The sequence below is a fragment of the Xyrauchen texanus genome, chromosome 23 (genome assembly GCF_025860055.1).
Source record: "Xyrauchen texanus isolate HMW12.3.18 chromosome 23, RBS_HiC_50CHRs, whole genome shotgun sequence".
In the NCBI taxonomy this organism is placed as follows: Eukaryota; Metazoa; Chordata; class Actinopteri; order Cypriniformes; family Catostomidae; genus Xyrauchen; species Xyrauchen texanus.
In genome coordinates, this window is record NC_068298.1 from 10,073,802 (window position 1) to 10,132,775 (window position 58,974).

The 58,974-nt window shown below is 39.3% G+C and overlaps 6 protein-coding genes and 1 pseudogene across 7 annotated transcripts; 4 read left to right on the forward strand and 3 right to left on the reverse strand.

The window, feature by feature from the left end:
- The first annotated feature begins 561 nt into the window (after positions 1–561).
- On the forward strand, positions 562–14,616 carry LOC127617329 (large neutral amino acids transporter small subunit 3-like). 2 transcript variants are annotated; one of them, XM_052089314.1, is made up of 15 exons: positions 562–803; positions 3,597–3,754; positions 4,295–4,472; positions 4,815–4,870; positions 6,013–6,089; positions 9,134–9,226; positions 9,780–9,910; positions 10,096–10,205; positions 10,386–10,532; positions 10,622–10,657; positions 10,797–10,929; positions 11,083–11,215; positions 12,017–12,090; positions 12,505–12,628; positions 13,326–14,616. In XM_052089314.1, exons 1-15 carry the CDS (start codon positions 799–801, stop codon positions 13,515–13,517), a joined length of 1,647 nt encoding a protein of 548 aa, XP_051945274.1. In that variant the 5' UTR covers positions 562–798; the 3' UTR covers positions 13,518–14,616. The 2 variants fall into 2 exon arrangements, with proteins under 2 accessions (XP_051945274.1, XP_051945275.1); XM_052089315.1 differs by having other exon boundaries at positions 11,086–11,215.
- Positions 14,617–16,012: 1,396 nt separating this feature from the next.
- LOC127617145 (mediator of RNA polymerase II transcription subunit 19-A) lies at positions 16,013–19,836 on the reverse strand. The gene is made up of 6 exons (XM_052089057.1): positions 19,520–19,836; positions 19,272–19,394; positions 17,889–18,022; positions 16,914–17,010; positions 16,735–16,829; positions 16,013–16,230 (listed from the first exon to the last, which is right to left on the reverse strand). Exons 1-6 carry the CDS (start codon positions 19,728–19,730, stop codon positions 16,165–16,167), a joined length of 726 nt encoding a protein of 241 aa, XP_051945017.1. The 5' UTR covers positions 19,731–19,836; the 3' UTR covers positions 16,013–16,164.
- Positions 19,837–20,605: 769 nt separating this feature from the next.
- LOC127663322 (polyamine-modulated factor 1-like) lies at positions 20,606–23,345 on the reverse strand. The gene is made up of 5 exons (XM_052154847.1): positions 23,026–23,345; positions 22,783–22,888; positions 21,512–21,612; positions 20,966–21,161; positions 20,606–20,881 (listed from the first exon to the last, which is right to left on the reverse strand). Exons 1-5 carry the CDS (start codon positions 23,220–23,222, stop codon positions 20,813–20,815), a joined length of 669 nt encoding a protein of 222 aa, XP_052010807.1. The 5' UTR covers positions 23,223–23,345; the 3' UTR covers positions 20,606–20,812.
- On the forward strand, positions 23,345–27,403 carry tmx2a (thioredoxin-related transmembrane protein 2a). The gene is made up of 8 exons (XM_052154845.1): positions 23,345–23,628; positions 24,039–24,099; positions 24,331–24,444; positions 24,559–24,635; positions 24,852–24,958; positions 25,032–25,097; positions 25,271–25,400; positions 26,321–27,403. The coding sequence occupies exons 1-8, from the start codon at positions 23,440–23,442 to the stop codon at positions 26,489–26,491; spliced, it is 915 nt and encodes a 304-aa protein (XP_052010805.1). The 5' UTR covers positions 23,345–23,439; the 3' UTR covers positions 26,492–27,403.
- Positions 27,404–38,394: 10,991 nt separating this feature from the next.
- On the forward strand, positions 38,395–43,918 carry LOC127663321 (cyclin-G1-like). The gene is made up of 6 exons (XM_052154846.1): positions 38,395–38,548; positions 41,637–41,900; positions 42,008–42,261; positions 42,387–42,465; positions 42,573–42,683; positions 42,902–43,918. Exons 2-6 carry the CDS (start codon positions 41,637–41,639, stop codon positions 43,091–43,093), a joined length of 900 nt encoding a protein of 299 aa, XP_052010806.1. The 5' UTR covers positions 38,395–38,548; the 3' UTR covers positions 43,094–43,918.
- A 345-nt stretch (positions 43,919–44,263) lies between these two features.
- LOC127663270 (nudC domain-containing protein 2-like) lies at positions 44,264–45,880 on the reverse strand. The gene is made up of 4 exons (XM_052154783.1): positions 45,857–45,880; positions 45,618–45,661; positions 45,360–45,516; positions 44,264–44,347 (listed from the first exon to the last, which is right to left on the reverse strand). The coding sequence occupies exons 1-4, from the start codon at positions 45,878–45,880 to the stop codon at positions 44,264–44,266; spliced, it is 309 nt and encodes a 102-aa protein (XP_052010743.1).
- A 168-nt stretch (positions 45,881–46,048) lies between these two features.
- LOC127663272 (gamma-aminobutyric acid receptor subunit alpha-4-like) lies at positions 46,049–58,370 on the forward strand (annotated as a pseudogene).
- Positions 58,371–58,974: the final 604 nt, after the last annotated feature.

Genomic DNA, 58,974 nt, shown 5'->3' on the forward strand with positions numbered 1-58,974 from the left:
GGAATAGTACTTTAACATGTAAACATTTGGCAGGTTCATTCTGAGAGTAGAGGTTCGTTGTGTATCAAATTAAATAAAAATAAACAATACAGGCTATGATTACCATGGTATAGTGGGGCTAAAGGAGCTAATTTATAGTGGCTAATGTAAGAATGTGATTTCCTCACTAAGAGGTGTATGTGTGCCCACATAATTTAAATTGCTTAAAAAAACATACTAAACGATGTTTTATTGAAAATGTACAAATGCAGAAAGTTTTTTTGTGAGCGTTAGGTTAGGGGTACGTTTGAGGTTAGGGGATATAATCTATAGTTTGTACAGTATAAAAATAATTGTCTATGGAGTGTCCTCATAATGATAGCTGAACCAACAATAATCGTTAAAATCTGTATAAAATCCATAAAATGCATGGATGTCTATGGAGAGCCCCCACAATGATATAAAAACAAGTTTGTGTGTGTGTATGAGAGAGAGAGAGAGAGAGAGAGAGAGAGAGAGAGAGAGAGAGAGAGAGAGAGAGAGAGAGAGAGAGTGAGAGAGAGAGAGAGTGTGTGTTTCGCAAGCAGTACATATTTTGTGGATGGTGAGGAAGTTGTTCTGTCGTTGTTAAATGAGGGAGGGTTGCGAGAAGACCCCTTCGGATCAAAACTCACACAAACAGACGCTAGACTTGATAAACGCATTTATCAAGTCGTTTTGGCGGTTAAATGAGCTTGAATAGAGTCTGTGCTTTGTTTTAGCTCCGAGAAAAGCAGAAATAAACTTGCATTTGACATTTGGAAACTACAGGTTACACAAATGAAGTAAGTCGTTTTCCTCAAGTCTTCTTATTGTTACTAAAGTAAAGTAATATGCGTAAATACAATGTACTGTTAGTGGGTACAGACCAGTGTAAATACAGACTTTGGTTGCAGTTAGAGACACGTGGCATCATTCTACGTCTGTGAGTACATTAGCTTTTGTGTGTTGAGCACTTTCACCACATTTCTAAGATGATTCAAAAGACCCAATTCGATTAAAGTACCAGAAAGTGTGGGACTATTCGATCATTCAAAATATTCGATTTCTCGCTAGAGTATAGAATAGATTATCCAAAAGATGAGATTTAATTCTTACCAAAGAGTGCTTTGGGTTATTTCATTAATCGGAAGATATGATTCCTTGCTAGAGAGCTAGAAGACTTGACTCAGTTACTACCAGAGATTGTTGGGCTATTTGATCATTCCAATCCAAAGATTGTATTTCTTTTAAATGAAAGAAACTTGATTTCTTTGCTACCAGACAGTAGATTCCTAAATCTGATTTTTTTTTAAAGAAAGAGAGAGGACACCAATGCCAATTAATAGGCTAATTTAATAATGCTGATAGCCATTTTGATTGAAATAAATGCATTTTAGAGACATATTTTGAAAATGCTTTAGATAATTTTGTTTTTACCTAGGTTTAAAACTTGGCATTAACTTGGTGACCTTCCTTATAAAGCGTCTTCTTACAACAAATGCAAACATTTTCACAGAATGTAAATGGGCTGTAAATGGTTACTTTTTAACTCTGTGTGAAATGTAGTGTGGACACCTGTGTGCCAAAAAGCTTGTTTTCACATACACATGATAGTATGCACACCCAAAACCTACTTCACTGATACCGTAAACAAACGCATACACATGCCCCATTGGCAATGACTGCATCCGCCTGAATGTAAAAAATACATGCTTAAATGTTGAAGGCTTCCTACCATTGGTATAACAGAAAGGAGGTTACACCTGCTTTGTTTAATTTAGTCACTGGCAGGGGTGAGAAAATGAATGAAGATCATTGCAAATGTGTGGCCTAGTAGGACGTTTGAGTTACAAAAAGAAAACCTCAGATAAGCCGGCTGTTGAGGACAAAGACATCTAGTGGACTGTGCCTAATCATTTTAAACAAAACACACACTGAATTGGTGTCCTACTGAGATCCCATTTTCTTCTCTCTACTTTATGTCTTCACCCTTTGTATTGCCTTTGTTCGCTAGTCTCCCACCCCCACTCTTACAGTTGAAGTCAGAATTTACATACACTTAGGTAGAAATCATTCAAACAAATTTTATTTAACCACTCCACAGATTAGCCAACTATAGTTTTGGCAAGTAGTTTACAACATCTACTTTGTGCATGACATGAGTATTTTTCCAAGAATTGTTTACATGCAGACTGTTTCACTTTTAATTGACAATCACAATTCCAGTGGGTCATAATTTTACATACACTAAGTTAGCTGTGCCTGTAAGCAGCTTGAAAAATTCCAGAAAATGATGTCAAGCCTCCGCGACCCTGTACACAGGATAAGCGGTTGACGATGGATGGATGGATGTCAAGCCTTTAGACAATTAGCTTCTGATAGGAGGTGTACCTTTAGGTGTATTTTAAGTCTACCTTCAAACTCAGTGCTTCTTTGCTTGACATCATGGGGAAATCAAAAGAAATCAGGAAAACTATAGTGGACCTCCATAAGTCTGGGTCATCCATGGGAGCAATTTCAAAACACCTGAAGGTACCACGTTTACGCCATAAAAAAGACAGATTCATTTGCAAGTGCACATGGGGACAAAGATCTTACTTTTTGGAGAAATATCCTCTGGTCTGATGAAACAAAAATTTAACTTTTTGGCAATAATGACCATCGTTATGTTTTGAGGAAAAAGTCTGAGGCTTGCAAACCGAAGTACACCATCCCAACCATGAAGCATGGGAGTGGCAGCATCATGTTGTGGGGGGGCTTTGTTGCAAGAGTAACTGGTGCACTTCACAAAATAGATGGCATCATGAGGAAGGGAAATTATGTGGATATATTGAAGCAACATCTCAAGACATCAGCCATAAAGTTAAAGCTCGGTCGCAAATGGGTCTTCCAAATGGACAATGACACAAGTATACCTCCAAAGTTGTGTCAAAATGGCTTAATGACAACAAAGTCAAGGTACTTGAGTAGCCATCACAAAGCCCTGACTTCAATCTGAAAATGTGTAGGCAGAACTGAAAAGCGTGCGCAACATATCACATTCTTAAAATAAAGTTTTTAGTCTAAATTTCCTAAGAAAGGGAATGTTTTCTATGATTAAATGTCAGGAATTGTGAATAACTGAGTTTAAATGTATTTGGCTTAAGTGTATATAATTTTCTGACTTTAACTGTATCTCTCTGTGAATTTATTGAGTGGATGTGTTGGTGTGTGCTTTGGTTAACAAGTTATAATGTCCGGTTCCTTTCAGTCATGTCAAAGGTTAAAAGGTTAAGTTGATCCAGTTTACAAACACAAACTTCAACTTGAACCCACTTGAACATCAGGATTACACATATTTGTTCTGCTGCAAAACAAAAACAGTACTGTGAATAGGTCATTAGTGGTGCTTGCAAGGTTTTTTTTTGTTAATGCTCAAACGTATGTAGAGTTATAGATTTGAACAAGCACTAAACCCCAATTATTAAACTTTTCTTTGTCAGAAAATTAAAAAAATCTAGTTGAAAATGTGGGTAAAGGTGGTGCAGCTTACATCTTCTTTTTAATCGGCCAGTGGCTCTATTTTTGCTTAAATGTACTTTTTTACTGTTTGATAGGGGGATGGCTCCTTCTCTTTCGAAGGCGTTCAGGAGGCGATGGTGGATGGCTGCCACAGCGGTGTTGGAAAATCTTTCATGTTCAGCTGTGCTGTTGGGCTGGGGCTCTCTGCTCATCATGCTCAAAAGGGAAGGCTTCTATTCTCACCTGTGCACAGGTAATCAGTCATCAAAACATAATCCTGTTGAATCTATTTGCCATGGTGGTAAATACATACAGTATAAAAAAAGGGCAGCAGGAGAGCAATTAAGGCAAGAGTTCACCACAAAAATGACAATTCTGTCATCATTTACTCATGTTGTTCCAATCCCATATAATGTACTTTTTTCAGTGGAACACAAAAGGAGATGTTAGCATCAGTCACTATTCACTTTCATTGCATGTTTTTTTTATGTATAATGAAAGTGAATAGTGACTGAGACTGTTAATCTGTGTCGCATCTCCTTTTGTGTTCCATGGAGGAAAGTTATATGGGTTTGAAACAACCTGAGGGTGAATAAATGAATGAATTTCATTCTTGGGTGAACTATCCCCTTAAGCAGTTGAACTAAAACAAACATAAGTATCGAGACCTAAACTACACATATACACTAATTAGAACAAGAGAAACTGAGCCAGAGATCCTGGGAAACTTGACTTCAAAACTTAATAAAGTCTATCTCTCCTGCTTTCATTCACTTCCTCTCTCTCTCTGTAGAAAATAAGACGGAGAATGTGAACACTACTGCCCCAGAGGAGTGGCTGAGCTGTGTGGAACAGGAAGAAATGCTTAACCTGGGCTTCACTATTGGCTCCTTCCTGCTCAGTGCCGCCACACTGCCATTGGGCATTCTCATGGACCGCTTTGGCCCCAGGCCCCTTCGCCTGAGTGGAAGGTGAACACACATACACAAACATTAATAGACCCTTAAGTACAGGAACTCGTTGATTAAAATGCCAACACTCCATCAAACAATAGGGAACCATCAAAACAAAAACTCTGTCTTTCCTTGTTAAGTATGAGAATAGTGTGAGTCATAGAGTTACGTCATGACTCTTCATGTGTATTTCAGAACACTAATTAATGTGTGCATTCACATTTCATTTAAGTTATTCATCATTAATCACTGTCATAGGAAGGATCTGCACCACTTTATTCCATTACATCTGTATCTCTTTCTTGATTTGTCTTTTGTTTGTTAACCATCATTCATGTCTTCTCTTTGTTTCTTTCTCAGTGCGTGTTTTGCGCTCTCCTGTGCAATGATGTCTGTGTCAGCTTATCATCCCAAAAGTGAGCATGAGAACAATACACACACATACTGTAGCAAATTAGTGCAAATGGAATATAATATAGTCAGAATAGATTGAATCTGTTGTTGATTTCTTTGACTTATTGATTTTAAAAAGCTGTGGGTTATTGACCAGAAGGATGGGGCTTCAAGCCCCAGCACTGCCAAGATGCAACTGTTGGGCCCTTGAGCAAAGCCCTTGACCCTATATGCTCCAGGGGTGTTGTATCATGACCTCAGCTTAGCTCAGATATGTGAAAAAAATGATTTCTCTGTATATGTGCAAATGTATAATGAGTGACAAAAATAAAGGCTTCTTCTAATTGACGATGATCTGTAGGAAGACACACATTCACTCCAGTGAACATAAGTCTGTGTCCATTCACAAATGTAATTTTCTTTTAAATACCTTTACTTTTCAACATCAAAATTGTTAGTGATTGGTTGTTGCAGTGCTTATATAGAGTTGTGATAAACCGATATATCGGTGATTAATCTGCACATATTTGACCGTTTTGAGATTGGTATGTCTCATTTGCCATTATTAAATTATTTCGATTGAATTTTGAAGTGCATCTGGGAGAAACAGCGTGCCATCTTTTACTCGCTTTTTTTGCGGTTTATTTTCATGCAGTAGCACATGGACATACTGATTGAGGTATGTCGTCATGAAATCAGAGACCCTCCCCTCAAAATCTGAACAAAGTGGTCACAGGTGACAAATTGATGTGACCAGGAGTAAAAAGCGATATGTCTCCTCTCACCACATTTGATCACTTCTTAATACCAGGTGTAAACGTGGACAAGGCAAAAATCTTAATGGTCCTTAATGTTAATATGCAAAATATAATTTCATATTTTGTGTAATGATTTTGGGGTTAAATATGACTAATCACCCAATAGAGTTCAATCAAGGATAGAGGCGTTGTACACTGAGATTCACAGCCGAATGATGAGTTTCAAATTTAGCATCGAAAAAGTATTTTTGCTGTGTACTGTACTGTGATTGTACACTACTGTATACAACTGAGACATAAAATATAACATGTCATGTCAAGCCTATTATTAGGGGTTTGCTTTGGATTTGAGTTGTTACAACAGCTGTTTCAATCATGTAATAACAATGTTTTGTCTTTTGTTCCAGTCCTCTCTGCACTAATATTTCTCGCTTTGTCGTTCAACGGTTTTGGGGGGATCTGCCTGACCTTCACATCTCTAACGGTAAGACAAAAATATATAATAGAGGGAGAGAGAGCACATGGAGTCTCAAACACCTGCGATGACTCGCTTGTTTTGTTATGCAGCTTTTTGAAGTTTATTTAGTTTGCGACAGGTGTGTGGGTGTGAGAGTGTGCGTATTTATATGTGTTTGGGTCAGTCAGATGCTTGACGCACATGACCTGCAGACAAATTCTGGCCTTTTCAGCGTCCACCAATCAAAATGCTGAATTGCCCACACGCCTTCTCTGACACCCTTCCCTCCCATCAACCTCCAGCTGAAACAGACAAGGGCACAAACATTGTACCCGCAACACTCACACTCCCTCGTGCTCGCTTGCATTTGTCAGAGGGTAAAGATTGCTAGCACATGCACTTGATTGTGACCTTCCTATCGGTCCAGTGATATCATCACTTGCTGTGGGAAAGAATGACGATATATATCAGCTGACCACAGATAACCAAGGACTCTCATGCAGACACAAACATGCAGACTTTCCCTCTTGCTAATACACATTTTCTCAGTTAGAGCCGCTCAGGTTTTCAAGCACATTGACCTACACTTGACTCAATGACATCCTGTAACCTTTGGAGAAAAACAAAGCATAAAATGGTCTTTCTCACTCTTTGTTGATCGTATTCTAGTACCCGCATGGAAACTATTGCAGTATGTTCTGTTATTAACCTGATGACTCTATTTACCTTTGAGCCTTTTGGTTATGATGCCAACTGAACTGCATTATCAACAAATCAACGACCTCCATTTAGTAAATGTGTGTGTTTTGCCAAACGATATAAATTGAAAAGCTCATTATTTAGCACTAAGAATTCACAGTGTTCTGTAATGGCTTCCTTTAGGTTGCATTTCTGCTCTTTGTTTTTATGTGAAAGACAGAAGGATGTGAAAATTTACTTTTTCAATCAATTTTGTGATTTATTGTTTTTAACCCTTTTCACTTCACACAGGATGGTGGAACACAGTCACACACCAGTGTTAACATTCAGAGAAAACAAAGCACTGTTTGAAATAGTCTTGTAAAAACGTGGTAGTTGTTGCTTATATTTGGAGTTACGATTTTGCGCAAAACCTTAACTATAAGTAGATGGCAAGTATGCGATTAAACTTATTATTTTTGTCTGGCAAACGGTACAAACACGCAAAAAAATCCCATAGATTTACACTGGACCCGAGCTAGACCTAGAGACTAGAATATCATAGAGACTTTGTGTTGGCTATTTTGACATAGGCTAGTTAGCAACCACTCTGAACATCCTAGCAACCGCTTATTTAAGCAACTGGATAGCTGTGCTCTGGCAATGTTGTTTACCTTGTAGTGATTTGTAGTTATTTGGTCACAGTGATTGTCGGGGAGTTGAGAGAAGGGTTTGATCCGGGTGAAATTAAACATGGGAGGAATGCTGAGAGGATTATTGGTGCCCCCCTGCCCACCCTCCAAGACTTGTATGTCTCCAGAGTGAGAAAGTATGCAGGTATAATCACTCTGGACCCCACGCACCCTGCCCACTCCCTCTTTGAACTGTTGCCCTCTGACAGAGCACTAAGCGACAGGACATCCAGGCACAAGAACAGTTTTTACCCTCAGGCCATTTTCCTCATGAACAATTTAACTGCCCAATAGTGCAATAATGTAAATACTTATCTCATGTACATATGTAAATTCACATATAATATATATTATACAATATACATATAATAATAATGAACTGTACATACCCCTACCCTGAACATACATTACCACTTGCACGTGTTCGTACGCCATTCTGTTATATGTCCTATTATTTGTATGTCTATTTATACTCTTAACTTGTTTTATATTCTGTGTCTCACTGAAATGTTCTGAGTGCACTTGTTTCTCCTATCACCACTTAGCAATAAAGCTCATTCTGATTCTGATTGTTTTGGTGGAAGCCATAGTTTTAATGCAATAACCATGGTGTTACTACACCATGTTTAATTTTGTGGCTACTATGATTTTACTACAAAATATGATGATGATACAATGGTTACTGTAGTAAAACCATGGTTTATTTTAGAGGTAAAAAGGTAAGGAATAGGTTTAGGGATAAGGGTTGGTGTAGGGCAGGGTACTCATTATGTCGATCGCGATCGACCGGTCGATCACAAGACAAACACTGGTCGATCTCTTTAACAGATCAAAAGAGATTGGGATTTAAAATACACAAATAATGATAATCTTCAAGATCATGTTCTATTTCCTAAGAGCGCTCATGGTAATGCGGATAAGCGCCAGTGTGACGGTACACTATGCAAAGCCTGTCTTGGTGCGAAGTATTAATTAAAACACAATCAGTTATGTCTAAAGTAAACGTACAAGCCTGATAGACTGTTAATATAAATCAAACAACAATAGCAAGAAATCAAGACTATTTTTTGCTCTTTGCTGGATAACTTCATTAGCCTTAAAAATATTATACTCATGCAGTGAGAACCTGTGATCTGTTAAGTTTTATAGCAAATAAAAAAAAAAAAAAATATTTCTGAATGTACTCTTGAATACGTATTGATACTGCTGTTAGAAAATGTAAGCACTGCTTTCTTAATTTCTTTCTTTATTGTTATTTTATTACTTTTATTTCCTCTCCTGAATAATTGCATACATTTCCAGAACTTAACATTGATTACGTAATTAACAAATTATTAGTTTTGGTATTGTGAGAACACTTCCTACAGTACATGGTAGGTCTTACTACAGTGGCATTATGAAAAAGTAGATAACATGCCATAGAAGTGTGAGCACCCCTGAAGGTTGTCTATAGGACTCAAAATCAACACAATAAACATACTGCAATGATGCCCCTATAATGTAGGTTAGTATTAAATTAGGGGTGAAATTAGAATCTATTTCAACTTTGTGCAAAGAAGATGCTTTTTGCTGCTATTTACACTTAGTACAAATAGCCTCTGCCATATAAATATCTAGTTGTGTTTATTGTGTAGGGACATTTTTTAAGATTCACATATATTGATGATGATGATGATTTAATGTTCCTTTCTCCCTATACAGCTGCCGAACATGTTTGGAAGTCTGAGTTCCACTGTCTTGTCACTGATGATCGGCTCGTACGCATCATCGGCTGTCACCTTCCCTGGAGTCAAGGTATTTTACATGTAAATATAGGCTAAACCTGTTTTATGTGTCACACATGGAATCTGAGGCTCTAATGTAAGATAGCATCAGATTGAAAGTGAACTAGATCGCCGGTAATTGTTGACATTTTTAAAGTCAGCACCATGTCAGCACCGTAATCTTCATTGTATAAAAGCAGTTAAGGCCAGCTTTCTTAGTTTTAATTAATTCCATGTCAGTGTCTGAAACAAAGAGAATCGCAACAGAATGGTTTAAATGGAGGTGAATCCTTGTCACCTGATCTGAACTTATGACCAGCAATGTGAAAAGTATATTTTTTATATAAATAGCCGGCTTTTAACATTTAAACGAGATCCTAATGGATAAATCAAGTCCTGTTCAACATTATTTCCTACTAAATATTATAAATACAATTAAAGGTATTAAAACATGTGGCAAAATAAACTAATAGCTTCAACCAGACAAGCAAACTCTGTTGACTTTTACACCATTCAGGCATGTTATATATATGTAATAACTAATTAATATTACATGTCCTCTTTGTGTCTCTGTCTTTCTCCAGCTGATATATGATGCTGGGGTGTCATTTACAGTTATCATGTGGATGTGGGCGGGCCTTGCAGGTCTGGTTTTCCTCAACTGTTTCCTGAACTGGCCAACAGAGGGGTTTGCAACTCCAGAAGAAATCGAGATGTTGGTAACATTTACTCACCCTAATGTCATTCCAAAACTTTATGACTTTCTTTCTTCCATGAAACTATTCCTTCAACCCCGGTGAAAGGGTATCAATGAATCTTTGAAATTGTTAATCGCATGGAAACAGTCTTTAATCCATGAATAATAAGTTCTTATTCCTTGCTTTTCCAACCATCTTTTAGGGGAAAAAAGCGTTCAAGTGAAAACAACAAATTGAATTCGGTTGAAGAAACGACAGAAGAACTGAAAAGCTCAATAGATAAACCGCCTACAGTTGCTCGGGAAACACAATGTAAGACTTTTGAGACAAAGTGATATATTTTGAGATAAAACGTACTGTAAATAAAAATGGCTCCAATAGTGTGAATTGTAAATGAAAAAGAAGACTTTCTGATTCTAAAGTTTCATATTCCTGATGTAAAGACCAAGCTTCTGAAATATGACATACAAACCTATGTATTCTCTCCCTCAGCCTCTGTCCCGTTCCGTTGTTCCGTGTTTTCTCCCATCTTCCTATGGAGTTTAATCACCATGGGAATGACTCAGTTGAGAATCATCTTCTTTATGGGAGCCATGAACAAGATGCTTGAGTTTTTGGTCACCCATGGAGAGAAACATCGTAAGTGATTACAAATGATCCCTGTGTTTGATTTCACTGGCCTTCTGCTTTGATTTGAGTTACACTTATTAAGACTCTGTCTTGTTTAGTCTCTGAAGAACTGGAGCTAGAAGCAGAGGAGAAAGGTGAGAAACTTGAAATCACATATACTATATGGATGTTAATGAATGTATTTGTGAATTGAATTGTATGTGTTTCAGATGTATGTATCTGAGCATGATAAATCTGTAAAACATGTATTGACGGTGTCCATGTAAATTCCAGTGAGTTTCTACTCGTCCATCTTTGGCACGCTGCAGCTCTTGTGTCTGGTCACCTGCCCTCTGATTGGATACATCATGGACTGGAAGATGAAGGAGTGTGAAGTGGTGCAGAACACAGTGGCGGGAGAGAAAGAGTAAGAAATTGACATTCTTTGGTCACTGTATCATTTTATATACAAAATTAGAATACAGAAATACAGTTGTTAAGATGTGAAAAGAAGCAAGGACAACAACCTCTAGAATGCTCAACAAAAGACATTCCAAAGACCTTCACTTCTTTTCTCCAGCAGAGCTGTCGCCTTGCCAAAGCGTGATAGAAAGATTCAGAAACTGACCAATGCCATGAGAGCCTTCGTCTTCACAAACATGCTGCTTGTTCTGTTTGGAATCCTCTCACTCATAGACAACCTTCCTCTACAGGTAAAAACCTCATTGATTAGATTCATTATTGTAATTACTATTATTGTAAGTAATTGGTCCCCGACTGAGGCCACGTGTACACTGGTACCGTAATTAAGATGCATTTTGGGTGATCCGATCACAAATGTACAAGTGAGGCACATCACCGTTACACCTGGTCGTCTCTTTTGATTACTTGTGTTTTTGAGAAGAGAGTCTCAGATTTCATGAGGACATACATCAGTCATTACGTCTGTGTATTAAAGAATGTTAATAAAGCATAAAATAGTAAAAGACGAGAAAGGAAGTGCTAAAACGGGCACACAGTTTCTCTTAATTATTCGCAAACATGACGTTTAGAGCAGAATTCTGAGTTATTTTAGTGCAGTACCTGTAACTGAGCTTCTAGTGTGCATGCTGCTCATATGTTTCCCTTTTGTGTACGTTCATGCATTTGCTTTTTTAAATGTTCCGATCATATGCATATGTCCCTTTGAATCTGCACGTTACCGGCAAAGAAAACGTTGTATGTGTGCTTATTGGCACTATTTGCAAAAGAAAAAATGATTACAAAACAGCTGAAAATAATTAAAAACAGCAAGTAGGGAGATGTGGTTGTTTTTGTTTAATTTTGTAATTATTTTTGTCTCCTGTTACCCGATATCTTGCTCTCTTTTTTCTACAAACTTGAAAGAAAGGCATGCATGTGTTTTTATGGTTATTTGTGCTGAGCTTGAGTCGTGTAGTGTCCACTAGGCATTGCTTGCAGTTGGCTTATAACCTTGAGAGTGTTTTTATAACTCATTCTTTTTCTTTGTCTAGATTCTGACGTTTATTTTGCATACAATGGTGCGAGGTTTCATTCACTCATGTTGTGGAGGCCTGTATGCTGCTGTGTAAGTGAATGCGCATAAACACACCCATCTTCAAATACTTCTTTTATTTCAAGTGTTGGTTAAAATCACTGGCAAGTATGTACTTGTCTGTTACTTCATTCTACATTTTATTAGAATAGACTTTAAACGACATATCTGCCTCAGGATCAGGCTTATCCTGTTTGTAAGAAAACTAACTCACCATAGTACAGGTTATGTAGCAAATACATTGACATGCATTAGCATCCCCCACCCAAACAGGGAAATCACCCTGATGCCTCAATAACAGCACACACACACACCTTTTGTCATTTAAATTGTGCCAAAATGTTTCATTACAATCACAAAACAAACCTGCAAACGATTTTAAGCTTTAGACAAACAAAATGACTTCTCTCTATCTTTCTGTTGTCTTTGTCTATTTCTCTCTCACAGGTACCCATCCAAACACTTCGGCACTCTTACCGGGCTGCAGTCCATGATTAGTGCTGTGGTGGCTCTTTTACAACAGCCCCTCTTTATGGTTATGGTGGGACATCTAAAAGGGGATGCTTACTGGGTGAGAACCACAGCAGTTTTTCTCATCATACTGTATTTTAAGGGGTTTCCAGAATTTGAATATCTAATGATGGCATTTTAAGGCAAAAATGCTGTTCCAAAAAGTAGAGAGCAACGCTATGCTGCCTTCATCATACCTTGTTTGGCCAAATTTCAAGTGTCTAAGCACGTAAGCATGTCTTCTAAGGATTCTAAGCATGTGTCCTTCATGGAGAAGGCAACAATGCATTGCTGATGTGGTAAAGAAATCATCCAGTATGGCATAGAAGTTTAGATAAATGTTGACTAGAAGTATATATATGTAAAATATGTATTTTATTAATTACTTAATTGATAAAACTTATTTAATGTAATAAAATATAAATATAAGTGAGTATTTCAACGTTCAAAAATTGGCCCCCATTCACTTCCATTGTAAGTGCCTTACTGAAACCCATAATTGTTTTTTTGCTTTAATATATAATGAAATGCACATTCTTTATTCTCTCTGCTTCACTTGAGTAACACCATTTTGTGTGACACATACGCTCGTTCCAAATGATTATCTTACAAGATTTTATTTCAGTTGGATGGCAGCTGCCTATGTAGGCAATAGATCTCTAAATTTTGGGACAGAGTTTATGTTATAGATATTTCAAAAGATTAATAACAATCATGAAATGTAGATACTAACTTTATTTTCTCCTCAAACCAATCAGATCAACTGGGGACTATTGATCCTCTCATTTTCTGGTTTCCTGTTGCCGGGATACCTGTTCTACCATCGTAGACAACTTCTGCAGCAGAGGGCAAAAGGAAAAGCTAATGGCCACACTTCAGTTGAGAATCAAGCTCTAAACAAATCTTTGGCCAACGGACATGGCAACGGTCATGTGCCTCAGGAAGCATAATTTAATAAAAAAATAACACAGGACTGTCACTGGACTTTTCACATTTCAACAGGAACATCAGCAAACTCAATGTTAGAGCTGCTATTCTCACATACGCTGCCATTTCTGACATTCTCACTGAGCATTAAACTTCCATTTTTGTTATGAGACTTTCAGTTGATGGTTGGAATCAGCTGGCATCAAATCAGAATTGCCTTGATGTCAATCAACTTTAAACTCAGAAAAATTCAAAACTTGACAATCAAAATTAAGCAATGCTTCCACATGAAATATATTTATTGAGATGCACACCCACTGGCTGTAACTAATGGACAGGAACTACCTAACTGACAATCAAACAGACCAGTGGATGCATCTGTTCAGTGTCTGTTCTTCACCAAAGAGAACTGTGTTGAGTATTCTTTATCATATTGTGTTTTTTATCTTTTTGACCCATGATTTGAAAACTTGAGGAACAATCAACAAAATCATTTCAGCTAATACCAAAGACACAGATGGAGGTTTTTACACACTCTACAAACATAACCTCAACTGTATTATATTTTAAAGTTACATTTTAAAAGGCCAAAAGAAAAGATTTTTTTGTGTATTTGAAGAATTTTTTTCCATGTACTCCTTTTCATTTTAGTCTCATTTAGGCACTGAAAAGGAAATGTATTTTTGTGTTTTTACTGCTGTTACTGTGTTAATATCCTAATCTAATGTGTACAAGCTTGAAAGTACATACAGTGGTGTGTGTTCATAATATTTACTTTATTGCAATAAGTGAATGCTTGTGCTGTGTGATAGCAAGGGCTTTTTAAAGGCTTTGGGTGCTTTCAAGAAGCGATGACAAACACGTACAGCATCAGTTTTTTTTCTGCTTTTAGCTTATTTGTGTGAAACTAGTGCCTTATTTTATGAACAAAATGTCTGAATGTAAAATCCCACTGCTTGCAGAATATGCAGGAAACCACAGCCATGTGGTCTTATTGGAGATGGGACACAATAAAGCCATAGGACTTTTGGAGACACACATATGTGACAGGAATTGAGCATCCATGTACGAGTACAAGAATGTCAGTCTTGAAATTCAGAAAAATAAAAGATGCATATACTGTATATTCCAAATGGTTTACTTCTGTTTTGGGGGCCAGTCCAGAGTCACAGTAGAACAAACCTGGAGTCTGTGCAACTGTGGAAATGTATCTAGCAATTATCGAGGGTTATGTCATTGATTTCTTTATGCTATTTGTTAGTTTCGCCTTTAAAAAAAATTGTCAGGATGACTACTTTAAGTCTTTCATCAGCTGCACTGTGAATGTTTCACACCACTGAGCTTAGAGTGTGCATTAGTGTAGTGTACCCACTTATATATTCCAGTGAGTGTATCCAGTCACAATCAGTGCACTTCACTAATAATACTGGTTATGTGGCTTCTATGGAACAGTTTGTTGTTAAGAAAACAAACATTTATTTATCGTAAATATATGATACGGCTAATTGGCATTCTGCATAATGAAACTCACTTTTAGAGCAGTAATTTTAATCTTGATTTGGCTACTTCAAAGCTCTCTTATGTAGTCTTTGTTAAACACTGCCATCTTCTGTCTGCCTAAGATTAATGCATCTTTCTCAACATTTCCATACTGTACATCCTTTCATACCAAAATGTGATAAGGCTACCATACTGGGTAAGCTATTCATTTATTTTATTAATTAAGTAATAAGCCTGAAATATGCAGTGTTATTAAAAGTTTTTCCTTCCGTTTTTGATTACTGGACAATCATAAAAATAATTTTACAGAGTGCACAAAGATCAATTTCTAGCCATTGAAACATTTTAGAGCTGAGAAACTAGCAAATTATGTTAAACAATTAAAATCTTTACAGGCAAGTAAATCACAATTTCTCTGGTTATTTCCCTGGTATTTCCAGGTTGTCTATTTGACAATAGGAACCATACATTTAGGACTCCCAATTTTGTTACCAGACATTTTTTGTTAAAGGAATGTTCTGGGTTCAATACATGTTAAGCTCAATCAACAGCATTTGTAAAATTAAATTGATTACAACAAAAATGTATTTTGATTTTCTCCAAGTATAGCCACATGAAATAAACAATATGCATGTAAACATTATTTTAGTGTGATAAAATCCCTTTCTAACCTTTTCTCTGTAAAGTTATAGCAAAATTTGCCATGACGATGTAATATCACCAAACCATAAAATGACTAAAAATGACCATTTAAACAACTTTACAGCTCAAATAAAACATGAGTTTTAACAGAAAAATGTATGTAAGATCTTTTATCAAATTATAAGCTTCAAATTTCTGCATTTAAACCTTCCAAACATTGGCCACATTCACTTCCATGCTGCCGATTGAGCTTAATTTAATATTGAGCCTAATTTAATATTTTTAATATAGATCTGTCATAAAGTCTCACTTAAACAATGCATTGGTGACACTCATAGTATAGGACAAAATGAGCAAATGTGAAACATAATGATTAACAAAAGTTTATTTGTTCCAGGAAGAAATTACAGAAATCATTAACAAGCAGTTTTTGTAAACATCAATCACACACTGTTCCATAGAAGGGTCTCTAACACCGTCACATTCTTTCTCACATGCACACACTTGCAAACATATGCACAAATCGTTCTATCTCAGGCTGTTGCTGTTGGGTTGAAAGCCAGTTAAACCAGGATGATCAGGACTGTGTCGATTCTGAGAAGAAGACAAAAAAGAGGGTAAAGAGAAACCTTAGAACAGAGAAACTGTTTCAAAAGCACGAGATCAAGTACAGAAAGATCAAAGCTACAGTTCAGATTGAAATTATTATGTATATCTAGGCATTTGTATATTGGGTCAATTATTTTACAGGGTCAGAAGGAATGGTGTGCATGTGAGGCATTTTGATTGGTGTGCATGCCACTGAAACTCTTAATTTACAGATTATTTCTAATATTGTAATTAAAGCGACTAACCTATGATCAAAATAAGCTATAACTAGCAGACAGATAAGAATACAAAACATAATTAATATTGATCAGTCTGTCCACTAAGGCCCAGTCTTTACACTCCTAGTCAAAATGAGAGAAATCAGGAATAAGAATGGGCCATTTTTGTGTGTATTTTTTGGACAGTGCTTGTAAAATGTTTTCAAATGCTGTGATCCTGTCCCATAATTGTGTGTCTGAAGATCTGCATCACTTTAGCTGAGTCAATCACCTTTTTTTTCTTCTTGTCTTTCTTTTTCTTCTTACGATCAGGGTCATCATCCCTCTTTTTCTTCTTCTTCTTGGGGTCAGAGTCTGAAGGGGTCTCTGCACAGACAAAAACAGGTTACAGTCAGTTAAGTGTACATGTGTGCAGAGACTTTCAGCATGTGGTAAGGTTTTGGTGGTTACCTGGTGGTAATGGATCCTGAGGTCGATGATGTCTGTGTTTGTGTTTGCTCTTTTTCTTTGGTGGCTGTATGTGCATCAGTCTGTATTGCTCTGGGAGCTAGAACACACACAAGCACTATAAATACGAAGCTTTGAGAAGACGGTCTGAAGAAGCAGCTCTAAACTGGTGGTCCCACCCCTAAAATGTGTTACTATTTTGTTCTGATTGCACTGCAGATAGCAGGAAAAAAACAATGCTAAATGCAAATAATAAAATGCAACTGCTATATTCTTATAATCAAGTATTAGAGGGATAATTCACCCAAATGAAAATGATCTTATCATTAACTCAACCTCATGCTAACCCAGATGTGTATGACTTTCTTCTGCTGAACACAAGCAAAGATTTTTAGATGAATATTTCAGCTCTGTAAGTTCATACAATTCAAGTTAATGGTGACCAGAACTCTGAAGGTCCAAATATCACATAAAGGCAGCATAAATGTAATCCATATGACTCCAGTGGTTTAATCTGTGTCTTCTGAAGCAATCTGATCGGATTTGGGTAAGAACAGACCAAAATATAGTTAATTTTCCACTATAAATCTTGGAAGGCGAGTCATTGGTGATCATGATTTTAAAGTTCGATTACACTTCCTTTAGTGCCATCTAACGCTCTGTGCATGATTCAAGTACTAGGAAGTGAAATCGAACTTGAAATCATGATCGTGCCTAGAAACTGCAATGGCAATGTATACATGCCACCACTTGATTCCCTATGTAAAATCATGAAGGAAAACCAGTTAAGAACCACTGATCTAATGCCATTTCAGACCATTCACTGGCTATGTCTCAAAATCTAGTGAGCTGCATAACTACACAGCATTTTTGGGCATCATGTGCATTTTTAGTCCAAAACCTCTCTGTAGATAGCTCAAAAGGTTCGAGACACAGCCACTGTGTCAAGAGATCAGTCAAACTGTTCATCGAATTTACCGGGCCAGTGTGCAGTCTAAATCCAGTGAGTAGAGCGCCTGTCAGTGGGCTGAAGGAGTTTCCACACACTGGAGGTTTTTCAATGAGAGAGCGCAGAGAACTGCCATCCTGAACACCTGGACAGTCTATCATACCTGAAAGGAGGGCACATCTCAATGAGTTTAAAACCATTAATATCACTGAAAAGTTTAAGTGCTCACAGCAGGGCCGTAACCGCAATATACATTGAGGGGGAGAAGTCCCCCCAATAATGTGATATGTCCAAATTGTCCCCCTCAATAATTGATATTTTTGTTGCTGTGCTGCTGCAGTCCATTATGTGCTGCTGTATAATTGTCATTAAGTTGTTGCAGGAATAACATAAACGTTTAAATGTTTAATTTTGAACATGCACAGTAGTCTAACACCGCTCGTCAATGTCATTTGAGATCAACCAAATCGATGAAGGCAGGACTCAAGTTTAAAAACGCAAATGGGAACCTCATGGATTATGTATGTATCTAACTAAATATGCCAAATTTGACCACTGTTTTATGAATAAAATGTTTCCAAGGGTGCAAACTATTCTCCATTTTGCAAAATTCGCCAGTTTAAATTGAAAATATGTCAATGTCCAGTACGTGATTCAGATTTCAGCATTCAATTTTGTAAAGGAATTGAATGAACGTGGTTATCTGGCAAGATTTTGAAGGAACTCTTTAGAAAATTCACATTGTCTTAGAAAATGATTGATAAAACACAAAGTAGAGCAGATTAGAACAAGAACAAGGTAAGACCTGTGACTTGAGGCTTCAATTTTGAGTTTTTAGGTTGTGACAAGATCATATACTTTTAGTGCAAATAGAATTAGGTAATAATTAATTAATAACGATTTTCTAAATAATTTATTTGTCTTTTATTCTGAGTTTTGTACAGTATCTCCTAAGAGTCTTCTTTAAAAAAAGACAATTTTATTTCAAGTATGTCCTTGTCAGGTCTGTGCTCAAAAAATTAGCCACCAGTTAAAGTAGTTCACCTAAAAATGGAAAATGCACTTTTACTCACTCATTTCCTCACTCTTTTGTTGTACAAAACCCATATGCCTTTACCTGTTCTTGGAACATAAAAATAGATATTTTAAGCAGCTCTGTTCCTTAGAATAATAATTTATAGTGAGAAGGAGCTTTCAGGATTAAAAAAGGATAAATACTATAAAGCAAAATTTAAGTTTGGACCCTTTGGACCTTGATAGCAGTGGTCAAAATGAAGTGGGACAACTTAAATGCAGTAAATACATTTTGTGTATTTTCCTTTTGCAAGCCAGCTGAAGTCGTGACATTTTACAGATAAATCAGTGATAAAAATAAATTCAAATTATAATTGTCTTTTCTTTGATAAAGTTACCTGGTAACTCTGGTAAAAAGTTGCTCAGCTTCTCCTTCACTTTCTTGCCACAGAATTTATTATACGCATGTTCCAGGTTATAATGCGTGATGAGGTTCGTGTTTCCCGTCAGGTCGTTTCCAACTGGATCAAAACAAACACAGCAAATCTCGTCCAAATGCACTTTTCATATTACATAACATTATAAATGTCACTTAGGAGCTCTATTGTACCCACTATACATTTCCCCCTCAAATAACTTTATTTACCAGGCAGTTCTCGTAGTAAATAAAAGGGTTCATTCATGGCTCCAGGTTTTCGCAGTGTAGGCCCGTCATCCCCGTGTTGTACTGGAATCTGAGCCGACGCAGGCGCTTGGTTTGGCGGCGGAGGTTTCCCGGTCGCAAACCCCAAAGCTGCCGGTCCCGATGGAGGTTGCGTGTCATTTTGTCCGAATAAAGTTGAAAATATTTCCGTCATATCTTTGAAACCAATCTATAACAGACGGTAACACGCTTTTTGTTTTGTGTTCAAGTGTCCATCTAAGTCTTCAACGTTAGTGGCGGTACCGTAACGATTCGATCAAACTTGCATTTAAATTATTACGGTAATTTCCATTCACAATAAAATAGGTAGTTATTGTTATTAGAAAATAAGGGTACCTTGATATTAGTCATCAAATAAAGTGAAATGAAACAAAATGATTCCAAAGGACGAATCATACGTTCTTACACTGTTTAAAGGAGATCCCATATTCGTTTAAGATTTTTACAGCAGTAACTATACTGGTGGCCAAAAGTTTGGAATAATGTACAGAGTTTGCTGTTTCGGAAGAAAACTGGTACCAGTGGCATTCAACTGATCATGAAGTATAGTTAGGACATTACTGATGTAAAAAAAAAAAACAGCACAATCACTATTTGAAAAAATACATTTTCCATCAAATCTAGACAGGCCCCATTTCCAGCTGCCATCACTCCAACAACTTATCCTTGAGTAATCATGCTAAACTGGTACTAGAAAATCTCTTGCCATTAGATCAAACACAGAAGCTACTTGGTCCATTAAGCTAAGCTTAACATCATCTTGTGCTACCTGCTCAACACCAGTTTCATGTACAACAGTAAAGAGAAGAATCAGGGTTGCAAGAAAAATAATTGCAAAGGAAAAAAGGCACTTTTGAAACAGAAAAACAATTTCCTTCCATAACAGCCAAATCTGAACATTATTCCAAACTTTTGGCTGCCAGTGTATATGGTATTTGTGTGGAAACTATGGTTGCCATGTCAAATGTATATGTAACATAGCATAACATCTCATAGAAATGGTTCTCTCTCATACAACAAAGATGACACTTGTATTTTTGTTTATTTAGTCTCTAAACTGAGATAAATATACCTTGACAGAACACTGTTAAGAAAGTGCAAGGAACGAAACAGAGTACACATACTAGTGGGATAGTATAATTATAAAAAAAAAAATACTAAAAAAAAAAAAATAAAACATGCATAATGGCATCAAAATGTTTCACAAGTTCAAAAATGCTCTTTAGTCCACAGATGTCACAATGAATCAAAGTTTTCAGAAGAGGAAAGAGTCAAGACAAATGCTTCCAGATCCTCAAGAGAACCCTGTGGATGCCGAAACAGAGCAATTGTTAAGTTTGTGCTAACATGTGGCAAAGAAACGTATCAATCAAATAATCTCTCTCTCACCCTCCATTCTTCTACTGCTGTGGAAATGCGCTGTTCTGTGTGGGTGATAGTCTCTCGGCCGGCTTGTACTCTCTGAGCAAGTGCAGTGTTCTCCTTCTGGAGTTTCTTCAGCTGTAGACGCATGTATTCCTCCTGTTTCTTATAATATGTCACTAAATCACTACACACATCCTGCTCTGGAATTCCACTTGGCCGCCTAAAACAAAAACAGACAGAATCATTAAGATTAAACATCCAAAATACCAAAACAATGCAAAGAAAATCAATAAAAAAATCATATAGTTTGTATGTAGGAGAAAGAGAACGAGATAGATAGTGGTACATATTACTTTTCGAGCATGATACAATAAAAACAAAAATGACACAAATAGTGCACTCATCCAAATCTATTAGACTAGTTGGGCTAATAAACACAATGTAGAAGAACATAGTGTAGTACTTTACCAAAGAACATTCAAGAAATAAATTGAACTGGGCTTCATACAGAATATTGGCCTAATAGCATCTGCATATTTGACCTAATTTTAAAGAGCCTCATATCCTCACCATGCAGGTTCTGATGTGTCTTTAGCAAGCTCCTCCAGATTGTCCAACTCATCCAGCTTCACTTGCAGGTCTCCTTCCTCAATAACACTGGCAATTTCTTTCTAAACACACACATCATCACTGCCACACACGCATCACATTCACTGCTAAAAGCTGTGCACAAATACACTACTGCTGTAACAAAAGTAGCTTTCTGTTCTATTAAACTGTTGAATTTCTAAAGGAGCATTTAATTTACCAGTAATTACCCACATGCAGTTTGTGCATCTGTTTTGAGAGATGTGTGTGTGTGTGTGTATATATATATATATACACACACACACACACACACACACACACACACACACACACACAAAAGACAAAGATCCCCCATTTAGCCTTAACAGACTGTAGGGGCAAGTGCTGTTAGCGAGCACCTATGAAGGCCGGAACGGTTCACAAGGGGGTGGGTGGCCAGCACCACGCCCGACCGCCTTTGTCTCCCCAGTGGCGATGTTTACACACCACACCAGGTACTCATTTTAGGCTGAGTCAACCTAGGGGAGGCCCGGGACCGGTTCAGATAATCGTCACTGATAATCGGCCATGAGCGGGAATCGAACTCGGGTCCCCAGGTTCGTAGCGCAGCGCGCTAACCGCTCCACACACACATACACACACACACACGCGGTTGGGGAGTAACGGAATACAAGTAACAGGATTATGTATTTAAAATATAAGTAACTGTATTCCACTACAGTTACAATTTAAATCATTGTTAATTAGAATAGTTACATTCAAAAAGTATTTTGATTACTGAAGAGATTACTTTGCATTTTAATGTCATTCGTCTCATTTAGTCCTTTCAGATGGAAAACATTTATACATGTATATGATGCAATCCAAAGTGCATTTGAACAGCAGTGAAACCCTTTCTTATGATGTGTTGCATTCATACAAAGACAGAGTAATAGAAATAAACCTTGTGTAAATTGTCAGCTTTATGCTAAGCTAAAATGCTACTTCTAGACATTTTACATGCACGTTACCAGGCACGATCATATTTTTTTTTTATCAAGAAAATTCAAATTTGATCATAATTTCTTTGTTATTAGAGCAAAAATCGTATTCTTGATAATAATTTTTGTATTGTTTTCCTGAAAAAATATCTAAAAATCAGTCAAGATCAATTCAGACCACAACTGAGATCAAAATTTCCCCTCATTCTGTAGAGAAAGTACGTTTCACCCAAACTGTCATTACTGGATTCATTAGATTCACCCATAAATTACCTTTACTAATGTCTGTAGTTGGTTGACGAACTGTTTGTGCATGGCTTCAGTCAGCTGGGGGTTTTGCGCTGACAGCGGCTGGAGGTAGTGGGAAAACCTGTCGAAACTGACATAACATGTAATTACTTAGTTGTTACTTAATTTAAATGTAACTTTAAACATGACACTAAGTAAATATTTATACAAAAGAGGTAACACGTTTAAATAGACTATATATTGAAAAACGTAACTTTTTAGAGCTACCTTGCGTTCTCCACCAGCCATTGCAGACTTTTTTCCGTCACCTTTTTAAACAGTTTGAGTCTGGGCTTCGACTGAGATGATTTAACCGAATCATTGCGGCGAGTTGAAGCTCGTGATGAAACTTCACCACTGTCACCAACTTTATCCACATCATTTTTTACGGAAACCGATTCACTGTTCTTCTCAGACTCCTCCATGTTTCTGAACTGTCGATATTTACAAAAGACCCCGCCAAAAGTTCTCGACACACAACGGAAAGCCAGCGGCTCAAAGCGTTTTCTCGAAGTGCGTTTCTGACGGGTTCACGTTACGGGTTTGCCACTCACTCACCCCACAGCTGTTCATGTTCTATTTCAACTCTTCCCTTTTCTTGAATTTGCCACATGGAAGACAGTCTTTACGAAGTCTGTAGCTATGGGTTTAATTACAGGACTGTTTGCCATTTTATACCATCTTCCGCGGATTTATAAATGGTTCTTTCGACCCTATTATTTCATTTCATTGCTCATGACGCTGGCCTTTCCAGTCGTCCGGTGCTGCCCAGGACTGTGCGAGAATTTACCGTCCCAAAGAGAGGACGCCAACTCATGCGCCTTTGACTGGGTTAGTGACTATCCAGGCAGATACTGAACAGGCTCCCTTGCTTGCCTTAAGGGAATTTTAAAAGGGATTTTTTTTTTAAAAGGCCTCATTTATATTATTTTAATTCGAATTAGAATTATTTTATCTTTTCTATAATTACAAAATAGTAGAAATTGTTTCTCTCAACAAATTGTATGCTGTAATTAATGTAGTATTCAAAAAGTACTTTTATATTTATTAATAATATGTAGTTTTATAAAGTTATTGACATAATATGAATGTAATATATTATATATATTATTTATATTAATATTATAATCGGTTCAATATCTAATTTTAATTATAGAATCACATTTTTCTATATGCTATATATATATATATATATACTGTATGTATGTATTCATAATAACATATATGTTTGTTCTGTGCAGAGGGAGATGGAGATTTTAATGTTTCTCAGTGCAATTGTCATGATGAAGAATCGAAGAGCTAGTAAGTTTACCTTTACCAAAGATGCAGTCACACACATGCTGCACATCTTCAAGCTGAAAATATGTGACATCCTAAACCCTGATTGAACAGAATCATATTTACTTTAATTATCAATGTTGCTACTGCTAATCTGTAGATTTGAATGACATTTTTTGCTCTCCCTCTCTCTCTCTCTCTCTCTCTCTCTCTCTCTCTCTCTCTCTCTCTCTCTATCTCTCTCTCTCTCTCCAGTAACTCTGGAGCAACATATAGGGAATATATTTCTCTTCAGTAAGGTGGCTAATGTGGTGTTGTTCTTTCGAGTAGACCTGAGACTTGGCCTTCTCTACCTTACACTGTGTGTGGGTAAATAAAGCATGTGATACAACCATACATTTGTGATTCATTACATAATATGTAAAAAATGAAGTCATACTGCAGATGCGTGTATTCTTATTTTACTACACCTTCTCAACTCAGTGTTCCTGATTGCATGTAAACCACCAATCTACATGGGCCCTGAGTACATCAAATACTTCAGTGACACAACCATAGATGTGAGTATAATTCAGACAATATCATCTTTCCCAAAATTATTATGTTCTTATTCTATATTAAAGGCAGAATAACATTATAGCTGCATCAAGTTAGAACACATTCAAATGTTACAAAAAGTATTTATTTTAATGTGATGTTAAATCATGGATAAAAACTGCAATCTTCTTATATAAACTAAACTCATAATAATGCACATAATTCTGTATTAATGTCAGGAAGAACTGGAAAGAGACAGTCGAGAGGCATGGATTGTTGAGTTTTATGCCAACTGGTCTCCAGAGTGTCAGTCATTTGCCCCCATTTTTGCTGACCTGTCGCTTAAGTAAGTCATGCACACTACACACTTGTGCTCTCACGCTGCTTCTTGGTTAGTGACTTTGACTGTTCATCACCAGGTATAACTGCTTAGGCCTCAAATTTGGGAAAGTGGACATTGGACAATATGGAGCAGTAGCAGAGAGGTAAAACATCAACTTTATTCTTCCAAAACTCTTCATGCTCAAATTTTGGTAAGCTTTATTTTCTGTTGTTGGAATAATCACTTTGTTGTTTGGGGCTGTGATAAATGGTGTATTAGTAGTTATATTTAACTTTTTTGATTGACAGACCTGATTGTCCTATCATCTCATTACAGGTATAGGGTAAACCCCTCCCCACTCTCCAAACAGCTGCCCTCCTTGTTGCTGCTACAGGGTGGACGAGAGCTTATGCGTCGCCCTCAAGTGGACATGAAGGGAAGAGCCATTGCCTGGACTTTCACAGAGGTATATGTTTAAAAACTTAAACCCTATTAAGACCTACAAAGCAATTGGTTATTCTTCAAATGTAAGTTTAAAGGGATAGTTCATGCACAAATGTAAATCTCTCATCATTTACTCACCCTCATGCCATTCCAGATGTGAATGACTTTTTGTCTTCTGCCAAACACAAACAGAGATATTTAGAAGAGTATTTTGGCTCTGTAGGTCCATAGAATGCAAGTGAATCTGTGCCAGTATTTTGAAGTGCCAAAATCCACATAAAGGCAACATAAAAGTACTCCAGACGTGGTTAAATCTATGTCTTCAGAAGTGATACGATAGGTTGGGTGAGAAACAGATCAATATTTACGTTCTTTTTTTTATTTTTTTTTACTATAAATTCTCATCCCTGCTCAGTCAGTCTCCACTTTTACTTGCACTTTGACATACTCTTCTGTTTTTGGTGATTCAAAGTCTTCATGCAGATCACCCCCTACTGGGCAGGGAGGAGAATTTATGAAAAAAAAAAAAAAAAAGACTTAAATATTGATCTGTTTCTCACCCACACCTATCAGATTGTATCTGAACACATGCATTTAACCACTAGAGTCATATGGATTACTTTTGTGCTCCTTTTATGTAGATTTTGGAGCTTCAAACTTTTGGCATCCATTCACTTGCATTGTGAGGACATACAGAGCTTAGATATTCTTCTAAAAATCTTAATTTGTGTTCTGCAGAAGAAAGTAAGTCATACACAACTGGCATGCTAGGAGGGTGAGTAAATCATGTGAGAATTTGTATTTTTGGATGAACTATTCCATTAAGAATCAGTCTTCAAAAAGCCCTCATTGATTTATCCACTACTAATTTGAATATTGAGGGGGGCAAGACTATGTTGGTTATAGAACTGAATCCCTGAGTTATATGTTTGTGTTTTGCAGGAAAATATAATTCGAGAGTTCAACCTAAATGAGATATTCCAAAAGTACAAGAAACTCTCAAAGGGAGAGAAGACTGAGGAACCAAAGACACTCCTGCAGGAGGGTCCAGTTGAAAAGGAACCAGTCGGCTCACATGAGGAGGAGGAACCAGAGAGCAAAAAAGATAAATGAGAAATGAGACACAGAATCTGATGGAATTCATTCAGCAATGGTGAAGTTATGGAAAATGTGCTGTGCTATCTAGAGTATATCTACAGTATTATATATTTGGATGAAGGTTTTAATAAATAGTATCTAAAACTTAAAACATGTATATGTCACATGTATGCTTCATTTGTAAAAGACTACAATAAGTTGTTTTTCCATTGGAACACTATAAGAGTAAGAAATGTCATATTTATTTTGATGCTTTACTGTCATATTTTCTGGCTTTTTTTATCATTACTAGATATATTCTTTATTATATATATCAATAATATGAGCTATATTGCTGTAACTTTTATAAACAATAAAAGTAGATCATTTTGGGGGTGTAGAGTATCAGGGTACAGATGCCTACTGATTTGATTGACACTGTCATTATGTACATTTAGCTCAAAACCTGATTTTTTTTTTTTAATGCTTTAAGACTTTAATGTCTTAGGATGGCTCAGTATATATGAACAAATAAAAAAGAAGGGAAGAGCTATTGCGTGCTTCAGGATAAAGACTGTGTGTGAAATGTGAACAAATATATCAAATCAATGCTCTGGAAAACACATCACTTGATCAACAACCTTCAGCAGAAATGTATTTAAAGTTCATCTCAGCAATCTTTGGCTCATTGCATTGTTGATGACATATCTGTGTCACAATCAAACCTCTAGTACTTATAAAAGGGGCTTTTATCCTCACTTTTTCCATACATCATAGTCTTTCCTTGAAGCTCATTCAACATGTTATTGGTGATGAAATTACATGTTGATGGAAATATCTCTGCATGTGCTGTGCCACAGATTCGCTTTCTTTGTGCCCAGGCCGAAATCCTATTAAGAGGATGAAATCCTATGAACAGAACATCTGAGCAGCTGAAGCAGACTCACCTGGAAGATAAAGAATAAATAATTTACTGAAACAATATCAAGGCAGTTTCTTCAATGCTTCTTTAGCACAGCCAAATAACTTAAACAAAAAAAGAGAGACAAAGATAATCTTTCCCTCCATGTCTGTCATGTGCCATTCATTGACATCTCTGAAAGTCTTCGTAAGGCTTTTTTATTTGAACTTGTTGTCTGCTCACGTTTGCCACTGATGCCCATGGAGAGGAGCCTTGAATAAGTGTGCTCCAATACCATAGCATTACAGAACCTTGGCAGACGACATCTTGGCATGGCTGAGGACACAGAGACAGATTGAGGCTGACACAGCAGACCTGCACTTGGCGAATGGCTGGTACTGCCTGCTGTGTGGATCAGAGCATGTATGACACTTTACTCAGGGGGCCCGTCAGTCTTATGTGCTCTTTTGGAGTGCAGCATGGTAATAATAATAATAACAATAAAAAGAGGAAAATGTTTGGCCTTCCATAGAATGATGCCATATTTTAAATGTCATCTATGTATCTCATGTAAATTAGAAGGAATGGAGGCATTTAAGAAAGTTTGTTTTCTCCCATTTGGACATTGTTAGAGTTGTTTTAAGCCCATTGCGGATTATAATGATGAATCAAAATTTCTCATTTTGTTGCCGAAGGCGATGAGGTATATTTCCTCTGATATCTGGGTACAACTCAAATCTGGGCTTGAGTCTTGAGGTCATGTCAATGTTAAAATTAAAATTTCAATAGCAATAATTACAGATACATAACAGGTTATTTTACATACCTAAAATTTTCTGTACCTTAGAATGTATTTTTGGATGTAATGAAAGTCTGTCTTTGTGTGTTTTTGTCAAAAAGTTTTGAGAATTGTCCAAGTAGTGTTTGGATGTACTGTAGTAGATACATCCCTGTTTATATACAATAGAATGCATTACTGGAATGTATTTTGTGTGTGTGTGATATATATATATATATATATATATATATATATATATATATAATAGGGCTGTCAATCGATTACAATTTTTAATCAAATTAATTACATGGTGTCCGATTAATTAATCGTGATTAATTCGATTAACCATATACAAATATTTGGTGAGAAAGCCCCTCATATAACAATAATTCAATATATAATTATGAAATAATTATACATAGTTATCTTTAAATATTCAACAAATATGTATATATGTATATATATATATATATATATATATATATATATATATATATAGTTAAATATATATATATATTCACATAATTAAAATGCATTACATTCTTGTGGCAGAAGAGTTCATCATTTATAAGACAATACAAAAAAGCGGCTTTAGAATACAATGTATTGTTTATTACCATATTATTGATCATAAGTCAATCAATGGCATACAGTTCACAGCAATCCATTTCACAAGTGAATTTGTCAATCAGTTCGAGATTTATTATGAGGGCTTGTTTAAGGACCTGTCAATTTACATCTGCGTCAGTCATGCTAGTGTAGTGTCTCGGGTGCGTCGCATCATAAACATAATACGTTTAGGTCACTGTGTCAAGTTAAATATAGTTTAAGACTCAATCTTTAAACACATCTTGAGATCACTTAGTTCGGATTTGCGCTCCATCAAGTGTTTTGAATGCAAGAACGTAACGCATGTCTGTGTTGTTGATGCTGAAAGTTGTTTTCTTCACTGTATAAACTTTGCGTGAAGTTTCACTTACTGCCCTCTGGAGTAAACAGGTGGTACTACAAGCTTGCATTTCTCTGGAATCTTCCTAATACTGTAACGTCTAGTGTAGACACAGGATAAGACGGACAAGAGGTGCGGATCCAAATGCAGTTTTATTTAACATTTAATAAATAAAAGGGTAAACACAAAGAAAAGTCCACGATGGGAAAACAGGCAACTGAAAACACAATGAATATTTAACATATAATAAATAAAAGGGTAAACACAAAGAAAAGTCCACGATGGGAAAACAGGCAACTGAAAACACAATGAATCAGATTACACACGAGGGAACAAAAACACAAAACAGAACTAGGAACTCGGGTAAAGGATACACAGATCAGGCTTGACAACATACCGGATACAAACAACGATCAACAGTGATTAAACAAAGAATCAGGGTTTAAATACACGTACAAAGTGGAGACTGAACGAGACACAGGTGAAAACAATGATGAATGCAGGCAGTGAGGGAGACCGGGAATTGTGGGAAATGTAGTTTAGACAAGGACAGTGAAACACGGGGCGAACAACAAGGAAAACGCGACATGGAGCGTGAACGGTGACGGGTGAAACGGAAAACACGGAGCAGACCAGGAAATATGACATAACACAGGGCAGACAACGGGGAATCGTTACAGAATCCCCCCTCAAAAGGACCGGATTCCAGACGGTCTTAAGACACAGAAAAGAAAAAATAGCAGGGATAAACAAATGTTCAAGGAGTGAGGGGCCAGAAATGGGGAAAATAGACAGACCAAAGGGGGCACAGGGGACACGGAGACAGACCAAGGAGGCTCAAGGGTCACGGAGACAGACCAGGGGGGCACAAGGGACACGGAGACAGACCACGGGGGCACAAGGGGAAATTAGGCAGTCCAAGGAGGCAAAAGTGGCAATGAGACAGTCCACAGGGGCACAAAGGGCAGACAGGCAGACCAGGGAGGCAGTCTCTGGGGGTGTGTGCAGGGAACCAGGTTGGGTGGCCTGGGGGACGTCCACAGGGTAGGGACAGGTTTAGGAGGCCTGGGAGATGGCTGTAGAGCAAGAGCCTGTTCAGGGGGCCTGGGAGGTGGCCACAGGACAGAGGTCGGTTTAGATGGCCTGGGGGCTGGCCACTTGACAAGGGCCGGTTCAGGGGACCTGGGAGGTGGCCACAGGACAGGGACAGTTCGAGGAGGCCTGGGCGGCGGCCACAAGACAGGGACAGGTCTAGGGGGCCTGGGAGGTGGCCATCGGGCAGGGACAGGTCCAGGAGGCCTGGGAGGCGGCCTCAGGACAGGGACAGGTCTAGGAGGTCTGGGAGATGGCCGCAGAACAGGGGCCGGTTCAGGGGACCTAAGATGTGGCTCCAGGACAGGGACAGGTTTAGGTGACCTAGGAGGTGGCCATAGGGCTAGGGCTGGTTCAAGGGGCCTGGGAGGAAGAGTGGCCACTAGGGGAGCTGGCGGAGCCAAGGAGGACTTCTGAGACGGAGCAGTCAAAGACTTGGGTGGTGGCGCCGAAGGAGGCGCAGGCAAGGCCGCAGGAGACCCTGGGGGCGGAGCTGCAAGGGGCTCTGGAGATAAAGCTGAGGGAGGCTCTGGAGGCTCAGGAGACGGAGCTGAGGGAGGCTCTGGGGCCTCAGGAGGCGGAGCTGAGGGAGGCTCTGGAGGCTCAGGAGGCGGAGCTGAGGGAGGCTCTGGGGCCTCAAGAGGCAGAGCAGAGGGAGGCTCAGGAGGCGGAGTCGAGGAAGGCAGAGCCGAGGAAGGTTCGAGGGGCTCAGGAGGCGGAGCTGTGAGAGGCTCAGGAGGCAGAGCCGTGGGAGGCTCAGGACGCAGAGCCGTGGGAGGCTCAGGAGGCAGAGCCGTGGGAGGCTCAGGAGGCAGATCCGAGGGAGGTGGCGCTGTAGGAGGCTTTGAAGGCAGAGGCCTGGAAGGCTCTGGAGGCGGAGCTGATGGAGGTGGCGCCGTAGGAGGCTTTAGAGGCAGAGGCCTGGAAGGCTCTGGAGGTGAAGCCAAGGGAGGCTCAGGAGGTGGAGCCGAGGAAGGCTCAGGAGGTGGAGCCGAGGAAGGCTCAGGAGGCAGAGCCGAGGAAGGTGGCGCCGTAGGAGGCTCTAGAGGTGAAGCTCTGGAAGGCTCTGGAGGCAGAGCCGAGGGAGGTGGCGCTGTAGGAGGCTTTGAAGGCGGAGGCCTGGAAGGCTCTGGAGGCGGAGCCGATGGAGGTGGCGCCGTAGGAGGTGGCGCCGTAGGAGGCTCTAGAGGCGGAGGCCTGGAAGGCTCTGGAGGTGAAGCCGAGGGAGGCTCAGGAGGTGGAGCCGAGGAAGGCTCAGGAGGCGGAGCCGTAGGTGGCTCAGGAGTCTCGGGGAGCAGAGCTGTAGGAGGCTCGGGGAGAAGCGCCGTAGGACGCTCTAGAGGCGGAGCCCTAGAAGGCTCTGGGGTCTCTGAGAGCAGGGCCGTAGGAGGCTCGGGAGGTGGAGCCGTAGGAGGCTCGGGGAGATGGGCCGTGGAAGGCTCGAGAGGTTCTGGAGGCGGGGGGAAGGCTCGAGAGGCAGAGCCCTGGAAGGCCCGAGAGGCTTGAGGGGCGGAGCCCTGGGAGGCTTGAGAGGCGGAGCCCTGGAAGGCCCGAGAGGCTTGAGGGACTGAGCCCTGGAAGGCCCGAGTGACTTGAGGGGCGGAGCCCTGGATGGCTCGAGAGGCTTGAGAGGCGGAGCCCTGGAAGGCTCGAGAGGCTTGAGAGGCAAAGCCCTGAGAGGCTCAGGAAGCTCGAGAGGCGGAGCTCTGGAAAGCTCGAGAGGCGGAGCTCTGGAAAGCTCGAGAGGCGGAGCCCTGGGAGGCTCGGGAAGCAGAGCCCTAGAAGGTTCGAGGGGCGCTGGCTGTTGGATGGTCCTGGCTACTGGTGTTGGCCCTGGGACGGTCATGGCTGCTGGCACTGGCTCTTGGACGGTCATGGCTGCTGGCGCTGGCACAGGGACAGTCGAGGCTACAGGCGCTGGCTCAGGGACGGTCGAGGCTACAGGCGCTGGCTCAGGGACGGTCGAGGCACTGTTCCTGGTCGGCGTGGCTTCAGGCTCGCAGGCCGTGGCTGGCAAGGGCTCAAGCTCGCTGACCGTGGCTGACGTGGGCACAGGCTCGCTCACCGTGACAGGCGTGGGCTCTGGCCCGCTCACGGTGACAGGCGTGGGCTCTGGTTCGCAGACCGGGGCAGGCGTGGGCTCTGGCTCGCTGACCGTGGCTGACGTTGGCCGGAAGGCGGAAGCCCATCTTCTTCTCCTCCTCCGGGCGGACGAAGTCGACCATGCTGGCTCGTGGACGACGACAGGCATGGGGGCGAGCTCGCTGACCGGTGGGGCAGGTGGAAGAGGATGAGCCAAGGACGACTGGAGGGTCACCGCCGTGGGAGGAGAGGCAGGATCCTCAACCACATCCACAGTAAATAGCGAGCCGCATACCAGAAGTGTCTCTTCCATGAACTCACAGAGCGTCCAGCCACGTGTCGCCGGCGGCAACCGCTCCTGGAGCGTACCGGTCAGGCTAGCCTGGAAGAACACCACCAGGGAGGAGTCAGGATAGTCGGTGGCGCTCGCTAGGTACAGGAAGTCCCTAATGTGATCCTCCACCGGGCGGCTTCCTTGCTTCAGGTCCAGGAGGCGGCAGCATGCCCGGATAACCGCTGGATCCATTATTGGTCGATCGTTCTGTAACGTCTAGTATAGACACAGGATAAGACGGACAAGAGGTGCGGATCCAAACGCGGTTTTATTTAACATTTAATAAATAAAAGGGTAAACACAAAGAAAAGTCCACGATGGGAAAACAGGCAACTGAAAACACAATGAATATTTAACATATAATAAATAAAAGGGTAAACACAAAGAAAAGTCCACGATGGGAAAACAGGCAACTGAAAACACAATGAATCAGATTACACACGAGGGAACAAAAACACAAAACAGAACTAGGAACTCGGGTAAAGGATACACAGATCAGGCTTGACAACATACCGGATACAAACAACGATCAACAGTGATTAAACAAAGAATCAGGGTTTAAATACACGTACAAAGTGGAGACTGAACGAGACACAGGTGAAAACAATGATGAATGCAGGCAGTGAGGGAGACCGGGAATTGTGGGAAATGTAGTTTAGACAAGGACAGTGAAACACGGGGCGAACAACAAGGAAAACGCGACATGGAGCGTGAACGGTGACAGGTGAAACGGAAAACATGGAGCAGACCAGGAAATATGACATAAACGTGATAGTGCGACAGAGAACACAGGGCAGACAACGGGGAATCGTTACAAATACGGGGATATGTGATTAATTTTATATATATAATATATCATATATACACTCACCTAAAGGATTATTAGGAACACCTGTTCAATTTCTCATTAATGCAATTATCTAATCAACCAATCACATGGCAGTTGCTTCAATGCATTTAGGGGTGTGGTCCTGGTCAAGACAATCTCCTGAACTCCAAACTGAATGTCAGAATGGGAAAGAAAGGTGATTTAAGCAATTTTGAGCGTGGCATGGTTGTTGGTGCCAGACGGGCGGTCTGAGTATTTCACAATCTGCTCAGTTACTGGGATTTTCACGCACAACCATTTCTAGGGTTTACAAAGAATGGTGTGAAAAGGAAAAACATCCAGTATGCGGCAGTCCTGTGGGCGAAAATGCCTTGTTGATGCTAGAGGTCAGAGGAGAATGGGCCGACTGATTCAAGCTGATAGAAGAGCAACTTTGCCTGAAATAACCACTCGTTACAACCGAGGTATGCAGCAAAGCATTTGTGAAGCCACAACACGCACAACCTTGAGGCGGATGGGCTACAACAGCAGAAGACCCCACCGAGTACCACTCATCTCCACTACAAATAGGAAAAAGAGGGTACAATTTGCAAAAGCTCACCAAAATTGGACAGTTGAAGACTGGAAAAATGTTGCCTGGTCTGATGAGTCTCGATTTCTGTTGAGACATTCAGATGGTAGGGTCAGAATTTGGCGTAAACAGAATGAGAACATGGATCCATCATGCCTTGTTACCACTGTGCAGGCTGGTGGTGGTGGTGTAATGGTGTGGGGGATGTTTTCTTGGCACACTATAGGCCCCTTAGTGCCAATTGGGCATCGTTTAAATGCCACGGCCTACCTGAGCATTGTTTCTGACCATGTCCATCCCTTTATGGCCACCATGTACCCATCCGCTGATGGCTACTTCCAGCAGGATAATGCACCATGTCACAAAGCTCGAATCATTTCAAATTGGTTTCTTGAACATGACAATGAGTTCACTGTACTAAAATGGCCCCCACAGTCACCAGATCTCAACCCAATAGAGCATCTTTGGGATGTGGTGGAACGGAAGCTTCCTGCCCTGGATGTGCATCCCACAAATCTCCATCAACTGCAAGATGCTATCCTATCAATATGGGCCAACATTTCTAAAGAATGCTTTCAGCACCTTGTTGACTCAATGCCACGTAGAATTAAGGCAGTTCTGAAGGCGAAAGGGGGTCAAACACAGTATTAGTATGGTGTTCCTAATAATCCTTTAGGTGAGTGTATATACGTACATACATACATTCAAAGGGATGTAGTCTTTATAATTTAGCTAATTCTGTTTTCTGTTTCTCAACCTATTGAATGTATAAATGGGGGGAATGGCTTGGCATTAGCATCAGCTGCTTATCTACATCTGGTCACTATGTGTGTTAGATCCATAACAATAATTTTAGACCCTTTGTACTAACACATTGCATTCATCTGAACAAGGAAATGACTTCCTGCCCCATGTTCCCATATCCTAACCCTTATATTGAAGCAAACCTGAAAACGAATATCAAGCTGATCTCATATAAAGTTATGATGCAAGTTTCACATTTACCTGCTTAGTTTCCTTCACCGTGTGCAATGTCAGGTCATATCAGATCAGCCACGATGTTCAGCCATGACCTAGAGTCTGAATGCCATTTTGCCAAGCTTTCCAGCACAAAATGGCTACAGATGAATCTCAATATTGGGCCATGTGCTCAAAACAGCAGGACTCTTGTATAGTGTTCTGTTCAAGCTGTGACTGTAAGTAAGCTTGCATTGCCACCCAAACAAGGCAACATAGACCATTAAAGACCATTTTGAAAAGAAAAAAAAGGATATTTAATCAATTTAATCAGCAGAAAACTATTAAGCATCCGCAAATCAGCCCTGCATCCTTAATTGTGTCCCCATTTAGTCTGTATCTATAATCACGCTTGTTTAACTTCCCAGAACTAGCAATGGGGCTTATCGTCATTTTTCCATACACTTGATATGCAGAATAATGTATTTATACATTTGAACATCCAGCCAAGTGAAAAGGCTGAAAGCAAATGGCCTTTAATGCTGTTTTCCTGCACAGCCCATTAACTGGGGTAAGCAAGACCTACTTCATACACTGAAAATAAAACACATATTCTTGCTGAAGCTCAGCTTTGTAACTAGGCACTGGGTTAAAAGCATCCCTGGGGAAAACTAGAGGTATATAACAATTGATTCATGTTCATCTCTGCAGAACAGTAATTGGTGTTTTCAAATATGTGGGCGTTTACAAACAGGATGGGTGTTTCTAAATTATCCAATGAAAGTAGGGAATCTCAGTGTAGAAATCAGTGGGCGTTTCCAAACAGGATGTGCATTTCTAAACTATCCAATGAAAGTAGGGAATCTTAGTGTAGAAATCAGTGGGCGTTTCCAAACAGGATGGGCGTTTCTAAACTATCCAGTGAAAGTAGGGAATCTTAGTGTAGAAATCAGTGGGCGTTTCCAAACAGGATGGGCGTTTCTAAACTATCCAGTGAAAGTAGGGAATCTTAGTGTAGAAATCAGTGGGCGTTTCCAAACAGGATGGGCGTTTCTAAACTATGAAAGTGAAAGTAGGGAATCTCAGTGAAGAAATCAGTGGGCGTTTCCAAACAGGATGGGCGTTTATAAACTATGAAAGTGAAAGTAGGGAATCTCAGTGTAGAAATCAGTGGGCGTTTCCAAACAGGATGGGCGTTTCTAAACTATGAAAGTGAAAGTAGGGAATCTCAGTGAAGAAATCAGTGGGCGTTTCCAAACAGGATGGGCATTTCTAAACTCTCCAATGAAAGTGGGGAATGTCAATGGTTTGAAAACACCCGCACTGACTGGGAAAAGCCCATTTTTGTTCTGCAAAGATATAAGTCTCGTTTTTTTTTTTATATATAAATTGAGTGCTGTCTGTAAGGCTGCTGCCTCGGAGCTGTCAGATTATCATGTTGTCTAATTCCAGAGATAGCTGGGAGTAGGGTTAGGAAAAGAGGCAGTAGGATTATCTATGTTTATAAGAAATGCAAAAATGTATTTGTTTTTGGATCTCAACATGCTTTTGATGACTGCTCAAATGGATTCATCCTTTGCTTTTGGTGTGAAATGATACGAGCAGTTCCATGTCTTTAGGATTGGCATTGTTTGCTGGTTAAACTAAAATAAGAAGCATTCCATTAATCTAGAAAGTAAATAAGATAATATCAGAATAAATGTCTTGGATTTTCATTTTTAATTGATGCTATAAATGTCTTTACAATGAGTTTGTAAATGTGGACTGTTCACTTAACTCAAACAACTAATTTGGTTTGTGTAGCATGATCATACATTTCCTATAATGCACGCATGCCCATAAGAGTCATTGTTATGGTGCATTTATATTCTAATCTAATGTTTTTGATTGGACTGATTGTTGTCTTGAAACCCCTGGAAACTTCTAGAATATTCAATGATCAGAAATGTTATTTAAGGACATTAAAGTTTTTCCAGTAATGGACAGGTTTGTAATTGTTTTGTAATATAAAAGGTTTATAAACCTGGCTTTGTGAATATTTGTAAATACATTCGTTCTTACATTCACACTGTATTGCTTTCTCTCTCTTTCTAGTTTATTTTATTCTCAATGTTTATGCTCAGTAACCCAATGAAAGAATTTGAACAGGTTAGTTTATTTGATTCAGAGTTATTGGCTCAATTCGAAGAATTAAAATCCACACTCTTAACTGAATCTGTAGTACTTCCCTTAAGAATGTTTTGCTGTTTTTTTAATTGAATGAAAAAGCTCTTGTTGACACAGAGTCGGAGCCAGGATAATTGATCCAAGGGGACATTTGAAATTTCGAAGGGGGCACAGATTTACCACTTTAACATAACATTTTACGTTGCTGAAAATTATGGCTCGGTGGCTATCTTTGGAACGCTTCCAGGGAGCTATTTTTCTATATTTGTGTATCACAACAAAGGGTAGAAAACTGCTAGAATTTCCTTCTTTCAGCCTTTGAGCCTCTAAGCTCTGACTGAATTACATGGCAGAAAACATTTTTCTAATTAAAACGAGAGCAGTCAACTGGCCAGACAGCATAACTCCTGTCCCCACCTTCCACCTGAAATGTTCAATTGCTCACTACAAAGTGTTTAAGGATTCATTTGCATTATTTGTTTAAATTATTTTACAATTTAGTTGAATATTTAGGCTTGCAGAAAAAGTAAAACACATTTACAAGATAACTCAAATATGTAAATCGGTTAAAATACAACCACTATATGGCTGGTTTCAGTTTGGGTTCATCTGAGCACATTTTTCCAGCAGACAACTCTGGGGAAAGTTACACTGGCAGGACATCATAATCTCCAGTACATGAGCCTTTTCTGAATCTGCTCTGTTATTTCTTGTATACCAAAAGTTGTAAGTCTATTGTACTCCATACTGCAATGATTAGGGAATCTCAGTGTAGAAATCAGTGGGCGTTTCCAAACAGGATGGGCTTTTCTAAACCATCCAATGAAATTAGGGAATCTCAGTGTAGAAATCAGTGGGCGTTTCCAAACAGGATGGGCTTTTCTAAACCATCCAATGAAATTAGGGAATCGAAATCAGTGGGTGTTTCCAAAAAGGATGGGCGTTTCTAAACAGTGAAATACATTTATTTGTATGTGTGTGTGTGTTTTGGATGCCTATATCACATTTAGTGTCATTGTTATAGCACTGTCTCATTATATTACATTTATTTTGCTGCCTTGGCTTAATCTCAAAGCAGCGCAGTCAGTAGAGTTAACGCCGCCTCTTCTGTGCCAGTGGGTGTGGCCTATGACGTCAAAGACAAACTTCAACAAATGGAAAATGAGATAGACGCAGCTCCGTATCAGCACTGCCCAATAAGGTGATCCCATGCTTGGATATGGAGTTTCTCCGAGTATATAAATAAGCAGCAGGCAACGCGTCATTGCCTGACGCGAAGGGTTGGGGTGTGCAAGTCACAGAAGTCATACTTGCTATAAACTTACATACTTGAAACTTTTTTATTTTTTCTAATACCTTAATATTGCATTTTATTTGTTAAACTCAAAGGTCCATTTTTGCCACTTAAAATACCATCACCAAATCTAAAGCACGGTAAGCAAACATATTATTATTACGGTTCATAATGTTGTAATTAAACGCAGTGTACTTGTTACGTTAAATTTCAGGTTTTTCAAAGTCTAGCTGTTTCTGTTGAAGTGGACAGGTCTTGCATGTATGTTCACCAGCGTAAATCGACAGAACACCGAACCCTCGCAATGTTTCTACGGGCTAATATTCAATTAGAATGCATTGGAAATGAATTCTAGAGTGTAACTGGAGTTCAAACTCAAGTCCAATCGATTTACACAATATAAAACCGTTTAACGGCCTTAAGCGCGTATAAGTCAACGGACATGACCAGCGTCGCTCTTAAAGAGTGTCCGTTATCTAGACCTCTCACAGAGAGCTTTACTTTACACGAACCTAAAGAGAAAACTGTCAAATGTAGTAGTTTTATTAAAATCAGAAAAAATATTGATGCATGTTGCTCTTGTTTTATAAGCCGGGACATGTCTGGACAGACCCACATTGTCACAGGGTTGTGTTTGTCATACCCCATCTAGAATTTTACCTCGACATTGTTTGCCCCAGAATATTGAATGAATGATTTGATTAATTTAATGATAACTTCACAGCTATTATTGTTGCTGAAAACCCTAACCACATGGGACCCTCGAAACCGTAAAGAAAGTTCTCTAATTTTAAATGTGGACAAATGCATTCATTTTTCTGTAATTTGTGTTTATACAAATGTAAAACCGTTTATGGTGTAAACCACTGTTGTAATTTGTGTTTTGGTGGGAATTAATTAGGGTTGCCATGGTACTTTATAAACTTTATTACATTTATATATTTAGTTGTATAAGATGAGGTATTTTTCTTTCCTCTAAACAGTTTTACTTCTAAAGAAATGAATGACTATTTTAAAACGTATGTACAAAAAAATAAAATCATGACAACTTGCATGAGATTAGGACTCCATTCATATCAGTAACTCTAAGCTTTTTTTTTTTGTTCTACATGCAGAGGGTCCCCTCTTGGGGTCGTCCATCTATGTACATTCTCACACACAATGGTGGCCAAAAGTTTGGAATTATGTACAGGTTTTACTGTTTTGGAAGGAAAATTTTATCATTTCAATGCCACTTTGGTGAAATAAAGTACCAAAGTATAGTCTGGACATTACTGATGTAAAAAAATAATGCACTGTTTGAAAAAGTAATTTTTATTAAATCTGGACAGGCCCCATTTCCAGCAGTTATCACTCCAACACCTTATCCTTCAGTAATCATACTAGATTGCAAATTTGGTACTAGAAAATCAGCATTTGGTCTGTTAAACTAAGCTTAATATTGTCTTGTGTTTTTTTTTTTGTTGTTGTGTCGCCACAGTATGCAATTGACTGGCATTTCTTAAGGTCAATATGAGGTTAAAAAATTGAAAAAAAAAGATCCCACTTTCTCTAGAAACTCGTCAATCATTGTTTTGGGGAATGAAGGTTATATAGTGCTTGAAATTGCCAAAAAAAAACTGAAGATTTCACACAAAGGTTTACAATACAGTTTTCAAAGACAAAGAACAACTGGCACTAACAAGGACAGAAAGAGATGTGGAAGGCCAGATGTACAACTAAAGAAGTAAATAAATGCATCAGAGTCTCTAGTTTGAGAAATAGACCCCTTGCATGTCCTCAGCTGACAGCTTCATTTAATTCTACCCGCTCCACACAAGTTTAATGTACAACAGTAAAGAGAAGACTCAGGGGTGCTGGCCTTATTGGAAGAATTGCAAAGAAAAAGCCACTTTTGAAACCGAAAAAGAAAATTTTAGAGTGGGCAAAGAAACACAGGCATTGGACAGCAGATAATTAGACCAGTGTTATGGATCTTAACCCCATTGAGCTTTTGTGGGATCAGATAGACTGTAATGCCTCCTACACACTACACTAATTTCAAAAGACATCGGATCGTGGTACTGTTCATGTTACACAACTGTCTTGTTATGGAAGTCGTAGCGTTTTCAAATTGCATGAGGAATCGGCGACATGGGTGAACCCATTACAAAACCTTTCACTATTGACAAATCCCTGACGACTCTGCCTGGACTCCAAATTACTTTTCACAACGGAGTACATGCGAAAAGTGATACGAAAACAAATGCATGATCATATGTTATGCATTTCAGAATATAATGCTTATAGTTTTTAATCGCCTAAAGGCATATATTTTATTGGTTAAAATATGAAAAAGTACCTCCTACTGAAAAATCTACCTATTTGCTTACCTGACTGTCCAAAAGAATTGGCAATTCTCTCCAACACTTCTCTTTCTCCACCCGGTTGTGCTACAGTTCAGATGAAACATAAAATATGCACTGGTGCTCCTTACAATGTTCCTCTAATTTTTCCTCTTTCTTCGGTTCAATGAGACTTCCTTGATACCGCAGCCATGCTAGATGTTCTGTTGCAGGTAAATCGGGACTCCTCCCACCGAAACTCCCCGTGCCCCATTTCTTGCTCTCTCATTGGCTGTAGGTCAACGCTGCAGTTGTATTCAGTCAAAACACATTTCACACTGCGCGATTTGGAATCGCAGACAGGTCCAGATATTCAACATTCTAGATATCTCGCTGACGTCGGTGCTTCTCTCAAATAGCGTCTTTGATCGTTCATATATTGCGTTCGTCGCACACTGGAGCAAGCTCCGATTTGTCTATGCGATTTTAAGCCAGATTTTCGCTGACAAAAGCCTGAAATCATAGTGTAAACTGCATAAGGTGCTTGAAGTGCCCGACAAGACGGACACATCTATGGCAAGTGCTACAGGAAGTGTGGGGTGAAATGTCACCTGAGTATGTTTGACAAACTGACAGCTAGAATACTAAGGATCTGCAAAGCTGTCATTGCTGCACGTGGAGGATTTTTTCGATGAGAGTAGTTTAAAAAGTGCTTATATATATTTTTTTTTTTTTAAATTGTAATTTTTCACATTATTAACATTGTGATCAGTTGAATGCCACTTTGTTGACCTAAAAGTAACATTTTGTTTCCATGAGAGCTAAATCTGTACATTCCAAATGTATGTGTGCATTATATCAAAAATAGCACTTTCATATATTGTTTTTTTTTTTTATATTTTAGATGATTGACAAGGTTACTGGAGCTGGGGTTTTGCCCTTTGCAGTCCAGCTCAAAGCTCTTCTGGACAAAGAGGCCCGATATCAGCCCAAACTCTGTGGACTCCGACTCATTGAGTCTGCTCAGGATAATGGCCTGAGGATGACTGTCAAGTTGAGAGATTTTGAAGTGAGAGATCTTCTCACCTTGAAACAATTTTTTGGTTTCAGTGCAGAGACATTCTCCCTGGCTGTGAATCTTCTAGATCGATTTCTGGCTGTGATGAAGGTGAGAACATTGGTTGTCCATGTTTACCTCTCGGTTCTTTTCCTCCTGTATGTGTATCATGGTTTTCCTCAAGCAAGTCTTGACGGTCTTTTAGATGATTTCCTCAGATTCAGCCCAAGCACCTGTCATGTGTTGGCCTTTGCTGCTTCTACATTGCTGTGAAGAATTCAGAAGAGGAGAGGAATGTTCCTTTGGCCAGTGACCTCATCCGGATCAGTCAGAACCGCTTCACTGTCCATGACATGATGAGGATGGAAAAGATCATTCTGGAAAAGCTCTTCTGGAAGGTCAAGGCTCCAACTGCCCTTCACTTCCTTCGATTCTTTTACTTTCGCATTCAAGAACAGTTGGATACTGAAAGGTGAGCAACTGGACTTGCAGCAGATATGGATTTCATTTCAAATCTGATACAGTTTGATTACACCTCCCAACAAATTCTTTAAATTGTGTGTCAGATTACTGTGAAGTATCAATGTTCCTTTGCAGTAAGAGTTTTCTGAACATTGAGAGGCTTGAGGCTAAGTTGAAGGCTTGCCATTGCTCCTTTACTTTCACAAAAATTAAGGTAAGCTGTTTGCACCATTCTCCATTTTTAGTTTAAAACCATTATTATTAAACATGTATTTTTAGAGTTTATGAAGTTCTAGTGTTTGACTAAACCGGTCTCTACAGCCTTCGCTACTTGCTCTGTCCCTGCTGGCTCTGGAGATCCAGGAACAGTATGAATGTGAAGCTGTTCCTGCTCTGAAACGAGAGCTGGATGGTCTACAAGAGAGTTTGAGCGTGAGTTTCATCTTTCATTTTCAAGCAGCTTTTACTGACTTGACTTCAAACTAATAATGTTTACTTTGTTGTAAATGGGGTGGAGATGCAGCATTGCGCAACCCGTTTATAGAAAAGGGTTTATACATTTTAAATAACAAGTCTGGATTACAGTGGGTCATTTAAAACTGCCGATTGGTGAATCTTAATCTTTGTTGTGGTTAATTTTTGCTTTCTAGGTGAAAGATGGAGACCTGGTTTGTGTGAGAGAAGTTGTTGCTAAGTGCCTAGTTGAATATGCCACCACCAAGTGCTTGAAGCCAAATGGCCAGAGACTGCGATGGATTATTTCGGGTAGAACAGCACAACAGCTGAAGCACAGCTACTTCAAGATTGCTCATTTACCCACAATTCCTGAATATGCTTGTTAAGGTTGTTGGGTGCCCATACCTGGAGGTGCTGCTTCCCAGCTGATGATAATGTGATTTCTATTGGTACTTTTAATCCAGGTTGTGGGCACCCAACAATAATTTTCCAGAGCTTAATTTCTTTAAAAAGCTCTTAAAGAGTGCTTTATTTCTCTCCTCCCCAGTCATTTGTGTTATACCTACCATGAAAATATTTATTTTACATCAGCACTACCTCCAATGTAGAGGTTTCTAGTCAAGGGTGGGTTTCAGCAAGTTGTACAGCATACTCCTTTTTAATCTGTGCAAGAAGCGCTGGTTGTTTAAAGCAATGAAGTCTAGAACCGCCTAGGTCCTCAGTCCACTGTGTGGAAGAGGAGGGAGAAGGGTTTTGTGAATCAAAATGACAACGGAAAAGAGATCAGGCCCAAAACCCTTAAACTCCCACCCTAGGTTGTAAACCGTTGTAATGCACACTCCTACCCAAGGTGATGTTTTTTTTTCTTTCTTTTCTTATTATGGTGTTCTGCTTTCTAACATGATGTGATTAAAACGGGATGACTATGGATGCATGGTTTTAACTTTTAATTATATGCATATAATGGAAAAAACAAGGTAGTTGTAATTTACCAGGCTGAAGTTTTTTTGAATTTGGTTTCTCCTTACTCCAACTGTATGCGACTGACCATGTTTATACCTGGTATGAATTAGCATTCTAACATAAAATGAGTGGTGAAAATACAATTGAAGTTCTTTTGAATTTTATTTTCAAGTGGATTTAAATTCATAAAGACGTTTGTTTTGGTGCTAATCTGGAAGTTGAGAGCTGCATCCTACAAATGTATGTAGTTGAACCTTTCAATAAAATATTGAAATGTTAAATTCCTCTTTGTCATGCCTGAGGGAACACATTTAATAATGGTTGTTATTCACCAATAGAAATTCAAAGAACAGCTGACCTAACAATCCAAACTCCTGTGGTAGAAGTAAAAAAATTGACATTTCTAAAATTTAAGAACGGTAAAGGCTTTACTCATAAGGCTGCTTTTAATAGAGTATGGTTTCATATCAACAGCCAGAAGTTGTGACTTTTGTTAAAAACTTTATTTCTATATGAACCGTATCCAATTAAGGAACTTAGTGCTGTTTTGAGTGGCTGAGACTAAATCAATTCACGAATAACTGCAGTCCATTTTATTTTTGCAAACTTGAGAAATCTGGTCCATCACCTTGAAAGTTCCCAGAGATCTCTGTGCCGCTAAAATCAAATCCAGGGTTCTATTTGAAATGGGGAAAAGGAAAAATGCACAGTTAATGCATAAAATATATATTTTTTTATTTGGAGCCGTTAAAGTCTCAAAAGGTTTCCTGTCAGGGTAAAATGTGGTGCTTTTATTTAGTTGTTAAGCCAAGGAGAAAGGAGTTAGAGGTAAAACTTTAGTAAAATACTTTATTTCATATTGTGTCCTATTAATTGGAACCATAGACACTTTTCACATTACCATCTTCTGGAATGTGAAGGTAAATTTGTATAGCGGTGAATGGGTGACCACAGCAAATATGTTATGATGGCAGTCAGAGAAGAGAACTCTCTAAGCAGCTGTATTACAAAGCCATTGCAGTTCTGATAACTAGTTTTCAAAATTCCAGGCTTTACATCTGAAAATGGTCTAAGAAAACCATTGGGAATCACTGGGCCATAGAAACAAGAATCATTGGGGAATATATGAATGATTTACATTACAAAGTCTAATTTTGCTGCACATTCTTGGCATTTCCCTGAAAATATCCATATACCAGCCTGGTGTATGTTTAATATAAAGAATGTTTTAAAGTAGTAAAAAAAAAGACTTTCCACATCACAAACATCAAGGTTGAAGGAAAGCCCCAGCTTATGCCAATGCATCTGACAAACTTTACCCCTACAGCATCTTTTTGGGGGAAAATCCTTTATTTAATAAATCAAGGATAAACATTTTCTAGATAATTTAAATGGTTTTATACATTGGCAACCCACCAACATGTACAATATACATTAATATTATAGACCTGGATAAATTTGCTTTTACAGAACTCATTTGACTGGTCATGTAGAAAAATAAAATTAGCAAAACAGTTTACAATACAAAAATGCTAATCACGACATATTCACTGGCAACTGCACATATATGGTCATATGACCAAATTTGCACACAGTTTCCTAGATAAAGGGGAGACACATTTTACACCACTCTCGAATTAACTGTGACCGAATGTGATATTTATTACAGGCTTAAGATATTGAACATACCTCTCTCTGGAATCTCTCAAGTGTGAGTTTTCTTTGCATCTGATCCTGCACCCATGGATCAGCTGCATACTCTCCTTCTAACAGAGACTGCCAGCAGTTCCCAGCCTCTCGATTTGTTTTCATTAGAACTATCTGGATAATTTTTTTGTCCTCTAAATGACAAAACATAAAAAGGCTATCCAGAGAAGTTTATTTTTACATTATAAGGCAATGTACTTGTACTGTTTACTGTGACATGAATTTATGAGTTTTACCTATGTCCATGTAGCTTCATCACCAACTGTGGATCCAAACAGCTTTCCCTGTGAGATGACTCATTGGTGTTAAACTTAAGTAGCTAATTTAAAATTTGTGTCCAAGTAACACATATATTAGACAAGACTAATAACATATGGCAGTAATATGTAAAAGGGCTTGACAGTACATTGACAGTACATCTCTCCATAATACAACCCCAATTCTGAAACAAAAAGGAGTGATTTGTAAATTCTATTCACCCAGCAGAATTTTCGCCCGTTCATCAATTTTACAGGTCTTCAGCTGCACAATTGTGAGGGCCCTCGTTGCCGTATTTTGCGCTTCATAATGCACCATACATTCTCAATTGGAGACAGATCAGGACAGCAGACAGGCCAAACTAGCACCTGCACTCTCGGCTTACACAGACATGCACTTGTAATCCAGGCAGTATGTGGTTTGAAGTTGTGCGGCTGGAAAACCGAAAGGTTGCATCCGAAACCAGGAAAATGCTGCCTCCAGAAGCTGTACAAGGAGGTAGAAATGGATCAAGGAGATTTCACCAGATTGATTTTTGAATGCAGTATATATGTGTCCTTCGGCACCTATTAAATCCTACAATACTATGCACTCAGATCCACGGCAGTTGATTTGAAGAAAATAAAAATGGTGGCAGAAAAGGCGGTTAATAGCCAGATTGTGAATAAACCTAAGTTTTTCCCCACTTTTGTGGTTCGGTTGGATGAATGAAGTAGATGCGTTAATTTTAGTGGACCAGAGGTCAGAGGAGTGGCTGAGGACCAGGCGACGGCGTGTCTGGGGACAGGCAAGCCAGTTTTTCTCTCTCTCTCTCTCTGTTGCTCAGCCTCACTCTTTCCCTCTCCCCTTTCCCTCCCTTCGTCTCTCCCAGGGCTCCAGAAAGGCGGGAATGGCCTGCCAGCAGGGCACGACTGGAAGGGCAACACCACCCCTCCAAGAAGGGAAAGGAAGTGAGTAAGTCATCACAGGGGTTTCCCCCCCGTGATGGAGGACTGTGACGAGGTGAAGGGCGGGGCCGGGCCGCGAGGACACAAGCCTGGCCCCGAATCGGGCTAATCAATCAGGAGGGGGATAAAGACTAGTCAGAGGTGCCAGTTTGGGAGAGAGAGAGCCATATGAAGCCACTTCATATGAAGCAAACTATGTGTTTTATGATTTTTTAAGTTGAGTTTATGTCATTAAAGTTTACGCTTATTGTTCTGCCGGTGCAATGTAATTACATTATATTGTATGAAACTTAAATTGCTAAGTTCTGTAAACTGTTACAGTGGAATCATTATTAACACTGTTGTAGCAGATGGTTGTATTTGGATTTTTGCCATAGCATATAATATTATTGATTGAAAATATGACCTTTTTTCTTAACAGAAAGCTGCAATTTTCAAAACTTAGTAAGTAGCTTGTCAAAAATCCCCTTACAGAACAAAGCAATGCACAAAATAATATGAAAAATGTGTAAGAAAAGTTAAAGTTGGCAAATATAATAACTTACTGAGATAAGCTGCAGAGGACACCGGCGACTCACTTATTTTTACAAGCATTACTGGCTGAATTCAATGCCCAGGTTAGTTAGCAGGTTTGTCGGTGTTCGAGTCCAAAACAACGTCACTCCCTCCACTGTTGCTTTTGCTTATGTCCTTCTTACAGTCCCTGTATTCCCTTATGTGTTTTTCAATTTGTTTATAATTTGGTCAATTGTCCGATTGAAGACAGCATGCATCATTTTGTGCTGTATCTTCATCGTCGTAGAGTATTTTTTCCTTTGCAATCTCTCTAGTTTATCTTGGATCTTTGTAAATACCATATTGCAAGTAGAGCAGTCATTTTGTCGTGTTACCTGAATGCTTTTGATGTCTGATAATTTTGTGGGTATTGTTGTCATAGAGCAAAGTAGTACTTTCCTTGCTGCAGACAGTAACTACTGTTGTTATTGGCACTTCATCGGTTCTTAAATGTTTTCACATCTTAAGATTCAAGTTTAATGGTTAAACACTGTGAAAAGAAACTTCAATGACACTGTAGGAGGATGACGCTCCTCGTTAAGCGTGTGCTTGTGATTGATTCAGCGAGAGTGAGGGCGGGGCCTTGATTTCGCGGCTTTACTTCCTGCTCACTACCTGCGCAGGTCTGGTCCCGAAATCGCAACTGCGCAGACTCAAGTCCCAAGATGTCAGCGCCATATCGGGACACTGACGGCTTCAGTTCTCACCAATGGAAAAGAGCGAAGGGATGTCGTCCATCTTTTTTTACAGTCTATGGTAAAATCACTCAGATTTAATTCAATAACTGTACACACACCTACCTTGCAAATACATTACCAATTGCACATGTACATCCGCCATTCTATGGTATATGTCCTATTATTTGTATGTCTATATATACTCTTATCGTTTTATATTCTGTGTCTCACTGTAACATTCTGAGTGCACTTGTTTCTCCTATCACCAAAAAAGATTCCTTGTGTATTTGAGAAAACTTGGCAATAAAGCTCATTCTGATTCTGATCTTGAAATTTGATGCCCAACTACTCTTTACCCTGTTGCTAAAAAAGAAAGTGGATTTTCTTAATCCCTTAATTAGATTATTCCCAAAGTATTCCACCTCACATTCAGCCCTACACATACACTGACAGTCAAACCAACAAGACAGAGTGTATTAGTTAGTCTATAAAATTCTCACACTTATTCGTAGTACACGATGAATTCTAACTATTGGAAGCCACAAAAATGGCTCTACTTTTGGCCTTTTAATGTTTAACAAGGTAAGTATATCTTCTACTTATATTCAGCCTACTAAATGCATTTATACTTAAATGCTTAATTTAATTGGACTTCAGTGATGCATTTACCTAGAAGAGTTTTAAAGCCAATTTCTCTCTATTTAGTGTTGCATATGTAATAGGAAACCAAAAGATAAATTCATAAAACGAATAGAAAGATAACACGAATTCTAGATGGACGTCTAGAGGGCTATGACCATCGATTACGGCCAGGATCTGGAGGTAAGCACAGACTTCACAGTATATGATATTATAACAATATATGTGAATGTGACATTTATTACTTATTTATTATAATGTTTACATTTACTTTAAAGTTAACAATATAACAGGGTTAAATATATGCATTAAAGCATCTTTAAAAGAGCAGTTTGTGATCACATTGGCAGGATATTTCCATATGTATGTATGTATGACATACTTTATCTCTATATTATCTTTCCAGTCTCTGTTACTGAAGTCAAAACAGACATATTTGTCACAAGTTTTAGACCGGTGTCTGATGTTAAAATGGTCAGAAAAAACTGCACCCAGCACCTCTTTCTCAATTTCTTGCAGATTTATTACAAATTAACATAATTTCTATTTCATTTTGTTGTGTTTTATTCATGTTCGAACTTCATATTGCAGCAAAATGTAATTATAGTGCTTTCTGCCCTGTAGGTAAAACAATTTCTAAGCAGATAATAAGCAAAAGTTTTATTTCTGTCTCACAGTGCAAATGTTTGTTCATACTATCGTGTTTCTTCAAATAATTTATAAAATGGCCAAAAAGAAATTATGTATTCATTTTGGTTGGAAGCACAGATAAAATAATAATTTTTTGTAATAATGTTTTTTTATTGATTCATATGTACATGACAAAGAAAAACCCAACACATATACAAGGAATCAACATTTACATTCCACCCTGATCCTCAACAAATACCCTTTGTGTCCACATAATAACACACACACACACACACACACACACACATACATAGAGAAAAAATCATACATACATAATTATGTATGATTATTATATATATATATATATATATATATATATATATATATATAATAATAATCATACATAATTAAACTAAACTGCACTAACCCCTAAACCCCGGCATTCAACTTACCACTTCCTCAAATGCAGCTACCCTCCCCATTTCCACACACCACTCAGAAAAAAAGGAATCTCCATTTGCCATTAAACCCCTTAACATTATTTGCTTGCTGATCATGAGACTGGTCAGAACCCAATCTTTAATGTGATTATCCCCCAAATGTATGACCGCCCATCACCCAAAATACAGAGTCTGGGACAAAGTAAAATTTAAATGTTCAAAACGTCACACATATAATTCTGAACCTTTAACCAAAAATCTTGGATTTTATCACACCCCCAATAGTTAAGTTTAACTATTATATTTAACTATAATAAGTTTATCATTCAGACCAAAGAGTGTAACGCAGTCAATGGAAAGGAGGAGGCGAGAACCGGCTTGTCAATATAAATAATATTTTAATGATAAACTTAAAAGACAACAAACACACTTATGACGGACATGTCCGTAAACTATCTCTCTCTCCCGCACAATCCTCTGCAGTCAGCCTTTATCCCTCTCGGAGCCGTGTGTGTATGATCATGACCCGGCCCCGCCTTCCGCCCTGCCACAATCTTTATCGGATGATCTAAAAAAGTTGGCCAGAATTGATCGGGGCCTGTTTCCCTCAGCAGATCTGCAAGCCGGGACTCTGTGAGCTTGCTCGATTTCCAGCTTATAGCCTGTTATGTTTAGCAGAATCGGGAAGAGCTCGTCTAGGAATTTCACCATATGTCTGCCTTCTTCATACTCAGGAATTCCAGCAATCCATACATTGCATCTTCGGCTCCTATTTCCGAGATCTTCCAGTTTGTTTGTTTTTTGGTCGTTGGCGGATTAGTGGATAATTCCCTTTCCGATGACTCCAGATAATCTATCTGTTTCTCAAGATCTGCCACTCTTGTAACCAACTCAGAGAATTTTGTTTCCATCTGCGTAATCGATCGACGTATTACAGCGAGATCCTCCAAGTCATCAAACAACCTTCGTCAGCATCACCAACATGTTGGACTGTCGAGTTCCCGGTCTGCAGGCCTATTTAGTTTTCTATTCTTTTCTCATGCCTCCAGATGCTTATACTAACGGTGAAATAATCTACACATGGAGGAATGGTCTTGAAGCATCAATAGATATTCCTCCAGAGTCTTCAAGCTTACTACACTTTAACCTTGTTCGCCAGACCATGTCCAGTGAAACATATAGGTTCAGCAAAGGTATGCTTTTATCAGATGACTGCTCGTGAGTTTAGTTGTGCCCTCTTTTCTTATAAGTTTACAAACCCCATTTTGTGTTTTATTTAGTTCTGCCATGAAGAAGCTGCATAACAGATAATTAAGTATATTCCACAAGACAAAATAATAAATGAAATTGCACAAATTATACTGGTCAAAAGTTTACACACCCTTGGTTCTTAATATTGTGTGATGCTTTTTTGAGCATCATTGACTGTTTGCAGCCTTTTGTGATAGTTGTGGATGGATCCCTCAATTGTCCTGAGTGGCAAAGCTGGATCTCAACCACATTGGGCCACAAGAACATTGGGCAGCTTTACTGTCCAGGACAATCCAGGGTCACAATTATCACTAAGGATGCGAGCAGTCATTGATGCTCAATAAGATAACACATAATATTAAAGGGATATTTTACACCAAAATAAACATTCTATTGTCATTTACTAAAAATTTACAGCATATTACTTTCTTACTTGCAAGGAGCACAAACAAAAATGATTGACTTCTTGACGTGCCATGTTTAAATTGCAGGCAACTGTGAATGAGATTTAAAAGCTGAGGCCAAGATATTTAGTGAATAACAACAGTCTGTTCTTTACATAAAGCTATTGTAGAAGACTTGGCATATAGCGCATGAGTGGTATAGATCACTTTTATGGAGATTTTTGGTTATTTTTTTGAGTTTGACAGCCCCAGTTCCCATTCAATTCCATTGTATTAAAAACAGCTTAGGTGTTCTGCAAAATATCTTCATTTGTGTTCCACAGAAGAAAGAAAATCATAGGGTTTTGAAACAATATAAGGGTGAGTAGAATATGACATAATTTAAATGTTTGTGTAAACTACCAAGGATTTAAACCTGTGAACAGGATAAGTTGTGTAAATTCAGTTATTCTTGGTCTTGTGGAATTTATGTAAATATCTGTCAAATAGCTTGACAACTAGCAAACAAAATGCAGATTTTACGTTTGAATGAATGTTAACATCTTGCAGAATCTCCCAATTGTATGTAAACTTCAGCAGAACTGTATTTGTATATTCACTGATATCATGTCTTGAACTGTTGACACTGTGAATGTATACTTAATTGTGTGTGTGTGTGTGTGTTAAGAGCTAAGTCAGGCTGATCAGTTGCCAGTTTCCCTTCTGAGAGACAATCAAAGATGCTTAACTAATCAGTTCTAATTTATGCTGTCTCTCTTTAAAAATAGCTGCCATTTATTAAGCCTGTTCCATCCTATGATTGTTAATCGTGGATGACCTCAGTAAAAAAACTTTAAGGCAGGCAAAAAGCAGTGGCCACCTGCGGAGGACCCATCAGATCTGTGGGAAGTTGATCAGGCACAAATAACAGAATAGACTGTGGCACAGTTAATGTATCAAAAGAGCTTTCCTTTGCTCTTTCTCTTCTGAATTAGATTTTCTTGTAATTACAGATCCTAGAGCCAAAATTCCCTCTATAGTTTTTGAAACATGTTTAGCCAAACTCCCCTGATCAAAGCGTCATATGGATGTGTTTAGATTTGACTTTAGATTTTTTCTCTGAATACTCATTTGCATGACATACCCTTATTAGTATCCTCCTCTCTTCTCTTGGCCCTGTCCAGGTCTGTATTCTGTCCAGGTTGTCCATTTCTATCTTCAGAGGAAGCTTGACTACCATCTCATCCAAACATACGTCCCCCTCATTATGGTAGTTGTGCTCTCACAAGTCGCATTCTGGATCAACAAGGAATCTGTTCCAGCTCGTACAGTAGCAGGTATGAGTGTTTTCTTTTGGGACTTTTGACTTAAGTTATTTTCCTGTTCAGCATCAGTGATATAATCTTATAAATATAGTTTATTCCATATGAATATATACAAACTATAAATATGGTTGCTTTTATATTATTATTAAAGTTATATTTTTTTAATTATTTTTATTGACTTTGTGCCTCGTAAATACTTTTTGATTCAGATCACTATCATAAGGCACAATTTTAATTTAGGGTACGACATTAAACAATTATTATGACAACATTATATTGAATATACACATACATTTATATTCAGTATATAATAAAACTAGAAAAGAACCTATTTTATATATCTGAGTCTGAAACATGGTGATAAACAGCATTTATTACGTAATATTCGAAAAAGGAATTACTAAAAATGTTGGAATAGAATTAAACTGATTTCTACACAGGGGCTCAAGTGCATCAGGGATTCATTTATTTGAACTAGTCAACCTGATCTCATGAAAATTCGTACAAACATTGCACAATGTTGTTCGCATAAACTTGTACGATTTCATCACATGCAAACTCCCGGATATCTAATGCTGAAGTAAGTGCAAGGTCCGCGCACGCAGCGCTAAAGACATACTTATTATTATTATGCCCTTACCCAAACCCCTTATCTAAACTTAACCAATCAGTAATGTGTAAACATGATAGGAAGCTGTTGTTTGTTACAGAAGCAAGTAATTGTCACGTATTAGATGGAAGCGATGTCTAGCGACGTCATTGGCTTTAGTGAATGTCGTGGGAATTCAAACAAGTGCAGTTGTATGATATCATACGAACTAGCCAAATTTAGAAAGTCGTTTGAATCCTGACGATCCACTGTCCGAACGAACCGATTCACTTAAATCAATTTGACTTTTTAACACTACATAGAAGTGAATCATTGATTTTAGCTGATTCATTTACACAAACTGTCCAAACGAACCAATTAACGTACATGATTTGGAACAGTTCTACACGTAATAAAAGAGGACAGCTACTGGAAAAATCCAAGCAAAGCCACTGAAATTGCTGAATTTAAATGCTTCAACTAGTGGTCATAATTGCTTATTGTCTGAAGTTCTGTTTTTAATGTGTTCCAAATATTTGTGGCTTTATTTGTAATATTTTCACTCAGCAACATACACTGTAGAAATGTTTTATCAGGTAGCCTAAAATGTGCTTCATGTGGTAACATCTAAAATAACTGGTTTTATTTAAGTCAAAAATTAATTTGTCTACATCAGATTACACCAATGAAAGTAGTTTTTAGGTTAGATCAGGTAGAAATAGCTCCTTATGGCAACTTATGGCATCTTACCACTTTTTACAGCTTTGAACCCATCAAAAACAATCTACCCTTTTTCACATAATGCCCTCTGACCTTCAGGTGTCACCACTGTGCTCACCATGACAACCCTAAGCATCAGTGCCCGGTCCTCACTGTCCAAATGATCCTACGCACCACCATGGATTGGTTCATTACTGTTTGCCTTTGCAGCCTCGGCTCTCATTGAGTTTGCTGCGGTGAACTACTTTGCCATGCTGAAGGCCAACAGGGAGAAACACAGGCTCTCCAGGGCCTCCATTCAGGAGTCCACAGCTCAGGGCAGTGATGATGAGACCGAGACGGTAACTATCTCCTCTGAGCCCTACTTAGAGCCCTCAGAGCATAATTAACAGCATACCGTGGTCAAGTGCAGCAATGCAAAATTATGTAAGACAGTTAGACTTGCTCGACTTGCTAAACTTTATTCATCTTACTCCATTGACAGTTAATTCTGTGTTATGTTTATTAAACATATACCTCACTAAATTTGATTAGTTTTAATGCTTAAATTATTCTCATAAAAGTCTAATTAAGTCTCATTAATGACCTAATATATATATATATATATATATATATATATATATATATATATATATATATATATATATATATATATATATACATAAAAATGTTCTTGTTTAAGAATTTTGGACAACAAGAACAAAATACTGATTGAGAACATGTTTTCTGTTTGGCTCATGGTTACGTGATATGCACAACACGAGCAATGCTCCTCACAAGCCAGTGAACCGTATCACTGTTATTGTGATTCTAAACGAGTATTGCATACATGTATCTCCCACAGGGATGGTTAAATACGTTTACAGATATACATATTTAGCACTCACCAACAATCACAGCTCATGGTTTGACCTTTGTTGTGTTAAGAGGAGCTTTTCTCTGTAAAGGCAGTGTTCAGATGACATAGTCCTCCATGAGAAGTAATTTACCTGCAACGTGCGTACAGCTCTCACAGGCACAGGATGAAGCCATGTGTGAATTGTAGTTCTTATCGGTTGTGCTGAGTGAGATATGCTAATTCTAAAGGCGTGTAGCGTCTCCCGGGACTGCTCTCTCACGTGATGAGCTCATAGTGGGTGTTTTAAAAATAGCACCCCGTATTAAAATTGCGAGCCATGACTCTTTTAATCTCTCACCTGCACTGTGGATCCACTCGCTCCAGTTCTCTGTCTCTGGTTTAGAGACTGGGAATGGGGAAAGATCTGTGTGACCAAATTAAGTTGCAGTAGATGGGAGGTTTAGTTTAAGAGTGTCATTAAATTATTAGAGATAAACCAATATATCAGCTGTTATGTCGTGTTATGTTTTGTCATGGTATGTCTTGTCCCTGTTCTTTCTCTTTACTCTGTCGCCCTCTGCTGCCCTCTTTCGTTACCTCTCCTTTCCCTCTTCTCTCCTTCTCCAGCTGTTCCCTATCTTCCCCTGAATACTCCGCTAATTCTCTTCCCACCTGTTCCCGTTTTCCTCTGATTGTCTTCTCTACTTCTTTCTCTGTTTTCGCTGCATCCTTTGTCGAATTATCACTTGAGTTTCTCTCTCCTAGGAATACATGCTCTGTCCGGTTAGTCCAGTCCAGTCCAGTCCAGTCCAGTCCAGTCCAGTCCAGTCCAGTCCAGTCCAGTCCAGTCCAGTCCAGTCCAGTCCAGTCGGCATCCGCCTCACATAACTACCTGTTCACTCCTAACACCCGTTATTTGTATTCTGTCCAGCTCGCCTGGCGCTGCGAGAGAAGCGGGCTACCACTATTGCTTCCTCGACCCTTGTCAACCCTGGGGGAGACCTACAGCCAGTTGCCGCTCACTGCTACCCTCGGCTGCTACATTGTTTCGCCTCTCAGCGTATTAAGAAGTTTTCTGTTTTTTGCATCGCCCACTCTGCGGGTTGTTTATGTTCACTTTTATTCTCTCAAGGAGAGATTTATGTTTTTCATTATTGGCAACTTGAACCTACATTAAAAGACTCCTTTTGTTAATTCGCTTTTGGGTCCTCACTTGCCCACACAACAGAAGAATTCGACCAAGATGGACCCAGCGACTCCTGATCCATTCCACACGGCTGTCGAGTTCCAGGGAGCTATGTTGGGCAGACACGAAGAGGAGCTCTCTGCTGCGCGTCACGCCGTCGAAGCCCTGGCTGTTCAGGTCACCGATCTCACCAAGCAGATACACCTTCTTCGCCTCGACTCAGCCACCGTTTCACGACCCTCCGGCTCACCTGAACCAAGGATTAATAACCCCCCGTGCTTCGCTGGTGAGCCTACTGAATGCCGCTCGTTCCTCACTCAGTGTGACGTTGTGTTTTCTCTTCAGCCCTCTACTTACTCCCAGTGCAGAGCACGCATCGCCTATGTGATATCGCTCCTCTCCGGACGGGCTCGCGAGTGGGGAACAGCGATCTGGGAGGCGGAGGCTGAATGCACCAACCGTTATTCAGACTTTAAGGAGGAGATGATAAGGGTCTTCGACCGCTCTGTTTTCGGTGAGGAAGCTTCACGGGTCTTGTCTTCACTTCGTCAGGGTATGCGATCCGTCACCGATTACTCCATTGAGTTTCGCACCCTTGCTGCCTCCTGTGATTGGAACGAGCCGGCCTTACTCGCTCGTTTTTTGGAGGGACTCTGCGCGGAGGTTAAGGATGAGATTCTCTCCCGAGAGGTTCCCTCGAGTGTTGACTCTGTGATCGAGCTCGCCATCCGGATTGAGAGAAGGCTCGACCTGCTTCACCGGACTCGTGGAAAGGACTTTGCTTTTACCACTATTTCCCTTTCTCAGTGCTACCAACCTCCGGCACCGTGGCTTCCGAGCCCATGCAGCTGGGGGGCATCCGCATATCCTCTAAGGAGAGGGAGCGAAGAATTATCAAGCGCCTCTGTCTCTACTGCGGTTCTGCTGTCCACTTTGTTTCCTCTTGCCCGGTAAAAGCCAGTGCTCACCAGTAAAGGGAGAGCTACTGGTGAGCGCTACTACTATGGTCTCTCCTTCGAGGTCTTGCACTACCCTACCTGTCCATCTCCGTTGGCCCGGCGCTTCTGCCTCCTGTAGCGCTTTGATTGACTCTGGGGCCGAGGGCTGCTTTATGGGCGAGACTTGGGCACGAGAGCATGATATCCCTCTAAAGAGGTTAGATGAGCCCACGGCCCTGTTTGCCTTAGACAGTAGTCCCCTTCCCAAGGTTCGGCGTGAAACGCTACCTTTAACTCTCACTGTTTCTGGTAATCATAACGAGACTATTTCTTTTTTTATTTTTCAGTCCCCTTTCACCCCTATAGTTTTAGGCCATCCCTGGCTAGTTCTGCATAACCCCACTATTAATTGGTCTAGGAATACCATCCTTTCTTGGAACGTGTCATGTCATGTGAATTGTTTAATGTCTGCTGTTCCTCCCCTTTCTCTTCTTCACAGGAGGATCCTGGTGATTTGACGGGAGTGCCGGGGGAGTATCACGATCTGCGGGCGGTGTTCTGTCGGTCCCGGGCCACTTCTCTTCCACCGCGCCGTTCGTATGACTGTAAGGTTGAGCTTTTTCCGGGTACCACTCCGCCTCGGGGTAGACTTTACTCGCTGTCGCCGTAGAGGATTATTTATCTGTTTCTCTCGCTGCCGGTACTATCGTTCCCTCCTCCTCGCCCGCCGGAGCAGGGTTTTTTTTTTGTTCAGAAGAAGGACGGATCCTTGCGCCCCTGCGTTGATTATCGAGGGCTGAATGACATAACAGTTAAGAATCGTTATCCGCTTCCTCTTATGTCATCGGCCTTCGAGATCCTGCAGGGAGCCAAGTTTTTTACTAAGTTGGACCTTCGTAACGCTTTTTGGGACTTTAAAGTTCTGTCCACCATTCACTTGCATTGTATGGACTTACAGAGCTTAAATATTCTTATTAACATTTTTGTTTGCATTCTGCAAAAGAAAGAAAGTCATACACATCTGGGATGGCAGGAAGCTGAGTAAATGATGAGAATTTTCTTTTTTGGGTGAACTATCCCATTCATTTTAACCTGTTTGTGATAGGAGTCCATCAAACTTAACTTCCAAATGAACCATTAAACACAATTTTTCTTGCAAAGATATGTCTATTCATAATTTGTGTTAATCAGTACCATGAATGCTGCATCTATTTTTGTTATATTTTAAACCTAGTGCATCTTGATCCATGCCATCCACTTGACCTCTTTTTATTTTCCTATATCCTCCGTCTGAAACCAGTGGCTTTAGCCGTAGGAGAAGGGTGAACTCTGTGTCTGAGTTGCCCGGCACTCGTGTTCCCATCTTCCTTCAGGACTCCGCCATCCCACCCAACATGATGCTGGCAGGTACCAGTTCCATAGACAAAGACACCCACTTACTTTTCCCTCTGTCTTTTGGAATCTTTTAACCTTGTCTACTGGTATATCTACCTCAGCAAAGACACCATGGAGAAGCCCAGGTCAGTGATCTTCAGTGCTAACGAACATTCTCTCTGTTCCATCGGAGACTATGTATGTTATAAGAATGGGAAGAAAGGAAGAAAAATCACAAATTAGACAAATTAGATATCACTTGTGAATTTATAGTCATTTTACAAAGGCTTTAAATGCAGCTCTTTCGAAAAACTTTTCGTTTTATTAATAAATTCATTAATTTTATAATTGAATCAAATTCTGTCACCACTATATGTGACATTAAAGCACTTCACAGAGTAAGAGGGGGATGCTTCTTAACCACTGACAGGCCTCACTACAAAATGTAGACCTCATAGTGACAAGGACCCTATAATAAGACCTTGATTTTGATTACTTTGGCAACATTTTTTCCTGAATTTAAATTTTTACACTGAATGCTTGTGATGCGGTATGCTTCCATTTTCAGGAAACTATGATGACACACAGGTTTCGACTGGAACTTCTATCGAGGCTGTTATACATAAATAATTTCTAAAGGAAAAATAGCCACAGGACTTGAGAGGCGAAAAACACGAGAGATGATGTTCCTTCTGGGTGACTTTGTTATTGCGGTTGTTGAGGTGAGCGACCCATCCAAGAGTTTTCACTTAGGGCCAACTCTTTAAAAAACACATCCTCTGCTTTTTTCTCTCTGAATGCTTGATTCATCTAATTTGTTCAGAGGGACTGTGATTCAAACATCACA

Coding starts and splice junctions, on each gene's coding strand:
- LOC127617329 (XM_052089314.1), top strand. Junction 10,533..10,621: donor CACCCATGGAGAGAAACATC/GTAAGTGATTAC, acceptor TGTCTTGTTTAG/TCTCTGAAGAACTGGAGCTA. Junction 10,930..11,082: donor ACAGTGGCGGGAGAGAAAGA/GTAAGAAATTGA, acceptor TCTTTTCTCCAG/CAGAGCTGTCGCCTTGCCAA.
- LOC127663270 (XM_052154783.1), bottom strand. CDS start 45,880: ATGAACGGGCGAAAATTCTGCTGG. Junction 45,662..45,856: donor ACGGGCGAAAATTCTGCTGG/GTGAATAGAATT, acceptor GTCATCTCACAG/GGAAAGCTGTTTGGATCCAC. Junction 44,348..45,359: donor TTGAGAGATTCCAGAGAGAG/GTATGTTCAATA, acceptor CATTTCAAATAG/AACCCTGGATTTGATTTTAG.
- LOC127663321 (XM_052154846.1), top strand. CDS start 41,637: ATGATTGACAAGGTTACTGGAGCTGGGGTTTTGCCCTTTGCAGTCCAG. Junction 41,901..42,007: donor GATTTCTGGCTGTGATGAAG/GTGAGAACATTG, acceptor TGATTTCCTCAG/ATTCAGCCCAAGCACCTGTC. Junction 42,466..42,572: donor TTACTTTCACAAAAATTAAG/GTAAGCTGTTTG, acceptor CGGTCTCTACAG/CCTTCGCTACTTGCTCTGTC.
- LOC127663322 (XM_052154847.1), bottom strand. CDS start 23,222: ATGGAGGAGTCTGAGAAGAACAGTGAATCGGTTTCCGTAAAAAATGAT. Junction 22,889..23,025: donor TGGCTGGTGGAGAACGCAAG/GTAGCTCTAAAA, acceptor ATGTTATGTCAG/TTTCGACAGGTTTTCCCACT. Junction 20,882..20,965: donor CAGCAGTAGAAGAATGGAGG/GTGAGAGAGAGA, acceptor CGGCATCCACAG/GGTTCTCTTGAGGATCTGGA.
- LOC127617145 (XM_052089057.1), bottom strand. CDS start 19,730: ATGACGGAAATATTTTCAACTTTATTCGGACAAAATGACACGCAACCT. Junction 17,011..17,888: donor TTAGACTGCACACTGGCCCG/GTAAATTCGATG, acceptor TGTGTGTTCTAG/CTCCCAGAGCAATACAGACT. Junction 16,231..16,734: donor AAGACAAGAAGAAAAAAAAG/GTGATTGACTCA, acceptor TCTTCTTCTCAG/AATCGACACAGTCCTGATCA.
- tmx2a (XM_052154845.1), top strand. CDS start 23,440: ATGGGTTTAATTACAGGACTGTTTGCCATTTTATACCATCTTCCGCGG. Junction 23,629..24,038: donor ACTCATGCGCCTTTGACTGG/GTTAGTGACTAT, acceptor TGTTCTGTGCAG/AGGGAGATGGAGATTTTAAT. Junction 24,636..24,851: donor TCAGTGACACAACCATAGAT/GTGAGTATAATT, acceptor TATTAATGTCAG/GAAGAACTGGAAAGAGACAG.